The sequence below is a fragment of the Gambusia affinis genome, linkage group LG17 (genome assembly GCF_019740435.1).
Source record: "Gambusia affinis linkage group LG17, SWU_Gaff_1.0, whole genome shotgun sequence".
In the NCBI taxonomy this organism is placed as follows: Eukaryota; Metazoa; Chordata; class Actinopteri; order Cyprinodontiformes; family Poeciliidae; genus Gambusia; species Gambusia affinis.
Window position 1 is genome coordinate 14773162 of NC_057884.1, and position 58475 is coordinate 14831636.

At 37.8% G+C, this 58475-nt stretch overlaps 7 protein-coding genes across 13 annotated transcripts in view; 3 read left to right on the forward strand and 4 right to left on the reverse strand.

Annotated features, from left to right (window-relative positions):
* Positions 1–2915, forward strand: part of LOC122846906 (sodium/glucose cotransporter 1-like) — a 7321-nt gene extending 4406 nt beyond the window's left edge. For 2 of the 4 annotated variants that reach the window (XM_044144162.1, XM_044144163.1), the window contains 6 exons: positions 1–114; positions 203–353; positions 440–608; positions 1468–1683; positions 2428–2545; positions 2659–2915. The exon at positions 1–114 is cut by the window's left edge and continues 226 nt beyond it. In XM_044144162.1, coding sequence (XP_044000097.1) covers positions 1–114; positions 203–353; positions 440–608; positions 1468–1683; positions 2428–2545; positions 2659–2876 — 986 coding nt within the window. In that variant the 3' untranslated portion in view covers positions 2877–2915. The remainder of the gene's footprint in view (positions 115–202; positions 354–439; positions 609–1467; positions 1684–2427; positions 2546–2658) is intronic. The other 2 variants (XM_044144164.1, XM_044144165.1) reach the window with 1 other exon arrangement.
* Positions 2916–7356: 4441 nt separating this feature from the next.
* Positions 7357–17275, forward strand: rnf208 (ring finger protein 208). The gene is made up of 2 exons (XM_044144173.1): positions 7357–8067; positions 15143–17275. Exon 2 carries the CDS (start codon positions 16143–16145, stop codon positions 16917–16919), a length of 777 nt encoding a protein of 258 aa, XP_044000108.1. The 5' UTR covers positions 7357–8067; positions 15143–16142; the 3' UTR covers positions 16920–17275.
* A 97-nt stretch (positions 17276–17372) lies between these two features.
* Positions 17373–25197, reverse strand: si:dkey-106l3.7. Of its 4 annotated transcripts, XM_044144171.1 has the most exons (7): positions 25115–25197; positions 23544–23627; positions 20002–20154; positions 19717–19882; positions 19544–19626; positions 19335–19432; positions 17373–19123 (listed from the first exon to the last, which is right to left on the reverse strand). In XM_044144171.1, the coding sequence occupies exons 2-7, from the start codon at positions 23568–23570 to the stop codon at positions 19036–19038; spliced, it is 615 nt and encodes a 204-aa protein (XP_044000106.1). In that variant the 5' UTR covers positions 23571–23627; positions 25115–25197; the 3' UTR covers positions 17373–19035. The 4 variants fall into 4 exon arrangements, with proteins under 4 accessions (XP_044000106.1, XP_044000105.1, XP_044000103.1 ...); XM_044144170.1 differs by lacking the exon at positions 25115–25197 and having other exon boundaries at positions 23544–23903; XM_044144168.1 differs by lacking the exons at positions 23544–23627; positions 25115–25197 and adding an exon at positions 22541–23530.
* On the forward strand, positions 25161–30320 carry fam166b (family with sequence similarity 166 member B). Its single transcript, XM_044144172.1, has 6 exons — positions 25161–25288; positions 26093–26259; positions 27872–28026; positions 28720–28846; positions 29812–30003; positions 30138–30320. The coding sequence occupies exons 1-6, from the start codon at positions 25227–25229 to the stop codon at positions 30221–30223; spliced, it is 789 nt and encodes a 262-aa protein (XP_044000107.1). The 5' UTR covers positions 25161–25226; the 3' UTR covers positions 30224–30320.
* A 439-nt stretch (positions 30321–30759) lies between these two features.
* On the reverse strand, positions 30760–42100 carry LOC122846908 (iporin). Its single transcript, XM_044144166.1, has 10 exons — positions 41879–42100; positions 37105–38378; positions 36280–36490; positions 35271–36155; positions 33928–34004; positions 33607–33781; positions 33376–33481; positions 33236–33282; positions 31993–32644; positions 30760–31532 (listed from the first exon to the last, which is right to left on the reverse strand). The coding sequence occupies exons 2-10, from the start codon at positions 38350–38352 to the stop codon at positions 31421–31423; spliced, it is 3513 nt and encodes a 1170-aa protein (XP_044000101.1). The 5' UTR covers positions 38353–38378; positions 41879–42100; the 3' UTR covers positions 30760–31420.
* Positions 42101–43410: 1310 nt separating this feature from the next.
* LOC122846913 (liver-expressed antimicrobial peptide 2) lies at positions 43411–44835 on the reverse strand. The gene is made up of 3 exons (XM_044144175.1): positions 44353–44835; positions 44098–44237; positions 43411–43807 (listed from the first exon to the last, which is right to left on the reverse strand). The coding sequence occupies exons 1-3, from the start codon at positions 44416–44418 to the stop codon at positions 43786–43788; spliced, it is 228 nt and encodes a 75-aa protein (XP_044000110.1). The 5' UTR covers positions 44419–44835; the 3' UTR covers positions 43411–43785.
* Positions 44836–44983: 148 nt separating this feature from the next.
* On the reverse strand, positions 44984–55924 carry scarb2c (scavenger receptor class B, member 2c). The gene is made up of 11 exons (XM_044144174.1): positions 55673–55924; positions 55011–55168; positions 54148–54292; positions 53602–53885; positions 51860–51979; positions 51082–51260; positions 50861–50979; positions 48451–48524; positions 47318–47369; positions 46559–46711; positions 44984–46259 (listed from the first exon to the last, which is right to left on the reverse strand). Exons 1-11 carry the CDS (start codon positions 55793–55795, stop codon positions 46221–46223), a joined length of 1446 nt encoding a protein of 481 aa, XP_044000109.1. The 5' UTR covers positions 55796–55924; the 3' UTR covers positions 44984–46220.
* Positions 55925–58475: the final 2551 nt, after the last annotated feature.

A 58475-nucleotide genomic window follows, 5' to 3' on the forward strand; every position in this document is an offset into this window, starting at 1 on the left:
ATTCAGATGTGGTGGCATGTGTGGTCCCGGAAGAATGTAATGCATACTGTGGAACTAAGGTTGGATGCAGCAACATTGCCTATCCCAAACTGGTTGTGGATCTTATGCCAAATGGTGAGTGGATCAACAACATTGCCTTAAAATTTGAATCAACACTTTTGTTTCTTTATGTTTTTCTTCACCTTTGTCTATCTCTCTTCAGGTCTGAGGGGTTTGATGCTGTCAGTGATGTTGGCCTCTTTAATGAGCTCCCTCACTTCAATATTTAACAGTGCTAGTACTCTCTTCACCATGGACATTTATACTAAGGTCCGTCCTCGTGCCAAAGAGAGGGAACTGATGATTGCTGGCAGGTAAAACCGTTTTGGCTTGATTTGAATATGATTAATGTTTGTATGCTTGACTTTAGCCATGACTCTTTGTCTATTCTACCTTTCAGGGTGTTTATTGTGTTCCTCATTGGTGTGAGCATAGCCTGGATCCCAGTGGTGCAGTCAGCCCAGAGTGGCCAGCTCTTCGACTACATCCAGTCTATCACCAGCTATCTCACTCCACCTGTGGCCGCTGTCTTCTTGCTCGGCATGTTCTGTAAACGAATTAATGAAGCTGTGAGTTGTTTTTTTTTTTAGTTTACATTTGCTGTTATAGTTGCAAGATAAATGTGTCTTTAGTAGCATACATAGCAAATGCAGGAGCCATCAGAGGCAGACAGACCTGAACTGAGGATATTACCACGTGATAGAAAAAGCACTTTATTGATCCCTTGAATTTAGTCATCTGCACAAAGAAGGCAGCCTCTTGAGACTTGGAGAAGAACAGTCAGTCACCATGACTGATGTTGTTAAAAACAACATCATAGACATCATGGACCTGCAATGGTTGAAATGTCTGAATTGTAGCTATGGTGTAACAGACCTGGGTAGTGGTTCTAGTCTTTAGGAGAGAAAACTAATGAATTAGCCTCCTCATATAGAAAAATAAAAAAATAGTTTTCTTTCCAAAGTGGCCATCAGGTAACAAACTATAGGTCCTTTGGGTTTGTTATTTACTCAGTTTTAAGGCTGTGGATCCTCACCAGGCACCCAGAAGTGACTATTTTCTGATGAAACTGAAGACAAATATACTTTGTGGATAGGCTACTGTAATTTATAAGAACACATCTCTGTTTTTTTTTGTAAAGAAAAGGTATTTTTAGTTTCTGTCACATCAACCAAAGATGATGTAACGTTATTTGGGAGGGCTATGTTGAAGGAGGATTTTTGTTATCTTTTGACAGAATAAGATGTCTTACCTATTTTAGCTTCTGTGTCAAGCCAAATTTATTGCTGCATGCCATTCCCAGATAACAAAGTTGTAATGATTTAAGCTAGACATCAGTAGGTGGATTATTGTTTTAATAGAGTGTTTTCATTTTCTTTTTTTCTCCATTTCTTTCTTTGTTTCTTTGTTTCTTTCTTCATTTTACAGGGTGCCTTTTTCGGACTCACAATTGGCCTATTAATAGGATTATCCAGGATGATTACAGAGTTTATCTACGGGACAGGGAGCTGTGTCAACCCGACTAACTGTCCTACCATCATATGTGGAGTGCACTACCTCTACTTTGGGATGATCCTGTTCCTTGTCTCTTGCATCCTCATAGTTGGAATCTCCCTAATGACCAAGCCCATCGATGACAAGCATGTACGTGACAGCTTTGTGATAAGAGTAGCTTAATCTGTAACTTTCCAAATCAGTAATTGTTCACAGGAAGACTATCCACTGTGAACCTCTTTCAGCAGAAAGGGAATATGAACTTCCTGCACAAACTCTTTTATTTTTTTTTCTGCTTATGATTGCATTATATCCAAATTCTTGTTAAGGTTACAGGTACTTTGGGATGTTAAAGACTTGAGTAAAATGAAATCTTAGTATGCAGTTTCTGAGTGAAGTTTAAGATGGTGAAGAAGTTAGCAGCTAAGAATACTGTTCTTTGTAATTTATATATTATAAATATTATTATATTATCTGCCATCATCGATGGCCATGCTAACTAGCCTGAGCATTCATGCAGCCTCTGTTGTGGCGAATCAGCTGTAGAGCATCAGAGAGAAAGGGGGAGTGTGTTAGGGGCGAGTACACGAGGTGATTGACAGCACTAAGACCCTCGTCTTGACTCTAAGAAGTTCTTTTTGACGAAACAGAGTATTTGTATACATATAATAGAAAAACATGTTATCCAGTACGTCTATCCTTGTGGGGTCTTGAGGGGAGCTGGTGCCTAACTCTGGCAGTCAACAGGCGAGAGTAAAAATCATACTGTTTTATAAAAGTTACATCCTGCTACTTTAAACCTATAAAACATACATAATTTGTGCTGTAATAGTTGGACATTTTTCTGAGCTCTGAAAAGTTTTTCTTACACAATATGTTGTGTTATTTTTCCAGCTGTACCGATTGTGCTGGAGTCTGAGGAACCGTACAGAGGAAAGAGTGGACATTGATCCAGATGATTGGATTGAGGATCATGATGACGACGACGACGGCAGTAAAACGGATGTAGCAGGTATACAAAAAACATATAGTTTACACTTCTTAAGATTGAAGTTGCTTTAAAGATAGCTGTATTTTTTTACATGACTTTATTTTGATGCAAAAATCTCTTTGCCTCTATTCCAGAACCTGAGAAAAAGACAAATATGTTCAAGAAAGCACTAATGGGCTTCTGCGGCCTGGAGGAGAGCAAAAAAGCACCAAAACTTACTCCAGAGCAGGAAGCAGAACTGAAGAAGCAGCTAACAGATACAACAGAGAAGCCTCTCTGGAGGAACATTGTCAATGTAAATGCATTAATTCTCCTGTGTGTCGCTGCATTTTTTCATGGATTCTTTGGTTAGTCAAACCCCATAAACATTAAACTCTTGTGGATACTATAATTTATTTTGCATGGATTTAAATTATAACAAAACCATTAACGCTGATCCTCTGTGCTATCATTCTTCCTGTATTGTGCCAACTGATCTCTTGTAGGACACAAAGTGCATTTTTCTCAAAGCACCTTCCTTTTCAGTAAACTTTTTCCTGGTATTTGTCACCTGGAGTGAACCAGTAAATGATGTTGTAACATATTAACGCATCAAACCTGTTAGGATGTCCAAATTCTCACATATTTGTTCTGACTTCCATATCATCTTATTATATTTGTACATATTCCCGTTATGACCTGGATGGTGTCTTTTAGCTGTGGTGCAAGAAGAGTTGTTCTCTGATTGAGAACAGCTTATATATGCAGCTTCAAACTGGCTTCTTTTTATTTTCCCATGAAGTTAGAATATGTATTTTTTGGCAAATTTTTATCGTGATACTGCACACATTAGGCAATAATTCGTTTTATCTGCAGTTCCTTAACTTTTGACTGAAAACACAAACGCTTAAGTTTACAGACAGTTGTCGTTTAAATCACCAGATGCTACATTAAGTCATTATGAAAGAGGGACAACATGACAAAACCTATTTATCTGGAAGAAGTTAGTAATATTTAACCAGTAAAGGACAAACAAGACAGTTGTAAATTCCCTCAGAGTGTATGTGTGCTACCTCATTCATCGACTTCAGCTGGGTTTTCTCATATTGTGTGCTCAAAGTCCACAAGTACTGTCACTTCTAACTTCCATACACCTAACGGTGTGTGTTGTTTTAGGTGTTAATGAATAAAGCCATCTCATGGAGAGAGTTAGGAATTATGAGAAAGCACTCACACTCTCTTTGTCTGACACTCTTCCACCTAGTGATGTAAAATGGTTTGTAAGTAAAATAAAAAAAGTAAAATAGATGTTCACTGTTGTCTGTTTTGCACATTTAACTTTTACCTGTCATACCACAAATGCTTTTATGCACCAAAGAAATATAAATGCTTACTTGCCTCCTTTTTAATTGCCCAAAGGATGTTTTTTGGTTTTTAAAATATAATTTACAGCATTATCTTGTTTTTTCTAGCTAACTCTGCGCATTTATTCAATGCAACCAGCATGCTGTTATCAAATACTTTATTATTTTTGCCTTGACAGTGTTCACGTTCTTCATTACGATATCCTCAATCAACACCTCCTGATCCAGGAATTGTACATGACTGCATAACTGATAAGACTATCAATCAGATTGTGTTATCTAAGAATTAGCAAGTCAAAGATCAGTAATTAGTATTTATCAGACAGGACATTTTGTCTTTTTACCATTAAATCCAATGGTAATTATCAGCTCAACAGATTGTCTAAATATAAATACTGACCAATAAAGAGACCAAGGTAACATTTTGACTCTGCTTTTCCTTGGAACTGCCGAGCTTCCTCCTCGCAGAGCAACCCTTCCCCACACAGCTCCACCAGACTAGCGGCAGCAGGAATCAGCAAACATTCAGTTTATGGTTATAAACAGCAGAACAGAAATGCATTGCTGTGTTCGCATAATGATATGAGCGTTGGACAGAGCAGTCGCTTCTTCAAGAAACAGGCCAATTTCCAGGTGTTATATTAGGAAGTCACATTACTTCTAGTCGTGTTTAATAATTGCAGCATTTTTATAACAATTCAAGGTAACCTAGTTACTTCATTGTGCGATGAAATAGAAATGTGCCTGGAAAATACATAATACTGTCCCTTTAAAATAATAATATAAAAATTCTCTTCTCAGCACACAACAACATTTCTGAGCATGTACAGTATATGTTCCAAAACAGCGTAACAGAGACTCAGAAATTATCTTTAAATGTATTTTTACTAATCTGTATTACAGATTCTGCAATGCATTTCACAACCAAAGTATCAACTTCAATTTTGACTGAAAATAGAGAACGCTTGACTTAATGCAGCATCTTCTTCTCAAACACCCATCATTTGACTGTCATCCACTAAAATAAGAAGTGTTGTGTAAAGAATAAACCAAGGAATGACAGATTGGTTTTTCAGGAGCAGGTATGACAAAGAGATGAAGTTGATAAAAATGGTGACTTAATCAAAACTAACTGAATGACATCGCTTCAAAGCTCAGAATAAGTATTAATCTAAGAATCTTATTTAATGTCACATTTTTAGTATAGTTACATTGCCAGTGGCTAAAAAAGGTTTTATCAATTCAACAATTAACCATTTGATGTATTTATGCACAGTTTCAGAGGAAGAAGATCTAAAACCTAACGGGAACCTTTTAGTGTTCCGCAATGCTTTTGTCAGTTGTGAGGAAGAATACTCTGCTATCATTATGATTAACTAAATTAATTAATGAGGAGCGTCTTGCTTTCTGGAATTCAATCGTTAATGAACAAATACAATTTTTTATTTCCTGTAAGAAAAATGCTGTCACGTCTACATAATTTGTAACCGGTCTTGTAGCCCGTGATATATTTGCTAGACTTTAAAATGTTTATAAGATTAAAATACAGCCATAAATGTGCAAGGACATTCAGTTAAAATGTTCACAGTTGTTTCTAAAATGCCACAGGCAATGCAACAGTACACTGAACGCCTGATTGAAGCTACAGTAAAAATGTTGACAAACAGCCTACAGCAATTAAAGGTTTACATTACACGTACAGAATTGGATGACAAAGAGAACTGACACACCAGCACCTCCTACTGGTAAATAAATCTCACTACAGGGCATCCATATTGCCCTCTTTTTAACATCCACTGGAACAAAATGATGCTGAATAATGCATCATTTTGTTCCAGTTCAGGGGCTTTTTTAAACTTCTGAGACCATCACAGATTATATGTTCAGGCACATCAAGATAACAAAACTATTATCAACTGAGTAGATTTGAAGACACAATTTTGCTGTCTCAGAATAATAACTAATAAAAATAAATTTCCTGCTGTTACACCCAACACTAGACTCCTAGACAGGATTAGCTTTAACCTTGGCTGCTATCTTGATTGTAGGCACCACATAGCAACTATTTAGGTGTAACGGGTGTACACATATTTGTATTCGTTCAAAACATCTGGCACTGTGCTGTCAGTTTGATAGTTTTTTACAGAAACAAACTTCTTGGTTGAATAAAAATACTTCTAGACCTAATTCTTTCTGGCAGAGGAATGATATTTTTGGCCCAATTTCATGTGGTAAAAAAGGTGGTGAGAATGTGTCTTTACAGATGATTTAAAAAGTCCTGACGCAATATGGGGTGAAAGTCCAGATTATCCCAAAACTAATATAGAAAGCCAGATTACACTTCACAAATGCACTCAGCAGTAATGTCTTTAGTTCTGGACACATATTTTGTAGCCTGATGACACAAAATGTGACGTTATACTTCAGGTAGTACTTGTGTAACTCGTGTAATTTAGGAAGTTAAAGATTTGGATGAATTTGGTCTTTCAAATGCACAATGTTGAGGAATGTCCATCAGAAAGCCCTGACTACAGCAGTTTATCCAAGCAGGGTCAGTATATCCTACAAATGCAATGCAGAGTAAAATTCTGCCTACGAAACATTTAATGATTAAGATCTGTGGGTAAGAAAAGCGTTGTAACCATGAGTCTGTCAAAAAGTTGTTTTGAGGTATTGCTTTCCTGTTTCTCTGTAACTATTGCCCCACACTGAGGAGAAATGCTGTATCTGATGTGATGCTGATAACAATAATAACAACCACCACATCCATAAAAACAGAAAAAATGTGTTACTGAAGAAATTCTCACTAAAAGTCACTGAGAAACCTTCAGCATGTTACAGCAATGATGAGTGTGTGCTCTGTCCCTTCCCCCATAACATCTGAGCAACTTACAGAACCAATTCATTGTACTGACTGCTGAGACTGAACTGATGCTCAGTTTTCCAATCGCTCATGACATTATGCAATGGATGTTCATATGTTTTAATTCTGGTGCGTTTTTTATTACGCTTTGATCTCGGGATTATTTGTTCTGTCGGTGTTAAAGCTTCTTGAGCGGATACAAAACGTAACAAAATCCTCGTTATGCAACATCCCTGCATGTTTGGATCTGCGAGACGAGCTCAGGGTGCTGCTTTGAGGTTTTTCAGAAATTTTGTTTCTGGCTTTAGGAAAGATAAATGCTGTCTGTGATGGAGATGTTGAGTCTGTTTTTCAATGTTTCCAGTCTGATACAAACCCCATTTTGGTGGTAAGCTTATGTGTCTCCTATCTCAGCCTCACAAGCTCTCCATGTGCCTGGCTGGTGCTGCTTTACCATATGCCAGCATATAAAGTATGATTCATTGCTTTTGGTTTCTTTTTGCATCTCAGAAAGGGTTTGCATGTGTGTATGCATTTGTGTGTTTAGATGGGGGTGGGGAGTACCATCCTGATTGGCTGAAGTATTTTCTCTGGCAACGAGCAAACGTGATCCCGCCTGCAGAGGCACTGCAGTGAGTGCTGCAGTGAGAAAAAGAGAGAGGCAGGCAGGAGGGGGCGGGCAGGCAGAATAAACTACATGAATAAGGATTGAGCCAGAAGCACAGAGGAGACAGAGCACTGTGTGTGTGTGTCTGTGTGTGTGGGTGCGCATGTATGCATGTGTGAGAACACTGCGCATGTGTGACTGAGCGGACTGTGCAGGAGAAAGAGCAGTAATGAACGCCAGCTGAGGGATGACAGCAGGGGAGAGGGAGAGAAGGAAAAGACAGAGGCTCACCTGAAGACGAGAAGAAGGAGGCAGTGATAAGAAAGCAGGACATAGTGGGGCGACATTTGAGAGATAGAAGAAGCTTGGATCCCTGCACAGAATAAGATAAATGGTGTGTGAGTAGAAGCAGATAAACTGGGATGGAGAAAAGGACACGGGAAGAGAGATTTCAGCTCCAACTCGAAGAAAAAAGACAGTGAAGGAGAACGAGACCAGAGAGCCGATGATGCTGAGCTTGATGAAAGCAGACTGATGTGTCCACCTTGCAACAGCTTCCTCCATCTTAACATTTCCTCCATGTTGTTGATGCTCTGAGAACAGAGACGGACAGAAGAGAGGAAGACAGCATCCTCACCCAGGCAACAAAGAAGGCAAAGCCGTCATCCAACACAAACAGCTCGTTGAGACAGCAAACAACTGGACTATGACAACAACATAATGCGGACAGGTGAGAATGAGGCAAAGGTTTACATCTCTTTCAATGTGAAGATGTGTACAAACATGGGAAAGAAGAAGGCTTGTGTTCTGTTTTCGTTTGTCATTGCCATGCTTTGCTCAGATGTTGGTCTGGGTCGAAGGCATTATGTTCACACGCTGATCTAAAAGTGAAGACAAACCAATCACACCCACCGAGCCACAGCTTCTTGTCAGCAGAGATGAAAAGCCTATCAGACGGAAACGATGATTTGAGATAGCTCCTGTGTGAGTTTGGTTGTAGATAATGGCTAGAACGTTTCTGTGACATTTGCCAGATGTCTGCCCAGGCAGATAGCTGGGTTGGGGGGAAAGCAATGGTCTTTTCTGTATTTGTCAGCAGCCACAGATGCATCTCCATAATGGCCAAGCATCGGCGCTGCAGTGAGAGCGCCCTGTGCACCATGCTGCGATTGCATAACTGCTGCTTCATCTAAACTGCACCCCTCCCATTCGTGCAAAGCCGTGTGCGGCAGCAGCTGCTTCGTTGCATGAAGATCCGAGCAGTTTGCCTCTGCAACGTCTCACATGCCATCCACTTTAAAATTGCACCGAGACATCTTTAATTATTTGCCCTCATCGATCAAGCCGCGGCCGTTATTGAAAAGCCTGGGCACTTTCCCTCATAAATCTTCAATGAGGTCTGTGTAAGGAAGAGGGATGCATTGTTCATGCGTTTATTTTTTTTTAGCAGCATGTGCAGCTCTGCCATGTTGGCTTGGGAGCAACACAGGCGAGAACAAAGAGCAATTGGCTGTAATGAATTGCGAGGCAAAATGGCCGATGTCTGCTGCCATGAATGACAGCAGACTGTTATTCAAATCAACACCTCGGCAAGATAAAAAACATAAACATTGGAAGGCATTATACAGTGGAAGTGCGACAAATCGGCAAGAGGGCAAAGGGTTATACACCTTTAGCATAAAGTCAGTCCTGTTCATCATCAGAATTTAGTAATATCCAGTGATGGAAAAACATGAAGTAAATCATGGGATTTATCCTGCTAAGGTCCTTACATGTTACATAACACCAACACGCAGCATTATAGCTCACATAGGTTAGGGAAGAGATTTGTTGACATTTTTGTCTCTGCCAGAAAACTGTTTGAGAACAAATTCAAATCTCCTCATAGATAACATACTTGGCATACTGCAGGCATCTTACATCGGAGGCATAAATACCCATATCCTCCGCTCCGTCCAGGATGACACTGTGATAAAAAAACAACAACACAGTTTTCTGTGGATTACTGATTGATAGGGAGACGACATACTCATGCACACTCCTATCGATGACTCATTCAGAACATGGTGCCCTGACACAGGCTCCCATCCACACAGGTGGACTCCGTCTTGTGTGATAGAGCTGACCGGGGCAGAGTTGTGAATGTGAATGAATGCGTGTGAAAGTCTCTAGGGAACATGTGTGGTGTTTTCTTTATCATAAAGAATGCTGGTTGATGTTTTTCCTCTTCTCCATCACATGCTGGGCGCCTTTAAAGATACTAATTTTTTTTTGTCTCCCATCGGTTTGCTATCAAATTGTTTGTCTCTGGAGGAATGTGAAAGGGTGGTGCTCTGTACATGATGGAGTTGTCTGAGGGTAAGAATGTTCTAGGATGGATGTGTGTGTGTGCGTGCGCACGTGTGTGTGTGTGAATGCAACTCTGTGTGTCTTTAATTGTATAAGGAATCTGCAGCTCAGAGTGACTCCTCCGACATCTCTGTGGTCAGTTCCTCCTCCTTCTTGTCGAGGTCAAATGCCTGAAGTGATTTCATTAGTAATAATTCCTCTAGCGGGAAGATGACCCACGATGGTGTGGATGCAGTAAAACACTGTGGAGAGCTCCAGCCATTTACAGGATGTACAGAGATGAGCTCTTTCTATAATCCTTCATCGACTAGGAGGAAGGAGCTCTGAAGCTGACCCATCAGCAAATTGCCTCCATTAATCATCAGTCATTTTCATACCACCGTAACCAAATTATTGGGGAATTTTAGCTGCTTTGTCTCTCTCTGACTCAATAGGTTCCCAAGCTGTATGGTGACTTTATTAACAAAATATTAGGCATAATCACAGTCAATTTATTTAACACACTGTATTCATCTACTTAGCATATAAACATGCAACCATTTGATCCCATCTGACTTCAATAATAATAATAACAAAACACAAAAATCTGATATCCTTCCTGTCATTGATGGCTTCATACAGCCAACAACACTCTTCAGTGTTGGCGCAGTTACGTAAGAAAACTCAAAGATAGCTAATTGCAGCACCAGTGAAGTCTTTTGAAATCAAATCAAGAGGCACAGAGATGTAAGAAGCCAATTAAGAGAAAATATTCTTTTCAGACTTGGAGATATTCCTAAGTGAGTAAGTAAACTTGTTTTTCTACACAGTTCCTTTTACAGCTCAAAAACCTCAAAGTGGTTCAAAATGAAAACATATAATAAAAGATGAAAACTCAAAATAAAAAGTAGCAATCAGAATACATATACAGCATAAAACTATTTAAAAGTCAGGATAAATGAGTTTTCAAGTGCTTCTTAAAAGTCTCAGCTGAATTAAGACACCGCAAAGATGAAAGCAAACCAATCCACAATCCAAGGCCCACAACTCTAAAAGATTTATCACCTCTGGTCTTAAGATGTCTTTGAGGAATCAACAACAATTCATCAGACTTGAAAATTTCAGACTGTGAGGAGAGATTACAGATTCATTCAGAGGGTGAGATAAAGCTAAGCCTTCAGCAGACAACAGGAAGGCTACATCCAATGCAGAAAACAACTTAGAATTTTGAGGTTTAATTCCTGACGAGAAACATGCTAGACTTGGAAGTTTCTTTTAATACTTCAGAATTTAGTAGGGATAAAAGGGGAAGACTGCCGTTTTAGTAATGCTATTGATTCTAATTGCTAATGTGAAATGGTGAACGTTAAAATGTCAGTTCAGATTTCTAGGCGTTTTTCATTTTTGCAAATTCCTTAATACTCAATCATTAACATCAAAACCCATGTTTCAAATCCCTCTGAAGGTATGACAGAGTAAACCTTTGCTTTTATGGGGTGCGGCCTCTGTAAACTGAACGGTTTCCTGAGCATCCTGCTCGAATACTTGATCATTAACTTTTGGGTTTGAAAAACAATGTGAGGGCCTGTAACTCTCACTTCTATTTGTAAATCTGATCCTGAGTTTCTCTTGTCTTGTGGGCGAATCTGTTTTCTCCATCTTGAAGGTGGGAGTTGTGTGTCAAATTAACACCCACATGACTGAGTGCACGCACAGTGTGTATTTCTTAGCACATGACAATTGACCTCAAATTTAATCCAGCACCTAGTTTTAGTACAGATTTTAGAGTAAAATGGAAATTCAGACACAAAGAGAAGCAGATAATCTAAACAGGAGATATAGCCACACTTATGTTTGTATAAGGCCATACTGAGCTATGAATCTAATCAAAACTTCAAATTTGAAAAGGTTTCTGCCTCAGATGGAATCAAACCTCATAAAGGAGTTTACCAGTTTTTAATGTCAAAATGGTTTAAATGTTGTTAAATGCCAATAACAACACTGGCATTTAGTGCCAATATTGTTATTGGCATACATAACAACATTATGTATTCAATTCATGAATCTGTGAGGGATTTGTGAATCGGCCAGTTTTTCATTGATCAACTCCAGTCAGTAGGACAAATGCTAAAACAATCTGATAAAAAAAACAACAAAAGAGATCAATGCATCTCTCATAGACATCACATGTTTTATGATTTAAAAAAATAACTTCACTTATACTGTATGACTTTACCTTCATCCTAAACACATACAAGATGGTAAAAGCCACAGAAAAGTCATGCTACATGCTTAGTTATTCTGCCCAGCCTCATGAAATGTGCATGAAAGCTTCCTCTGTGTGCCCTGCACACGTTGTGCACCAGAGGATGAGAAGGAAACAGGCTATTTTGGGGAAGTGTTCCAGCACTGCACTGCTGCTTAGGTGCATTTTGTGAGCTACAGTGATTGGTAAAATTCTGAGAGGAGCTTGCAAACAGCCATTTATGCCCGAGTGAACAAATATGTCAACAGACTAATGAAGAAATGGGGGTGGAGGAGGAAGAAGAAGCTGTCAAATGTGGCTTACTTCATCACAAAGCACTTCCGTCTGTTGAGAAAGGGGGCATCTTTCTCACTCAGTGTGACTTTTCAGCAAAGGTTGGGGGCAGGAAGCCACAGAGAAGTGCGCAGCTAAACAAACCATAAATAGACAGCAGGACCGGCGCTGGTTTTCATCTCTTCTGTCTTTTTTTCCTCTCCGTCTCTCTTCGTCACTATGTAGGTTACCTCCTCTGCTCAGTGCGTTTCTCTCTCTCTTTTTTTTTTGCGTATAATGAATCATCGCTGTCGACAGCCGAGCACAGAATGGGAATCGTGCCATCCGGCAGTCATTGTTTTGGTCAAGTCAAAAATGTTCATCTGAGCGTTCGTTATTTTTTCACTTGCCCACTCAGAGTATGACACAAACCCTCCGCACAGATTGTGACCTCTTCCCACGCATGTCAGAAGCAAAACCGGAGCAGTTTGAATGAGATGACTGGGTGTACTGGGTGTTGACAACAAACAGGAAGAAATGCAAGTGCACAACCACGACTATGTCAGAATTACCTGCCCTTTCAACACAGTGTGGAAAAATACATCAACTGCATCTTCACAGACCTTAAATATTAGAATAATAAGATAAAAAGTAAATGTCTGTGTTCATTTCTTTGTGGCCAAAGAAATCAGACGTAAAGAGAAACAAAAAATGGCTTCTTATATTATATTTAGATGCTCTGCAACTGTAGGAGGCAATGTTTCTTCTCAACATATCGCAGTTGCTGTTCCATGTACTAATTCATCACTAACAGATGAAATGAAGCATGTATTATGAACACATATCTAACATTTTCTTTAGTCTAGCCCTGTGTGCTGCAATTTGTACTGACAAACAACAGCACTGCTGATTTTTTAAATGACTAAACCATAATATAATAATCTACCAATTTGTTCTCCACGCTCCCCCAAAAAAGAAAAATATTATTATTTTTTTTATTTCTAGTTAATGACTCATTCAATAAAATATACATGGTTTTTCATCAAGGATCAAAAGATTAATAGACCAAAATGTTTTCAAGAGAAAGAAAATCCCTGAAATCCAATTTATTTAAAAGTTTATTAAATCCATAAAAAACTAAAACTGAGAAATATTGTGTATATGTAGCCAAAGTATAAAACAATTTTGTTTCCTGGTTAATTTGTGGGGTTGTATGCTGAGGTAGCCAGGCATTCGTCAATTCTTTAATGGATATGTGACAAACTTTGTCTGTCTTGTGCAAGAAACCTCTTTGAGCCAGAAGGTGAAGCACTGAGAGTCATATTAGATAGTAAGATGATCACATTTTTTTTCACAAAGCTTGCTATGCCTTGATACACATGCTTAAGATAGTCAGTAGACATTTCATCGAAGGAAAATGTGTTTTGTTTTCACTCTACTTGTTTCCGTTTTGTTGACAGAACAAGGAAATACTCTAAGTAATTACCCTTTAAAACTACTTCAGATCAACCCTGGGCAGTTTGTGATTATAATCTTCGGTCTTGGCAGCAAATTAATGTTATGTGCTGTGTCAATAGAATGGCATGCTCCCTGTGTCGGCCTCCAGACTGTAGCTACATGGTTATTATCTCTCAAATTTAAAGAGGCAAAGCTGAGCAGAGGCCAAGATGGAACAGGAAATGGGACAGAAGTTTTTCCCCTAATTAATTAAATGCTGCTGGAGGCGATAAAACAAAGAAGTTCAGTCAAGCAGGAAATTTGATGTATTTACAGTTGCTTGTAAAACATATTCACATTTTGACATGTCATGTTTAGCTCCTGTGGATTTCATGAGCTAAACCAACACAAAGTAGCCCATAATTTTCAAGTGGAAGGAAGATAAAAAAAAAAAAAAGGTGTCCAGTGATGTCTGCTCCTGCCATACATAGGCAGGGGTTCTGATATAGTTTGTATTGAAAGATTCTGCATTTTTCAAAATAAACTTTCCAGTTTTGAGTCTTGATTAGAAATTATTCATTTTGAAATTGCCTGAAAAGTTTTCAGGTCTCATTATTGGTGTGGAGCATCTTTTGTGGAGTGTGGAATAGCGTTGTCTCACTGTTGTTTTGTCGCTTCTGGAATAACTTAGAACAACAACACTTCAAAATGTCATAAGGTGTAGTGGTGGCGGTGAGGCAAACGCAGCAGACCCAGATGAGATGCGAATGAGGAGTTTAATAAAGACCAATATCCAGGAAAAACAGTCCAAGAACCTGGCAGCACTGCTGAGCGGAAGGCTAATGCTCACAACAGGTAGCAACAGGAGTTCACAAGGACTTAACAGCAAACTCAGGGAACATCAGACGAGGACGTGACGAAGACGTTACCAAGACGTTACCAAGACGTAACTCAGACGTAGGACCCGACGAAGACACAGACACACAGGTGACACTAAATACACAGAAGGTAATCAGGGAACGAGACACACCTGGGAACTAATCAAAGGGAGACAGGACAACACGGAGACTCAGAAGAACTCAGAATAAACACAAAAAACACAGATCACGACACAAAATTTATAAATCTAGGAGTTATCAAGTAAAGAATAGAGAATCCCAAGCTTAGCACAAATTATTAAAAATAAAATGTTTTGATCTTTAGAGCATTTAATTTTATTTAATTTTACTTTTTTTTATTTTTGCAAAAAATAAAAAATGCAAAAATAAATAAATAATTGAAAGCACTCTTGTGTGTTTTATTGGCTGCACAGAAGAAGATGAAATTTAATGTAATTTTTTTTTTGGGAACTTTATTGACCCTATTTTGATTTCTAAATAGGGTACAATGTGGGTACGTCAAAAAGCAGGTGTGAGTTGTAAAATCTAATTTAAACCATAGAGAGTTGTATTTATTACGCTTTCTCAATATGTTGTTTTTTGAAAGCTAGAACTAACACATTTTCACTTTTCACTTTTCACAGATAAGTGGACCAAGAAAGTCACACTGAAAAAGGAAACAACACACCATCGAGGCATCTGTGAAACTGTTATTTTCCCTTCTGCATAGTTATGATGACTGTCTGAGAGTTTAAATACAAAGAAGTTTGTCACTCTCAAAAATTCAAAGAGCCAGTCCAACACATCTCTAAAGCATTATACAACACCTCCAAAAGAGATCTCCTCCCTACTGCTATCAAGAAACTAAGAAAAAGGGTAAAACAAGCTCTTCTGATCAAACTGGACCAACAGCAGAGAGACAGACAGAAGGGCCTTCTTTCTATCTTTCTTTCTTTCTTTCTTTTTTTGATCTTTCCTACACACTCAAGTCAACTTCTGACATAGCCAAAAAACACAAAGTTCAATAGTTGTTTATGTGAGAAAAAATGTGTTTCCTTTTGCAAGTCACAGAGTAAATTGCTAGGAAATACTTTTGGACCTTTATGAACTACCTGTAGTCAACATACTGAGTGAATTTAAGAATTCTTAACCTGTGTTGTGTATGTATGTGTATTGACCTTCTGGGTGCAGTGATTGAAAACATATCTTAGTGCTGAAGTATTTACAATTCTTGCGTACTTTGTAGATATCAGAGAGAATACAGGAACACCAACCTCAGTACTGTTAAATCACAAAAATCTGACTGCATATAGTCAATATTTACCAAGTTCTGTGAACTAGACTGTTAAATAATATACAATAATTCTAGGTTTATTTATAATATAATAGGTTTGCTCTTGCAGAGTTTGAGGTACATGTAGTGTTGGCTACCGTTCTTTCATTCATTGACACTCAGACGGACAGAAGCACCTTGAAGGGGAGATCTTTGAAGGGAACATGGAGGCATCCATCCGTCCCCATGTCCCGTCTAATGGCTGACTTCAAAGGAGGATATTAATCTTCTTCCCCTTGTACAAGAGCAAGGAGTGCTCAGCGCTGATTAGAGCTACAGCCCGTCAATCTCAGAACTCCAAAGCCTTGCGAATGTCCTGCCTCAGGCGTCAGCCGCTGGCCATCCCCATGGACACGGTCAAGATCATCCAATCGGAGAAGTTTCCCAGAGAGTGCCCTGTTCCTGTCACCCAACCTCGGTATGCCCCAGCTCCAAGAGTGGCGTGGGATGGTGGTGGTGAGGGTGAAATTATTGTCAACCAGGCCTGCAGTGACCTGACACTGGACATAGCACCGTCTCCCAGGCCAATGGTGTCTCCTCCGGCCCCACTGATGCGCAGGGAACACAGCTTCCTGGCGCAGCGCAAAACCAGTGCCAATGAAATCTGCTACCACCAGTTCCACTACAAGATGGAAGACGTCATAGTCAACCAGTACGTGCTCCGTTCCTCCTCCACCTCTTCCTCCACTTCCTCGTCCTCATCTTCAGGCCCCGTCATGCCGTGCGAGCCCCTGGAATGCCCCACCTGTGGTCACACATATAACTTTGCGGGGAAGCGTCCGCGGATCCTCTCCTGCCTGCATTCGGTGTGTGAGGAGTGCCTGCAAATCCTCTACGAATCATGTCCCAAGTACAAGTTCATCTCCTGTCCCACATGTCGGCGCGAAACGGTGCTGTTCACTGACTATGGCCTCGCTGCTCTGGCCATCAACACCAGCATTCTGAGCCGCTTGCCCTCCGACCCCAATGGGCCCGTGCAGTGGGGCGGGGAGGCCGACCGCAGCTGCTACCAGACTGTGCGTCAATACTGCCAGTCAGCCTGCACCTGCCAGATTGCCAACCCGTTGTCCTCCTGTGGCATCATGTAGACAAGAGGGAGGAGGTGAGGACACTGCAGATAAGACTTGATGCTGCTCCCCACCAACACCACTCTTTTCATCTATAAGCTAAACCCTTTCTGCCAAGCCCCCCTCTCTCACATGTACAGTAAATAAATCCCTTCATAGATGTTATCTCTCTATATTTAATAACACAGATGGATACTGTGTGGGACTTATGGATGCTGGTGATCCAGTACGAAGTAAATAAATGTATTTTATGTATGGACTGGAAAAATATTCACTGTCTCTCATTTGGTTGGATGTGTTTGTCATGACATCTCTTTACATGGGAATGCCAGGGGAGGTATGTCCCCCCAACCTAGGAGAATAAAAATTAAGTAAATGAAAAAAATATCTCAGAGTGGTCTTTTTTTTCCCCAGTGCTCTGAAATATATTAATTGCAGAAAACTGTAGAAAAAAAAGTATCAAATACTTTTAACAATGCACTCTTATGGACTTTTAAAGGAAGTGTAAATCCATAAAGAGCCACTTAAATGTCTTACTATAGTCCGTCTATCCTGAGATCTTTGTTTTTTTAGTTACTTTTACTGAAATATGAGCTCTAAAGTGGAAACCCTACCATGCAACATCACCTGCAACATTTTCCAACTCCTTCAAAGGTAACTCAAGCCATTCATAGGACGAAAGGCCAATTTCCTCCCAGCAAGTTCTGGGTTTTCCTGTGGCTTTGTTTCCAATGAAAGAAGCCTGGAAAATCTAAAAAGGGACATTAGAGGTTTCCTTGTCAGATGTCTGAATAATTGCACTTAATGCCAGGATTGGTGTGGTATAAGCTCAATCTACATTTTCCTAGATTATTTCTAATCAAAGTCAAATAGGAAGTATGGCTTATTTGGACAACAAATGGTTTTGGTTGATTTTATGACACTGAATTTAACTCATTCAAGTCAATGAATTATATTTGGGTGATTGTCATTTTTCTCCTCCATTGATACTATCACAGCTTTCATTGTTTTGTACTTTATTTCTTCGCGCACAAAAAATAGTTGTCTCCCGCAGGAGGTTTTTGCCAATGCTTTAACCTTCTCTGACGTTGGAGGCATTTTATTATTTTGGTTTAAGAAGATGGCATTGTACATTCATTCACTGTCAATTCCTGCTAATATTTACAGACAACTGAAGATAGGCGGTTGCCTATACCCAGCAGTTATTGGAGGAGAGATGGTGAACACCCTGGTAGTCAGCCGTTCACAGGACAACACAGAGACAAACAAAACAAACAACAATGCATGCACACCCTCATACTTAATGACAGATTAGAGGAACCTTTTAACCAAACAAACATAACCTGTTTTTGGACTCTGGGAGGAAGCAGAAGTACCCAGATAGAATTCATGCCTGAACAGGGAAAACATGCAAACTCTATATAGCAAAACCCCAGACTAGGATTTGAACCTGCAAGGTAATGCTGCCATGTTTACTAATATCAAATTTCTTTATGAGATAATACCTGTTTCTAATATTAAACATTAAGAAAACTGTATAATTCAAGGTTAACTACAAGGATTTACAGAAGGAAACCTTCCTACATGTCATTTTTAAGCATATTCTCTTTGGTTTCTACTCAGTACAAAGGCTGTAAATTAATAATGAAAGTACATATCCTGACATTTCCTGCTAACTGCCATTTTGTGGCGTTCTCACAACCCCATCTTGATTTCTGTTTTTTTTTTTATCTCACTGCTAAAAACGAGTAATCTGCTTAGCAATTTAAGTTATCCCCCCACTATTTAATACTAACATACATGTGGTTTAACAATCTTAACACTTTATGTTGTGGGCAAAGATATTTTTATTTCACAGAATAAACAGTAGTGTTAATGAACATTATTCTATAAATCCCACAGCTTTGAATGTAAAAAAATAACTATACAACAGTATATTTTTTATATTTTGAAAATAACAATATAAAAGGTAATGCATTCAACTTTATCTATGAGTAAACAAAAATGCCTAATGCAAAACATGTTATTTTGCTGAATAATGAAAGGTTAGGAAGTCATTTACAAAGCAGCATCAATGGTGAGGCTGTTTTCTCTAAAACCCCCAAAATATTAGCTAGTGGAAACCAACACTGTTAATTCAATCAGGTGACACTTTTCTTGTCCTCCTGAACAGTTGGCTCAGCCGTCGGCGGGTTGTGATTTTCTCTGAAGACTGCGTCTGTGTGCTTCACAGATAAAACATTCATTAGTTTGACAGCATGCACTGGAAATACCAAGCAAAAGAAAAAATTTAAACTTGAGACGAAAATATAAATAATCCAAAGCAGTAGTCTCAGCAGAACTTCTGTTTTAATATCTACATCATTGCAGATGCATTTTTTCACAACATTTCATGAACAATCTCGATTTCAAAATTTCAGTGATTTAATGTCTCACCTCCTACTGTCTGATACAGCAGACGCCACTCTTCTCAAAGACCCAAGTTTTAGCCTCTGGATTATATTTTTCTTTCTTGATTCTTCTTTTACGGCTTCCTGTAAAGATACCAAAAGCTTGAGTTACAGCATATCAGAAAAGTGAAATACATTGCAATAAGTAGAGTCTAGCTGCATTGTCTTCAGTAGCTGCTTATGCAAATATCTCACCATCGGCAAAACGTCTTCCTCCTCTATCTCTCGTAGATCACTCGTACTCTGTCGCTTCCCTCTGGAGCTTAAGTTAAACTTTTCTGCACCAAACACAAACCCTGAGTTAACCAGCAGTTCATTTCCAGACAAGAACAACCACAATATTACCACTGAAGCGAAAGATGCCTTACTTAAATGCATCTTTGAAAACGTTGTGTCCGAGGCTGATCTCTGTCGGAAATGGCGAGGTCTTTGCTGCTGAGGTTCATTGGAAATCTCCTGTGCATTAGGTTCATTGGAAATCTCCTGTGCATTTTCAAGCCTGGGGTGCTCCTTCTGAGCATCTGCTGCATCATGCTGAAAAATAAGAACAGGCTTTAAGAAAATAAAGTTGTAGTTTGACATGTTAAGTACAGAACTGAATAAATGCATATTATGGATTCAAGACTATCAAATGAATTCCTTGGAAGCCTCACCTTTTGCTCTTCATGTTCCTGGGGAGTATCTGTCTTGGCCTGCATTGCTTGGTTTTGCATTTGATGTTTGGCATACAGCTCCATCTTTTGACAGACCCATTCCAAGTAGCATAGACCTGGACTGAGTTCCTTTCCCTCAAAAACAACAGAGCTCTGCACAAATAAATCCACGGGGGGAAAAAAAACATATAAATATGACTATAGATCTTGTGAAAGCTGACTGTATTCATATAGCTGCCAGTTTCAAAATGGGTGAAAAATACCTTTAGAAAATGATGTACTGAGATGATTTATGTAGTAAATCATTTTTATATTTTCAGACCAGTTATAGGATAAACATCAGAATCTGATGGATCTATTATCTATGCTAAAACTGTTTGGCCATTACACTTAGCACTAATTCATACACTTAAGTCTAAGAAAGTTTTCAGTAGAAAAGACAAAGAACAAGCAGTGAGCAAAAGTGACAAAACACACCACTGAACCAGAATTTGGAGGAACAATTTAAATCTATTGTAGATTTAAATTATGTTTAAATTTAAAGACATCTGAATTGCAGATGTATTTCTATAAAAGGTAGATATGATCATGTTTTACTCTGTATTTTTCTCTCCAGTTGAAAGCAATGCTGGCTTAGATATTCAGAGTTAAACTCTGCTATTCAGACTTGGCCATTTAGAGAACAATTGTAATATTTACTACTCTTCTGATTTTTTTCTCTATAATGGTTCCTTGACCAAGAGGTTCTGTGCTAGTGTTCTCTTTGTTGACATTTTTGTTTGTTTACTGTCTTTGCAACCCTCTGATTTAGTCTCGTTCAAGAGAGGGGATTGGACCAAGGTGCTGATCAAATACTTGCGGCAATGCCTGGGTTTTGTTAGATAGCTAACCTCTTACCAATTGGCATTAAACGATTAAGTGAATCTGACAGTACTGTAATATAAATCATTCTGAAGGGAACAGCATCTAATTGGAGCCTGAATCTACTGACACAAAATTAATCTGCAGGATTTCAAGTGGCTTTATATTTATGAAGCACTTTGTTTTACTGAACAGTTAAACTTTTTATAGTTACATATAGTCTCATTCACAGAACCATACACACAAATAATCATACATTAATACACCAATACAAAGACAGACAAGCAACATGGATTTAAGTACGTTGACTGAAAACACATCAACAGATATCAGGGAGGAATCTGGAATAAGGTCTATAATTTCCCTTCTGTAAGACTCCTCAAAACAAATCACTGTTGCTGACAACTATATAATTGGATATGAATTGGACTGATTTGTCTAGAAAGTGACAAATTAAATTGTCCCCTAAATGAAATTAAAATTAATTAGACAACATCTAATAAACCAAAATAAACTTGCCAGTTTGTAGTTTGTTTGTTTGTATTTACTTCTGTTTTAACTGTCAGGACAGGTTTAATTTGCTTGTATAATGTACAAAGGACCATTTTACATAACCAGTCAATGCAGAGATTCATGTTGGTTCCCAGATTCTATTTTTCAAAGGGTGTCAGCAACAAGTTTTCGCAGTTATGTCAGTTATCGGTTCACACTACCCGATTGCGTTCCTCAGAAAACTTCAAACATGTTTGTTCTACTGTGACTGAGATCGAGTCATACATACATATAACATCCACAAAGTTTCTGAGTTTACTGCCGCAGGCTGACATAATTTCACTAGAAGAGCATAAAAGACAGAATTACACTTTGCAATCTTCTTGCTTTTCATGCTGAGCAATTACTTTATCCAGGCAGTAACAATAGAAGAGAAATCTCTGCAAGCACACACACAATGGCTGAAATATTGACATATAAATAAATAAAAAGACACAATCCCATAGTTCCAGCACAACTTCTTGATATAACTGATTTTAACTCAGCTCTTAATCAAATTCCAAATCACAGTTGATTTTCTCTGGCAACTGGTTCAGACATGCCCGACAAACTGTTCAACTTCCTTCACCTTGTTTTCATTACGCACCCGTCTGCTACTACCTAGTTAGACTAGTTTTGCATCCATTCCACCGTCACAGACTATGACAGGTTGTGAACACGAAAGAGGTCCGGTATTGGTAATAACATGCTTGCCTTCAGTTTAGGAGTGACTTTGTGAATAGGTGTTGCAATCGTTTCAACTGAAGACTTTCCGGTAACATTCTCAAACTTGAGCAACGCAAGACCGTACATGAGGCTGATTCACTGATGAGTATGTAATCCCGAAACTACAGCACAAATAAATTTAAGAGGTTGTGTTTAACTGTGACACAATCTGCCCTGCATTAAAACTAAACTCTACGGGATTACAACAGTTTGAATAATGAGTTTGAAAGAATCGTACCTGTGAGATCTGCTCGACAGAGCCTGCTAAAAATGATTTTCTCTCCGTTTCTGACATTTGCCCATTGGGGACAGTCGGATCGAACCTCCTCCTCAAATTAAAACTCGCTGACCTTATACACCTTTTTAACTCAGATGTGTGTTGTTTGGGCAGGGAAGACGTTTTAGGCTGTTGGCTGAGCACCTCATAGACTTGCTTCCACCTCTTGGAGTCAGCCCTTTGTAGTTCTGGTTCTTCTTTTAGGTTCAAGGTTGTCGGGGCCTCTTCTGCTCTGCTGAGATGCAGGTTTGGAGAGGAAGGCGACGAGGAAGACAAAGTAGACAAGAGAAAAGGTGGCTGAGGCGTTGAAGCAGGAGCGAAATTGTCACTTTGTAGGAGGAATAAATCCATTTCAGTGTTGTCTGTTGACAAAGAACCAGCTGTGGCAGGATTTGGTGTTTCACAGCTGGCCGACTCCACTCCAGAGTCCACAGATTCTGAGCGTGGGTTTACTGCGATGTTGGAGACAGGTGCATGAGGCCCATCAGCATTATCCCGTCGCCACTGGGACTCCGGACGAGTTCTCTCCTCATATACATAAGCCTCCATAAGGTTACTAAAGCTCCTGTATAAATTCATCTCTGAAAAGGTTCCAGTTTTGTCCCTCAAGTCGTTGCTGAATGCAAAAGGAAAGTGAGCAAGGCTCACAGTGAGGAAATCTGCACAGGTAAGGCGGTGATGTAGGATTAAAAAAAATTCCCTGTGACCTACCTCTGTTGTTTCACCACGCCTCTTAACATCACTACATGTAGATACCTGCTACTACCCGTCACTAGAAATAAGGAAGGAAATTCAGCTGTTTCAATAATTGAAGACTAATTTATCCCTTCAACTCTAAGAATGTTACATGAACAAGCCTCAACCCGTTTACAGGGTTCTGGGAAGGTTTTGTATTTATGGAAGCCTAAAAGAAGGAATGCTAAAGTCAAACAGAAACCATAATCTGGAGATCTGTCGCTTATCTGTACCTCAAAAGCTAGACAAAAGCTAGACAGCATTACAGAATCCAAAGTACATTTCTCAGGGCGATACATTGTTGTCACATGCAAGGGAAAGAAAACGTTGAAAAGGTTCAAACTATTTTGTCAAATCTACAAAGTAAACAAAGAAGGATTTATCAGAAACTGTAGGAATGTGCTGAACTGACCCTCCTGTCCACGGACATGACTGGCATTCCTCAGGTTGAACTCTTGTTAGGTCATCTGGTCCAATGCACAAACTCATTCATATTCTGTTAAAACAAACAAAAAGAAAGATTTTTATTGTTAAATGGAGGAAACAAGTTTCTGTTTGTGAGGGGCATATTTATCTGCTATTTTCATTCGTAAATGTATTGAGCCCGCTTGAACTTTAGCACATATTATCATTTAACAAACCACAAACCTTAATGTATTCTGGGTGGGTCTTATGTGAAAGACAACCACAAAGTACCACATAATTGTGAAGTAAGTAAGTAAGTGTTTTGTAAACACACAATATTCTGGAAAGACTGGCTGGTGTGGCATGGTGTGGTGTAACCAATTGCCATCTGTTTGCTAATATACTCCTTTTGTATTTTATTTAAGTTCACTAAAAATATAACAGTTTTATGAAGGTATTAGAGGTTTGTTTGAGGATATTACTGAAAGAACACTAAGGTTTAAAGAATAAAGCACACAGGGATAAGGTTATGGAGAAGATTGAAGAAGGAATTGGTCATGAAACAATAGGCAGTAGTAGAAAACAACTGTTAACGTACATAGGCATGGCTTTCTTCCAAAGCTGAGATGTTGGACAAGACAAATTACAATGTGAAAAGCAGTTAAGATAGAAATGGTAACTTTGGTGGAGCTGCTGGGATCCACAGCCCAGGTGAGAGAATCACATGGGAATTATTATTTTAAAATGTGGAATGCACATTTTTCTGAACATTCCATTTTCCTGGTGGTGGCAGCATAATGCTATGGGTTTGCTTTTATCAAGCAGGGACAGAAAAGATCGGTTGATAGGAAAATGCATGGGAATCCTTGAAAAAAAAAAATTCTGACTGCAAAAAATGTGAGATTCAAGTAGAAGTTTATTTTCCAGAAGGACAATAAGATTTGATACATTTTTGGATCAATCCTCATTGTTCACTCTTCTGCCATATGAATATTGTGTACCTTATTTACTGATGTGCTAAATGTACCAATTTTGTACATTTTATTTGGTCTAAAACACCATTCAGAACATAAGTTATCCATTCAAACATGCTCACTAACAATTGGGAATTTGCTCAAAAGCAAGAAGTTTTGATTTAATTTTTAACTATATTACCAAAACTTATTTATATAAAGATACTAATATGATTCTCATATGATTCTCAATTCTTGAGGCAGATGGATTTTGTTTCCCATTTGCTGTTTTAAGCAAATAAGCAGATAAATCCACCAGGAGTCGCAGCTGAGCAATTTTCAAACATTTCTTTCCAAACTGGTTTCCTGTTTGTGATGTCCGTTTAAAATGTGCATAAAAAATGTTACATTGTATTATTTGAAAATTTAAACTTTGTTTTAGAACTATTTGCTAAGACATCTGGACAAATCCCGAAGAATAAGAAACTAACAACCTTCATTTTAGTGGAACTCGAGAAAATGCGTATTAAAATTACTTCGACTAGGGGTTTGTCACATTCCCGAAATACTAAATAGTCCCTATTTGCTTCATTTAAATTTGTTTTGTTCTGTTCTTGTAGCTCACGTCAGTTGATTCTGTGACCCATAGGTCCATCCGTGTGTTTGGGTTTAAATTCCTCTGTAGCAACCAGTAAACAGCACAGAAAGGCTGGGATCCAAACACCTGTTGCTCCAACATGTCTGAATATGTCCGTGAAGTCAAATCTTTGCTGTCACCAGGTCCCTGCTACATCCCGGGGTGAGTAAATGTCCCCTTACAAATAAAATCCGGCTGTAAGAATATGATTTGGCGCTCCACTATCAACATTTCATCAAAACAACGCGCAGTAATAGGAGTGAAAGCAGTTAATTTGAAATGAAAGGTTTATCCGGGTAACTTTTTAGGAGTGAATTGTTTTTTATCTCAATAATTTACAAAAATAAATAAATCACTGGAACGCATTTGACATAGGCTATAGGCTAGAACAAATGTGTTTATAGTACCTTGCCCTTTATCTCATTGGTGTTGGGAATGATCCTACAACCTTGTCAAGTTCAGTTCAGTACTTTCATTGAGGAATGTCAAAGTACAAATGTTTCAGGTGTCTACACAGACTGAGTTCTGGTTTTGATTATTTCAGGGTAGTTCAAAGATTTACCCTGAATCTTCATCTAAATTTCCTTGAGGGGTATAGTACGTGTAAGACTTTGTTTGTCTGAAGGCATGATTTCACAGTTGATACATTTTAGTTGTGAAAATTATGTCTTCTGCCTTGATTTAAATACTATTCAGAGCAACCTGAAGCAATCTGAAACCATCTACTGTGCATTTTAGGGGGGATTCTCCTCTTGTTGGAGCGATAACAACAGTTGGCCTTCTGCAAAATTATGACACAAAAGGGAATCTGAATTTCATTTGCTGTTTGTCCAGAGTCATGCTTTGACAATTGCCCCAACTGACCTGTCAGAACCTGGTGCAAAACACTTGAAGGGATCGAAGAATAAATTCCCTGACAGAAAGATGCCATAAATTGTTTGTTTGTTTATTTGTGTTATTAATTAGGTACACAGGGCACTGCCCTGGACTCAGGTTCAGCATGGGCAAACCTTACGGGATGCTTACAGCTGAACTGATGTCTCAGAGGACATGGCACCCAGAGTCTGACATAGCTCCTCTGCCAGTAAACATCCCTGATGACGTGTGGCGGAAGTCAATACCAGGATACACAGGTACTGAATGTGTCACACACACACCAACTCAGAGAATAAGTTGGCCAATTTGTCCTGTGGAATGTAATAATATTGGTGGTTAAAATGCACACACAATAGAACATGTTTTTCTTATTCTTGCGATAAGTCTTTGACTTGTGAACAGCAACATGAGACCAAAGTGGACATCTCTAAACTGCTTAATTATTCAGGAGAGGCGACAAGTGAAGTGAAATAGTGATACAGCAGAGGGGATTAAAAAGGTCACATGCGGGTGGTTAACAAAACCTGCTAACGGAGGTGAATCATTAGGATAAAGCAACAGAAAATATGTCTGCAGCATCTATAAGTCCATCAATTTCTTAAATACTGTCGACTGAGTGGACTCAAATTCACTATATTGTCTTTTTTGTTTCAAAAGTTCTGATTTTAAATCAAAACAACATAGAAAATATTACATTTGAATTTAATTGAATTCAAAAATACTTTATTTATCACTGTCATACAGACGCATAAATAAATAAACATGAAAGTGAAGCAAAAAGGAAACTAATGATAGTATTGGAAATACAATAAAAAATTAAACAACAATCATGTTAAGTTAAATCTGTTGAAAATTATTAACAAATATTAATTTATATATAATAAAATAACCTGGGAAAGTTCTTATTTTCTAATTTGTTGGATTCAATATTTGGCACAGAAATTTATTTATCAAGCTATTTATTTACTTCTATGTTTATTGTAAATCATGTCATAATTAGTAAGGACTAGTCCTCATTTGCTTTTGCTGCTCCCTCTAAATCCCTGTCTGGTTAAACAGTCGGGCAGAGAGATGTTGGAGTTGCGGGTACGATCAATGGGGGAGATGGTTTGACCTTCTTCTCTGTGCTCTCTATCCATGACCCCTCCTTTTTGACCCCTCTAGGATTTAGATTCATAGTTCAGGTATTATTTGAGCTCATGAGATGCTGATCATCTGCTCCAAGTTGTAAAGCTGGTACCTTGTTGCCATGGTTATGCATGCATCAAAACAATATATTTAACACTGCATGCTGCCCTTTGCTAACAAGCTTTCTTTATATGCTCATTTAGTTTTTTCACCCTTAAATTACCAATACTGCCAAACTTGCACTGATGCAGTATTTCATGCCAAAGGGGCTTCTACCAAGTATTCAGTGTAAAGACTATGCAAGATATGACATTAATATTCAGGAAGTTTTCTTTTTGTCAAAAATAAAATGTTTTATGGGAAGTTATTCACATTTTTCTTAGAAATATATTTTAGTAATTGCAGAAAACTATAATAACAGAAATTAACACAAATATATTGGAAATATGTAACTTTGTGAAATGAATGTATATATGTAATTTTCACTTTTTGAATTAAATTACTGAAATAAGTTAATGTTCTAGGGCTGCACCGTGGTGGAGGAAGAAGGCTGTGGGTTTTAATCCCAGCTTGGAGTTTTTCTCCATGGAGTTTGCATGTTCTCAATATTCAACGATATTTCGCAGCAGAATTGGTGTAAAATTAGACTGCCACCAGAGTCCATATACACAAATTCTTAATCTTAGCAAAACTTCTGTTGAAATAGTTGAAAACGGAACCCTTAATGTTGATGTTTGCTAGGTTTCATTCCAAGAAGTCGGAACTACTACGGCTGTAACTATAACGTGGCCTGTAAGAAAGCACAGAGTGAAGTTTATCTGGCAGATCAGGTGAAGCGCCAGCAACGATCAAAGCCTCTTCCTACCATCAACACCTACGGCAGTGAACACCTTGAAGTAAATAAATTATCTCTCTTACACACAAATCTTTAGCTTCACTTCTTTCTTCTTGTCTCACAATAATGCTGGCAAAAAAGGAAAAAAACGGATTCATTTAACCCACAATGCAACCCAAAAAACTTTTGTCATGCTCATAATGTAGTCCTATGTATCCATGAGTCTTTTTTTGTGTTGGACTTGTCTGAAGTTCCAGCAACTTCCTGATTTCACCATGGATCTACCTCACTTGCTCTCTGGTGCCTGTTTTAGTCATAGCAGCTCCCTGCAAACTGAATCATTTTCTTACCTGTTGCAGATCTGCTTTGGTACTGAACTGCATCTGTGTTGGTCATTTCCCTTTGGTGATAATTGCATTTCAAAAGGGTTATTGGTGTGATCTGTTTAGTTTATCATCAGTTAATCCCAGCACTACACTTGGATTTAATTGTTTACAAGACAGATTTTTTTTTTCACTTTTTTACATTTTTGTTACCACTTTTTCAGAAATTTTTAAAAAGCATATACGGATCAGGTGTAACATTATGGCTACCAATCTAATAGTGCACTACCTTTTCGTGTCTAAACAGCTCACATCAATCAAAGCATAGACTCCACCATTCACCTGAAGGTGTGCTGTGGTACCTGGCACAAAGAAATCAGTACACTTGAAAAGTCCTGTAAGTTGTTAATTTTCCTGTAATTTTCACCCAGAGAGCCAAATCTCCGGTGACAGCGGCGTTGGAGAAGGCGTTTGTCTACAAGTCCTTAAAGCCTTTCGTACCTCAAGGAAGTCCATACCAAATGGAAGATGATAACCCCAGGAAGTACTTCATCCCAGGTACAGAAGACAGAAGAATTTGATGACACTTTATAATTATTCGGACGAGAAGCTCTTCACAATTTTAGAGTTTCATTGTTTTATTTCTTTTTTTTTTTTATGGTTGATGCCAATTCTTTAAATTCTAGGCAAATTTTTAAGCCATTTACAAAACATTTATACACACACATAAATTTAGAACTGGAAATTTTATGTAAATAAGGACACTTCTATCTCTGTTAATATTAATCAAAAGTTTTAAAGTTGGGTATTTTATATCGGCAGTTACGCTGGGCAACATCAGAAAGGGCCGTCGACCAGATAAAAAAAAAAATAAAAAAAAAACATTTGTGCTGTAGAGAAGTTTTGTGATACATTTGTTGAGTAGACGTGCCATTCTTTCTGCTGAGAATGTGGGGCCTATTTTACTTGCTTTGTGTTTGATTAGATTTATCCCATTCCAAAATAATATCAGACAATTCCCAGAATTTTAAACAGTAGACAGGAGTTTAACCAGGAGGCCATTTTTATAAGTACTGTTCCTGGTTTCTCTCTAGAAAATGTTCTACTGAGGAAGTTGCACAATATTCTGGATATTCTGGATACAATATTCTTCTAGCATTGTACTGACATTATATTTGACTTGTCTTCTTTGCAAAATTGATATAGTTCATTTAAATTAATTGGTTTAAACAGGCTATTAAGCCAAATTCAACAATTATCAATAAGATTTGCTGTAGGGCTTTTAAAAGGCTACACCAAATGTCTGATTTGTGAGCTTGGTTCAGTTTTGATACGTATTTGGGTTTATTGTTCTGTGGGAACTTGTTATTCTATCCAAGTTTCAACCTTTTGACCTAAACATTCATCCTCCAATGAAAAACCAAACTGTTTAGGGCATTGCTTCCAACTTGCTCAATAGGGTTCACTGGACAAAAGATAGGGAGCCATTCTCTTCTTACTTACAGAGTTATGTCTTTTCTCAGGGTTTACAGGACATGTGCCATTTTCCCACAACTTCTATGGCAAAGGATTTTCCATCACCACCAATCAAGCACTAAAAGAGTATGGGAAACATCAGAGACGCTTAAAGGCAGACGAAAGGGACCCAACACAGCTGCCCACGTTCTATTCATCCAAAAGAGGCGTGATCCCAGGCTTCACGGGGCATATACCAGGTCTGTGCTGCAAAACCTTCTTCTACAACAAGGTCTCAAGGTTAACTTTAAAACCTTAAGACCTTGATGTAGAAGCCAATGAAACTTACTGGTGAGCTTAAAAGATGATGTATGTTTCTCCAAAACCCCCACAGGATACAAGTTCATGGTGGGAGGTACGCTCGGTCGGCTCTCTGAGATCGCATATGGAAAGACCTTCAGTAAAATCAACGATCCATGAAAGCCTCCCGCTTCCCCCCAAAGATGACAACAATTCTGTACCATGAGCAACCTCATGGAGCAACCTCCTAGAAAAATAAAGCTGATTGCAGTTTAAAGTGTTTTAGGTCTTTATTGAGAGACTGATTGTCACAGGGCATTAGAGGAAGCAACCATGAAATAACAAAAACACTGAAGATGTGAAAAAGAAGACAATTTGAAAAAGAAATTCACATTAAAATCCTCCATTTGCCAAATGTAAAAAAAAAAAAAAAAAAAATTTTTCTTCCCTTAAGATTTATGAACACTGTTAAAACATAGATGGCACACATTTGATAAATGAATCAGCCACCAGGGGGCTTACTGTAGTGCAGAAAAACAACAATAGAAAAACAAATAAACAGAAAATTTCCAAAACCAAATGTACAACTAAGCTTTAGATCACTGAAGGATAAGAGCACCTACTGCATGTTTCTTAGTTCATGCACCTACGATGAGTTCATGCTGAGAATATAATAGGAAAGGAAGCTGGTTAGAATAAAAGTTGCTGGGTTTTGGCACTGACATAAATATTTTAGTTTGTTTGTTTTACCTACTTTAGAAATGAAAACCTAATCTGTGTTGTGGTTTTATAGAAATACAAGCAAATACAAAGAAAAGATATATAAGCACCAAATCCTGATTGTCCAGATTGTACCTTACTGAACCTTATTCATTATAACATTAAGAAAAATGTTTGTTTTTATTTATTTTACCAAACTATGATCAGAAACTGCACAGGAAAACAGGAGAAAATACTCATATGTGTGTTTAATCATATTCTGTGATTCAGAGAACTTGGAATAAAATTGTAATTTATTTCTGTCTTATACTCTTAACCTGTCAGATTGTTCTATTGCATGTAACTTTAAAAATTGCACAATTAAATTTTACACTGACATTTTTTGAAACATCCAACTTTTAAACTGAAAAACAATTAGAAAAACATCATTACCTTACAAATAATAATCTTTTCATAAAATCACTAATGGAAAGAAGTATTGGTAATCCCGCTGGACAACATTTAGTCTTTTCCCATTACTGTGGTAATTATCCTACTCTTCTGCTTTTTTTGGTGTTTTTTTTTTTTTTTTGTTGCAGAATAAAAAGTTTAACTGGGCGTTGTAGTTCTGCACTTAACACTTTGTGTCATTAGAGTAAATAGTCCCACACGTATGATTTAGTTTTCAGCACCCAAACCGGTTTGAGGTGGTCCCAGCTTTATGGATCTAATGGATTGAGCCAAAAGTCCAATCTGAGATCTGTCCAACTGTAGCCACTGAGATGGTAGCCTGTGCATTTGGAAAAGAAAAGCAGAGAAGAACTTTAATCAGAAGCTACTGACAAAAAATATATATATTAGAGTTGAAAATTTATTCTAATTAAAATTAAGGCTGGGCAATATTGCTTAAAAATAAAATCTCAGCCCAAATCCAATTTTCAAATTTTATTGCCTTTTTCCCTTCCTTTCTTTTCCTCAAAAGAAATTACAAAGGACATAAAATATTTTCAAAAACTGGCTTGCATTTGACTTGAATTCAATGTTCAAATAGAAGCTGTAAAACACACTCATCAAACAAGAAGGTAAACTTTGGTTGGGCTGATGTCACTCTGAACTATTGAAACGCATTGATTAGAAAAATCACATTTTCCAAAAATTAGATCCTCAAAAAGAGAAAATTAGATTCATAAAATGGATTTATTGCCCAGCGTTATTTAAAATGTAGTTGTTCATTCATTACTTCTCATTACCTTCGTTTTTGTGCTGCAGTGTGAGGCTGGGACCTTATTTCAGCTCTGCTAGAAACACCAGCTGCTCCAAACAGCTTGGCCCACCGCAGGCCGCTCTGACAGGGACTGTCTTCCTGGACGGAAGCTGTTGCGTTTTGGCCTCTTCGGTCTTTTTCCACTTCTTTCTCATTCTCCCTCCCATCCACATTGGTTTGAAACAATGTACTTCTATGACCTAGGCTGATGTTCACAGCTTTTGCTACACTTTGCACAAAATCTGGCTTGTTTGACAAAGAAGCCAAAAGTGGATTCCTATTGTTTTGCACGGCCCCATAATCCTGCTTGCAGCAGCTTGAACTCTGAGACCGTAGAAACTCCTGCTCTCTCCAGTGCGATTGACTGTTTCGCCTGCCGTATTTCGACTTGCTGTTGGCTCGTAGCTTTGGCCAACTGGTCACAAGCAAGGCAGAGCACGGCTGAGGTGGGAGAGCATCACGCTCCTCCGAACACAGCTGTCTTTGACTTAACAATCGTGGCTCCAGGAGAAGATTTAGGTCAAAGGGCAGCACTGAGAGCGGCTGAAGGAGAAGAAGGAGCTCCTGGAACAGAGGCTGACAGCGGCTCAGTGACGTGAACAGGAACCCCCAGGTGTGGTAGTACGCTGTAACGACATCTGTAAGAAAAAAACCCCACAGACATTCCAATGGCTCTGAAAGAGGTTTCAAGTAAGAGTCCGAGCTTATGTGTCTGGTCTTGCTTTGCTTCTAAACACCCAAATTACAAGGCTTGACAACCAGATTCCACACATTCATCGCAAATAGTTTGTTTATCTGCAGTAGTCAACATCTTACAATTGTGTTTAGTTTTTTGGAAAGCTCAAGATTGATTTGTGCTTAATCTTAAAATACCTTCCAAAAGTATTTCAATCACTCATTTATGATCTTTTTTTTTTGCATTTATGTTTTGCAATAGAGATTCTAAACTTAGTGACATATGTGACACTTCATGTCAACCTCAGGACAGCATCTCTGCCTGAGCAGACTGACCAAATGACTGACATCTGCTTACTGGTCTGGCCCATGGTGAAAATAGAGGAACTGATTCTGTGGACTGGTAAGCTTGGACAGAATAAAAAGCTGTTCATCAATACCAGTTTAAGATAACAATGCCTGTTTTACTGAAAGCTAGAAGTTGTTGTAATCATACGGGCAGAAGGGATGCATTGAGTGTTACATTATAATGCTGTCCCAGTTCATTGGCTCACCTTTTTGACTCTGCAGGTGACTAAGCCAGAATTCCAAAGCTCTCAAGCTGCAAGACAAGAAATAACCACAGAAAGTACAGGCTGTAGATCAACTTTTCATATGGTTCACCAGAAAGAGCATAAGTGACTTCAGCTCTTACTTGAGAAGGCCCATGAGGAAGGCTCTCAGTCTCATACAGTGGCTGGTGAGCTCAGAACACAGCTTTATTTTGGAAACGAGGCTGTGGAGGACCTTGGTGGACGAACCTACAGCAGAGATAACAACATCTGTGAATTTATCACTTAAGCATCTACAACATCTGTGAATTTATCCCATAAGCATCTACAAGTATTCATCCAATCGAAGCACTGGGAAGCAAGACTGCAAATACCCATTCTTGTGGAGATCTCCACCACACTCCAGGAGTGATTGCGGCGCTGCCCAATTATGAAATCCAGCTTGTGGTCCCTCAGTCCATCCTCTAAAATGTTCTGAATTGCAGGACACAAGTGTTCTAAGACGAGGCCAGCTATGGTGGGACTGCAAGAGCTGTTACCCAGACGCATCTGTACCACCAGAAAAAAAAAGGGACACAGGCTGCTGTAATGTGTGTCCTGCTGCTAACGCAAGATATTTGACTCTTGTGCTGGATGCTGGTGTCATGCTTTCTCTTGGGACATGTTGTTCTTAGTGCTTATTTCTGCTGACTCACCTTTTCTTCTGGGTCTCTGCTACTTCCAAAATGAGCCATGATCAGATCCACTGCCCTGCTCACAGCTCTCAGTAAACCTGGACACAATGTAGAAGAAACACAAATCTAGACTTCTTTACATTTTTATTGAAACTTGTTAAAGTATTTTTCCATTTATTTCTAAAAGCCAGTACTGGTTTCTGGGATAAAACCCACAAGGTTCTGACACAAATATTTTAAAAAAATTTCCAATTATTGATTAAAACTTATAAGAAACATTTGAGTACTATCCTTAATTAGGCAAATACAACTTAATTTTAGAAGAAAAACAAAATATTTCAGTGCTTTTTTCTTTCCTTCTACCTTCGTTTCTTCATAAATTTAGTTTGAGGTCAATCTGTAAATATGGAACCTGCAAAAACAGTAAGAAGATGATTGATAGATAAACAGATGGATGATGGACAAGCAAATAAATGGATGTAACATTTAAATAGTGAATCACTGTCACTTTCAATCAGTGGCAGTGACTGAGGTTTGAAAATGTGAACATTCCCTTTTTCATTCTTTTGTTCTTTTTCATATTTATCTAGAACTTGAAAATACTTAACCAATTCCTTACTTATCCAGTCTGCATAGGAACCCTGCATTTAAACCTGACAAACTCCCTTTAGGGTTCAATTATTTTCTTAATAATTTTAAATGTGAGCTCTATCTGAACACAGAAGAGTCAGTTTTCCGTTTCAGTAGCATTCCTCTTTTCTGTGCTTTGCTCTGCCTCTCTTCTTTCATCTAATGCAGAGTAGCCCATGCAAATGTCACGGTAAATTCTTTATGTGTGTTGAAGCTGCCTGCAGCGCCGCAACCACTCTTACTCGTTGCTGCTGCTGCAGATGCCTCCGACTATGGATAAATGCTGTGAAAGAATCCAATGTATCTGATTAACTTTGCATTAAGTAGCCCTTGTGGTGGCACTAGGGCAAAAATAATTAGGTATGATTTAAATATTTATCACTGCTCCATCAGTTTTTGTCTAGTCTTTGAGTCTACAGTCTCTCTCTGTTTTTTTCTTTCACACACACACTTGGGAGCAGAGAGCTCAACCAATCCTGAGCAGGGATGGTTAAAAATAGGTCATGTTTGAGAGGAAGCCCCTTCAGGGTATTGAAGGCACTGCTGCAGCACACTGAGGTTTTATGCTTTTTTTTAGCAGCTTATCCCTGGCAAGATGGTACCAGCATTGGGCAAATTTTGTTACACCATCAATTGCTCATTTCCATATTTTCCATATTCAAATTTATCAATAGTCTCAGACCATAAGACATCATTCATGCTTGTTTGTGCCTCTGTTCTGAGGTGACCCTCACCCTTCCTCTGCAGATGACTGATAGACATTGACTCGTATGATGTATCCGGCGAGAGGCAGAACTCTGCAGGCGGTCTGTTGTTCAGGATCAGAGACTGGCTGTGCTGACTCTTAGCTGGCTTTGGGCTGAGCCTCTCAGGCTCATTGTTTTGCTGGGGATGCAGGTCTGAGGAGAGGAAAGTGCTTAAAGAGGAGAGGCGAGCTGAAGCAATGAGGGGTTGATCCTGCTGGTTCATCAGATGTGATTGTGAGGTTTGGGGAGGCAACAAGGACACTCGAAGGTTCGAGTCAGGTTTTTCAGGTGAATGGGGAGGGTGGGAGGGTTTTGAATGGAAAGCAGTTTTTTCGGGATCCTCGTTAGTATTTTTGGATCCAGAAGTAACTTGCTTTGACTCTGGCTGCAGGGTGATCAGGTCCTGACAGGTGTGAATCCTAACAACGTTGGGTTGATTGTTTGTTGTGCCAGAGTTTAAGCTTGAGCTTTCCTGAGACTCGGCCATCAGTTTTAGATCAGCCTCTTGAGATGTTCTTTGGGACTTTGGACTCCACATGTGTCTGCGGCTGAAGCATTTTGGACTCGGAGTGCAGGTGGAGCAGGTATCAGAGCTAGATGCAACCTCCAAGAATATTGGGCAGAGGCTCGCCACTGGAGATGGCTGGAGTTCAGAAGAACATTTGCTTCTTTTCTCCTTGGACTTGAGTCCGTTCGGGGAGCTAGCAGGCTTGCTGTTCTTTTGGTTTAGGTACTGCTCAAGCAGGCCTCCTAGGTGTTGAGGCTGATACTGTGACTTTTCTGCGGGGAGCAGAACGAATGGCTGGATGGGCAAAGAAGTTGGCCTTCGTAGCTTACTGTAGCATCCCATTTCTCTGTCGCAGCACCAAACACCTGAGAGAAATTAGATATTATCATCAGCAAAACACGGTATTTTAAATCTGGATTTTTTTTAAAGTGTTTTTTTTTATTGTTTCCCCCACAAAAAGAAGAAAGATATCACACTTTCTCTCCTTACCCATGTCAGTGGCATCTACATTATTGTAGTCCCGCTCCTGAATCACAGATGGCTGGGTGGATTCAGCTCCTGTTTCTTGGCATTTACAACTATGTGGGCTACGCTGGCTGCCGCACAGTGAACAAGGCATGTGGGAAAAGCTCTGGGTGCCCTGCAAATGTTGCTTCCTGCAGGGGGCAGTGGAGGTGGTGGCAACCTGGTGGTCGCTTGCCTTAAAAAAAGAATATGTATTTTTTTTTACTAAGCAGGTTTTTGTCATAACTTAGCAATTTCCCTGCTGTATTTTTTTTTTTTCATTTTTACCTTATACTTGTAATGTGTTAATTGTCTTTAATAACATGTTCTCAACATATTTTCACAAAGAATCCTGTTTTTACATCAGTTTGCCTTTCAATAATAATAACTTTAAAAAAAAAATTGTACCAAGTGTTCACTGTTAGGATTATCATTTTTGCTTTACCTATTGTCAGTTCAAGGTTGTCATAGATGTACAGTACAGACCAAAAGTTTGGACACACCTTCTAATTGAATTCAATTAGAAAGTGTGTCCAAACTTTTGGTCTGTACTGTATTACCCAGCGACTGCAGATTTCTAAAAGCAAAACTGCATCTAATGTGTTATTTTGTTAGTGGAATAAATGTTCTTAATTTGATTTTCTGTACTTGCAGTTTAACAGTTTGCTGAGATATAATATTCTAGAAATTAATATTTATTAAGTATTTGCTAAGTTTTACATAGTGAATCTGACATGAATAAAGTATGTTTTGACGTCGATCTGTGTTTCATTTGGAATTTTGAATCTAAATATCTTTTTGCACACGAACCTCCATGTTTTTCTTGGTTGGTCCTTCCTTTTTAGAGTCAAGAGGGGGCAGGATGGTGCTGCTTCTGTCAGGCCCTTCAAGACAGCTAGTGAGGCTAGACCAGGCGGGGCTTGGCGACTGGGATGAGAGGTCACAAGTCACCAGCTTGTAGTACTTCTGGTTTGTCCCCATGGTCAGTGTGTCCTGACTTCGTAGGCATGCAACCAGATCTGTAACCTCCAGTGCAGAATGACCAGGTGTCATTGGCTCCTGGGAGTAAAGGTTGCAGTTTGAATCTAAGCCAGACGGTGTTGTCTCAGCTTCTTCTCCCTGGGCCTGTTGAGGAACAGGTAGTAGACTGAGGAACACAGACCCCTCAGACGACCGACAGGGGTCAACAGCAGGGCTGCTGAGATCCTGAGGTATGGCAGGATTGCTGCTTTTGTTGTAGATGGTACAGAAATTAACCAGCACACCGTCTGAGCTGTTACAGGAGGAGTCACTCACATCTTCAGTGTGAATGTTGGGCAGCAGCTCTGGGGAACATTTGTGCTCCCTGTACATGTTCTCTTGCAGTCTGTCTGAGTCCTGCTCCAAACAAGACAGAAGAGCGATGCCAGATCTGTTCACAGCACAGCCCTGGCATCCTGACTGCAGTAAGTCCATCTGGTTAGACAGCCAGTGTTGGTTCCTTCCCATTCCCAGTCTTAATCCTTCATTCATCCATTCACTGTCCAGGTCCTCATGGAGCAGTGCGTCGTTACCACCGTTGTTCAGCGACCAGTTGGAGTTTCCATGCAACACGAAAGATGAATCCTCGAGATATCTGTGGAGATTGTCTCCATCGCTGTCTTCGTCTTCCTCATCCTCATCTAGATCTGGGTTGGGAAGGAACGAGTTGTGTGAGCGCTGGGTGTTTGCAGCTCCGCTGCTTTCCTCTTTGCTGTTGGAGCCCGTCTCTTCTGGCGATGAGTTGGAATCGTACCTGCCGCTGCTGTCGCTGGTCCCCTCTTCCTCCACCCGATCCTCACGGAGACTGCTGTAGCTGCTGGAAAAGGGCCTCCGTCCACCCGTAAAGCAGTGTTCTCGAGTGAGTGTGTCCTGCTCTGGGAGGGACACTGCCCGGGTCAGACCCGACGAGCAAAGCCGGCTGGACCTCTTGGCGGAGCTGCACAGGGCCTGGACTGGAATCTGCCAAGTGGGAAGCTGCACCACTGGGAAGTGGCACGCTAGCAAGGTGTGACCCGGGAGAGTGGATGCTCCGATCATGCTGTCCCCATGTTTCTAAAACTGTCCTGCAGAAGTAAAACACATAAGGTCTTCAATTTGAAAAACATGCTGAGGTTATGCACACTTTTAAGCCAAACGAGTTATCTTTAAATTGCTTGTACAGGTTGTTTGCATCTCTATTAGAAAAAAAAAAAAACAAAAGCTTTGGATCAGCTTTTTAAATTTTCATTTGTGGTTCATGACTCATAGCAGATCAGAAGGAAAATAATCTTAGCGAAGCTGCTAAGGTTGTTTTTCCTCCCAAACCTCAGATCTGTGACAAGATCTATACCTTTGGGATTTATTCAGGTGTCTAAGCACCTGAATAAGAAAAAAGAAGAAAGCATTGTTAGAAGCAAGCTGAAAAAAAAACAAACAAAAACAAAGTGAGAGATGAACACTAAGCAGAACTGCTGCTATCACAGTCTACAGCACCAGACCTGAAACTCCCTCTGTGATGTGTGCCTCTGGGCCTCAGCTGAGTGTTGCGCTCCATAATTCAGTCGACCACTAACAAACCCCTCCTTTCTTTCCCTCTCTGCTTGGGCCAACCACAGTCACACAGAGTTAGTCAGCTGCTCTGTAACTAGGGCAGCTGCACTGCAGAGATGCTCCACCAACACTGCTGAAAAGTAAATGCACCTTGACATCGGCTCGGCTGTTTACAAATTTTTACTTTGCATGATATAACAAAAAACCCAGTTCTTTGCCAAGTTCTAGATTTAATTAAATATAAAACCACATGTACAAAATAAACAACAGATTACACATTGTCACTGTTAATTAAAGAAAAATAGACTCAAATTAGCTAAAATGCCTTGTGGCTTCCATAGGGATTCAGCAGGAATGTGATGCTTACAATCAAATGCGTGAGAAAAAAATAAGTATGTTTTCAAGGTTGTATCTAATTCTAGAGACTAAATATATAGTTAAAAATGTCACTAGACAAAAGAAAATCTTAAGTTAAGTGCAAATTCGATTATTTTTAAAAACTAAAACTAAAAATCACAAATAACATAATTACAAATGAACATATTTTAAGCAGAAGACACTTTTACAAGTAATTCAAAACTTATGAAATTTATACTTACAGTAGATAATTTGTATTTATGTTAGAACAGGATAGAGTACTTTCAGTGCCAATTTATTGTTTTCTACACATTCCAAATGCTTCTCAGTAAACATAAAATAATGTCAGAATAATGAAGCTTGTGTAGAAACAAAAAACCTCGCTTTAACATGTGGTAGGTGTGTTCCTGTTGCATTTTTGGTTAAAATATATTTGTTTGTGATTTGGTGAAGTTACTTCTACTCAACAGAGTATCAAAACGCTTACTCAAATAAGAGTAGCAATATGTCACAACAATATAATGAAGTAAAAAGTATGATGCAGTAAAACTACTATTAAAAATACGTTTTCTTTTACTCAATTAAATGTAACTGGTTACTGCCTACCTCTGCTTCATTTTAAGATAATCTACAGTTGCTCATGCATGTTTGTTGTATAAAAATGGAGGGATTTATCCTATCCCTGCTAATTTGCAATGGAATTTGATTCAATTAGAAAGAAGTAGGCCAGCTACTGAGGATCCAAGATCCAGAATTTCAGGATCCAAGTGGATTAGTCCTGCCTTCATCGGATTGCAGCACAAAGATGGTTGTGATTAACTGGACTCTGAATGTCTGTCGCTTCATGCCAGCCATTTACGACGGATAGGAGTCACAGTTAAATGGAAGCAGAGGCTGAAGCCCGCTGTGATTATAATGTGGCTTATTATCTCTGATTTCAACCTTGAATGAGACAATATCATCCCAACTCAAAATGGGCTGCATTTACTCTGTAATATTGAAGAGGATACAAGTGGAGTTTAGAACATTTATTTGTCTGGAGAGACATTTGTCTGACATGTAGTGGAAAGTAACTTCTACAATACTTTGCAAAAATGCTCCTTGAACATTTTGTCATATTATAATCACAAATCATAATGTTAGTCTTTGAAAGTGAGTTTTCTCCTCAGGTTGAAGTTTTTTGCAGCATCTAAAAGATTTTCTACCAGGATTTTCCATAAGTATGAATAGTTTTCCTGTGGAAATGAAGAAAATAATTTCCACATGATGCTGCTGCCACCATATTTCAGTGTGGGAATGGTGGCATGTTCCTTGTTCTTCATAAAACTTTGTTTTCTAATATTCTCTAAAGAAGAAATGTGAGTCCTAAAATCAAATTATACACAGGCTGAAAGCAATTGTTTCCCATGAATTTTACTAAAGGCCATATAAAAGAAGGGATCTGGATATGTTGACCACAATTTTTACATTTCTAACTGTATTTTTTTTTTTTACTTTGTCTTGTGTCTGTAAATTTTCACAGCCATATATTATTTCTCTTTTATTGTACATCAAGACATGTTAGCTTTCAGTATCATGTTTAAAAGTTGCTTACATAAGTTCATAATTAAGAGGAACCATGCTTTTTTAATCAGTTTTCTCCACCAAAACATTAAAACAATTACACTACTAGAATTTGTGACCACAATGTCTAAATTAAGAAGTGGTGACTGAAAAACATAGTACACTTAATGATTGTTAATTTGGAGTGCTATAGTCACAACATTCCTCAGTGATCTATTTGCCATTGTGATTGTTAAGGAAATATCCACTTTTCCTTGAACAAATTTTGTTTCCTGCCTTGCAAGGACATTTTAGCCAGGTTTGATATCTAGACCTTAATTATTTTTATTATACAGCTTTATTTAACCTTTTTCTAATTGCACTTTCAATTAAACAACATTAGAAGAAACTAGCACATTTAGCTTGTCTTCTGAAATAGAACAGTCTGGGAGATTAGCAGCTGCCTTATTGTTCTCTTCTTGGAAATATCCTATATTTTTAAAGCTGGAAAATTCTGTCCACCAATTAGATTTTCTCACTCCTGCAGACCAGTTGGTTTTCTAACACCACGGCTAATGTAATTTCTTCTAAGAACTGTCTTAATATTCAGAAAAATGCTTCAAAATGGTTAATTGTCAAAGCGAGCCTTTTGAAATAGTAACTTCCACTTGATGAGTTGTTGATCACACACATTTGATGAGTAGCTTTGCGATAGATTATCAGATAACTAAGACACATAATTCCTTTAAATGCACCAAGGATGAGCTTCCGCAGTATTTTTTTTCCTGAGTTTTAATAAAATATGATACTCTGCAAACATGTCATGAAGCATTGATCATAAAAGATATATTCCTCCGTTATTCTGCCCTGATTTGAAAAGCTAGCACTTAAAATAAGTTATGTTTGTTTTTCATCAGGAAATTATAAATAGGGCAACATGATAGATAAAAGAGCGTCTGTGCACACATGCAAACCAAAGCATCCATGGCAGCAGCACCATTTCCGAAGCAGCTCGAATGCACAACAATTTACTAGCATTAGAAAACAAAAGGATTTTGACATAAAGAAGCAGATTGCAGCAATCTGTGCATTGGTGCACATATTGCACCAATGCATTAACAAAACAAAAACCTACTTGAAAACAGCCGTCAGTCACAGTGGATGTGCGTCTTCCAATTGCAGATTCCTCATAAAAACATTTTACAAGCTTGTTTCTCTTCCTTATTTACACAAAACTGTATAGTTTCTTAATAATAAAAATGGAGCATCCACTTTTAAAATCTATCCATGCTAACAGTGTTGGAGACCCACATGAACCCGGTCCCGCATGTAGATGCGGACACACACGATCATCATCGGCCCCCACGCCGCCACATCAGCACCGCTCAGGCTGCCGGAGATGTTACGTCACGGGGTCTTCAGCCAATTAGAAGAGAGAAGAAAAACTGCTACTAAAAGTATCCAGGACACAAGGTAGGATAAATGGCAGCCCGTTCTTTATAAAAATAGAATAGAATAGAATAGAATAGCCACCTTGTCGTTCAAAAACAAGCGTCAATTAACCATCAGCATGACATTTTGTTGCATTTACTCACCACTTCTTAATATCTTAACAATGTGAAGCAGAAAAACAGTTAAGTTTTAATAACCTGAAATATGTCAATAGAAATAATTTTCAAAAATCAATAAATGGGGGATGAAGGACGGACGGATAGACAGACAGACAGTTAGTTAGTTGTAAATGGGGAACTGAGTGGAGAAACACAAAAAGGTACGTGGACCCTAATGACCCTTGTTGGGGACCACTGCTTTCTTTGATATTCCAGTGTCAACTCCACCACTCATTTTTTTTATTGACTTATGTCACCCTCTACTGGTAAAGGCGTGAGATAGAGGTGAATAAACTTCCAGATAAGTCACATAAGAACAATCAGCAGAAAAAGTGTCTTTATACATGTCTCAGCAATAAAATGAGTTTAAGAGTGCACTTCCTACTAGTCTATAATGCCACACAAACCCTTGGCATATCTTATCACCACCACCTTTTGTCTAGTCCTCCTCTTTAGATCTTGTCTTATGCTTACTATCCTTTGTGCAGTGTGTCTGTATTACTGTTAATTGTGGTCCCCTGTAGCAATTGTGTGATGCTAGCAAGTTCAAATGGACCAGTTAAACTAACAAAAATTGAAATTCCCCACTGTTGGACAATAAAATTACTCTTCTATTTCTACTCCAAAAAAATGTGGCAGATGAGTGTATGAATGGCCCAGATATTGATGAATCAAAATTTCAGTAACATGTCTGAATGTTTTTCTTGTAAATGTGCCACACTATATACAGAGATATTGTTCACGTATGGGGCAAAGAAAAAGGAAATCCTCAGGAAAATTGTTTGTTTCATCAGTATAGTTCAAGAACTAATGGAAAGCTCAGGGTTTTCTGCTTTACTTGCAAAGTTCAGTTTGATTTGGTGTAAAGCAGCTGAGAAAGACACAGTTTATTTGTTTTATTCTATTCTATTCTACTATACAGTTCATACCTGGTAGCCTAAAAAGGCGCTACTTAATATAATCTGGAAAACACGTATCATGAAACGCATAGGGATAGATTTGTATCAAAGAATAATTATCTTGTTCTTTTTATTTAAAAACTGGCAAGAACTGTGGGAGTATTTTAATTTGCTGTAACATTGAAAAAAATGTACAAGCTCTTGAAAAAGGTAGAGTGTATATTTGAATATTTACAGTGTTTACAAAATATACAAATAAATATACCAGAGGAACAACAATAAATTCAAAGCTCACAGACTGAGGGTGAACGTTTGTATTTTCTTATCAAACATACATTCAGATCACACAACCAGCCCTGTGATGAGGCTGATGGTGGCAAAGGTTCCTCAATAAAGGCTCCTATTTAAAATAAAAACAAAACAAAAGAAACTTCCTTCACATCTTTTAGTTTGACCATATTAATAGGAATTTCACATAGGTGGCTCCATTTGTTTCAGAGTTGTGTTTGTGGGTCTGTTGTGCAGATGGAGTGTCAGAAGGAACAAATGTTTCTCCTGCAACGATAAGCAGAAACATAATTACAACTTGAACTCTGACTTAGACTTTTATCACGCCATGCAAAACGCATGTGGACACATCCTAAAACCCTCGCAGAAATGTGATCACATTCAGATGTATAAATCACATTAAGGATTCCTTTCTCCTTTAAATGTTAGATTTGCTTTCAAAAACAGCTGGACACGGAAGGGGTACACACACACATTCAGTATCACCAGGTGCAATAAAATTGGTGAATAAAAATCATTCAAGTAGAGGATTATTGAACTTCACAATTCAGTTTTACCTGCAGTGGTTTGTGCCACACTCTGAAGGATCTCTGCAGCTAGCTCCAACAGGTTTCAGACTGTTCCAGCGCCACAGTAGCGATCGCTTTGTCCTCTGGATCAGACTGTCCCAGTTGTCAGGAACAGGTACTGAGTTGACCTGCAAAAGTAAATATTTGACCATTTAGAAGCTCTTTTACTCATTTTTAAAAAAAATCTGATACAAGAATTATTCATTGTTAACTTTAAAAATCATAACAGGCATCTCAACCCACCTGAGTGAGACATATAAGGGACAGAAAAACAGAAATGATGATGATTTTTTCCTGAAGTGTCCTCATGCTGTTTGCAGATGAAGCTTGTGGAAGATGCTGCTTTCCAGGCTTTCTTTGCTGTCTCTTGTTCCTTGTATTAAATGCTTTAATTGGGTTGGGGAGGAGCTAACCTCTAAGTAATTCACTCAATACATGTTACTGTAAAGGTGGACGTTTGGCAGAACCAGTGGCCTGAGTCAGAGTCAGTGATTCTCAAGCACTTATCAGTTTTATAATGACAACCAAAGTCAAAGTTTATCTGGAAGCATCCAAAGTACACTTTAATCTGGTAATGTAGGACAAGTCCACGTCAGAAGTAATATAAACCTTAAAGGGGCTGCACAGTTTCTGCTAAGTAGATTTTATGAAAAATGTCCAGAAATGTATAGGTACATTTTTTTCAGATTATAACTAGCTTAATATCTACTTCAGCTTATCTAATGCATTAATCAAAAAAATTCATGATTTATTTCTGGTGGAAATAAAAGAACATTATATTTAGCAATTCATATAATTTTCACTTCAAGTTACCACTTTACTTTTCCATGTCACTGAAAATTTTTATCAAATAATATTGTTGACATAAATTGCCGATGTTTGAATCAGTTTATTGGTCAACACGAATAACAAGACAAGATGCCAATAACACATACAACCTTTTCTGTGAATTTTATCAGTGATTACATGTTATGTTTAGACTGTTAAGTAGTAGTGCAAACTGTCTCTTACATAAGCATCACAAAACACCAACAGCACCTGTGAGTAAATGGCGACATTTATATCAAAGAAATTTCACAATAATTTTATGATGTTGAATAGAATCAACTGATTTTTTAAACAAATAAGCAACTTTGAAAGCCTCAGACCCGCAGGACTACAACACTTCTCAAGCAACTTAACATTTCAAATAGAAGACTAACTTAAAAATACATCAGATGTAACACTTCCATAAAACCTTTTGTACACGCCTTTTAGCAAAATCCCCAGGAAGCAGCATTAAATAACATCAAGACGCAGTGCTGAATTGAGCAGGATAAAAAAACCTTTTTACCTTTCCATACCAACACATTCACAGCAGATAAAAACCATCCCTTTATCCTCCAGAAGCAATGCTATTTTTTTCATTATCAGGTTCTGCAGGTTGGCATCGTTTTAAAGCAAGTAAATCCCCATAATGATAACTCTTCAAAAAACTAACAAATTTGAGCATTGTCATTGAATAAACAGTAAATGACTTTCGAAGCATTTTTTAATAGAACACATTTTGTTTCTAAAAACATACTCCTTACTTTAACCTTTCAGTGATCAGTGTATTTGCACATGTTTTTAGTTAGCACAAAACCATAAAATAGATTCTTATTGTCTGAAAATGGTATCTCATAGGTGGCAGCTGATTTGTCGACACATGAAAGTAGCAAAAACTTTCAGGTACCATTTATAGCATATTTATAAACAAATATAGCAATGCATATTTGTGGATCTATAGATATACATTGCAAATAAATGCAACTACCCATTGCATTTATTTGCAATGAGGAATAATAATTAGGTTTAAGTTCTGCTTAGTTTCATTTGCAATCCCATAATTAGTGGTTAGAAAAATAAGATTTAATTAAAAAGAGAGACGTTTCAGCAACATTACAGCATGAAAACAATCCACTTAAGAGCTTGTTATAAACGCACAAAATCTCTGAAAGCATTACAATATTGAAAAGATGAGATTCTGGTTATGAGTGACTGCCTAAAGGTGAAGAGTCTGGATGTCAGATTATTTTATTCTAACATTATGCCAGTAACAGCATGATCGACCTAATAAGTTCTGCGTGGTGCTACGATGAGATCAGGGGCTGACGTTCTGCTTCAGTGCTCTGAAAAACAGCACACAATACAGAATTTGTGAGCAAACAACAAATTTTTAACATACTGAGTTAGTTAAGCATTTGATAATTGTGATTTCTGCTAAACAAGTATTCAATGTTTCTGAATTGCTACAATTTTGTTTATTTTTTAATTGTAAACCACCAGACAGAAGTTTTTGCACCCAACTCCACTACTCCTTATTTCCAGATTTGTGATTTATTTGATGATATAAATAAATTTAAACAAGACCATTCTATTACCTCTTGTGATGACACAACTGTATGGATTGTTTGCAGTGCAAACTCACCTCTGGGACTTTCTGTCGACACATCAACAACATAAAGATTCCTCCCAGGATGATGCCAAGAGCAATCACAAAGAATGGAATATTCTCCACCACGTTCTTCTGTATATTAACACTCTGCAGCTTCTTGGCTGATGCATCGTCAATAAGAACGCTCTGGTGGTCAGTTGAAGGTAAAACAATAGAAAATCTTTACATTTCCATAACAGTAAACAAATTATTCAGATAATACAATGAATAAGTGAAGTTCACTTAAAAAAAGCAAACGCCTAAGTCCACGCAAAGTAAAAACATAACTACGACTAAGCAAAAAACTTGTCTAGAGGTGTATTTCTTACAACACTAATAAAACTGACTGATGGAATTTTTCTTCCTTCAAAAGTTCACCCCAAATTAAATTTCAAATTACTTTCCCACATTGGATTCAACGGAAATTAAGTTATGGAAGTACGGTAAATCTCATTGTAGCAGCTGTTTTATGTTTGGGTATTTCAAAAATGAAAGGAGCTGGTCACTACTCCAATTCTTAGGAAATCAGCGGCAAACGCTGAACATTACATTGATAATGAGATTATTATAATTAGAAACTATTTTTGCAAGTTCAAGGTAGATAATGAAAGTAATTAAATACAACCATGAAACACAATAAATTATAAAACAGAGTAACTGTCCATAAAATAGTTCCTAAACTAACATTAATTAAACTAGATTTCTATTCAATGACTGCAAATACCATGTCGGAGTCAGAAAGTGTATTTTTACCTCATTGAGATACACCACAGGGAAAACCACTGTCCTCACATTTCCTGTTTCACTGAAAGAGAAGAAAAAATATACGTATATATACATACAGAGATGAGGGTGATTTTGTTCCCATGTCCAAAGTGTGAAAAAAATAGAAAAAGTAACAGTTAAGTAAAAAAGATAGCCAAGTGGCAAATGTTTCCAAAATGATATCATTTATGGAAGCTCAAACTTATGGAGCAATACTCCATAACACAATGCCTATCCAAGATAAAAGTAGTGATACTTAAGTCCAGTACCAATCTGAGACCAAACCAACAAAGAAGATTTACATCAATATTTGTTCAGTAACTACAGAGGATTGAAGTTGATGCAGAAATAGGTTTTTATTTCTCATCCATTGAGCAATAAGAGTCAAAACATTGGTCAGTAACAATGTTCTGACCAACACTGTTACTGATTCTGAGTCTGCTAATGTCTGTGTTCCCAAACCACATTTGTTAACAAGCTATGCATGTGTAAAAAAAAAAACAGCGGCATTAAACGGAAGCAGCTGGAAGCCTCACTTTCCTACATCACCTTTTTTACCCTGAAAAGATTAATTTTAAGCTAATTTGAATTAATAAGGGATATTTTTCAGTGTATCTTTAAATGTAATCTAAACTTAGGGATGTTTTCTCCTTAACTTGCTGAATGACACCGGTCTCTTCATGGACCCATCGACTGCCGTCTAAGCAGGGAGGGTTTTTGAGGGTGACAGTTAAGGGATTAAAAGATTTGCAAAGCACCTATTTGAAACAGAGGACTTCTCCATATTTAAATATAATATTTGCACCTTGAACAGCTGAAACAGAAAAAGAGGCGAGAGAGAAGAAAAAAAAACCAAGAAAGTTCTGAATTGATTCCACAGCTGCTTCTATCAGATGTCATATAGACTCATAAACAAGTGAGAAAAGTCTGTCCAAAAGTCCACTAATTATGATGATGGTGGCAAAACTGCTTTTTATCTTACTGGCAGACAGCCCCTCCCATTCATGAATAATGATTCAGGTGTGATGATTTTATCTTAAGGCAAAATGAAGACCATTGTATTAACTCCACGTCCAGTGAGTCATTAAGTGACAGACAGCTAAAGGAAGTGAGTGGATTACCTGAACCTTGAGATTTTCTCCACATAGACATTGATCTGCGTACGTTTGGCTGCCTGTAGGATGATTCCTGTCAGCTGTAAAAACACAATCAGAATTTGTCAGGAGGACATGGAAGAGACAATTAATGCTTATTATCATACCTACAGGGTGAAGACGCATTTTAATATAACAATTCAAAATTTTTCCAGACTCAGTTTCCCAGAAGTATCACTCTTTTATGTAATAGTTAAAGTATAAATGAAATAGTTCACTACAAATGTATGCCAGAGATTATGCTTTGAAAATACTACAACAGGGGAAAAAAGGAGTGAGCAGGAGAAAGGGAAGAAAGGATAAATGAAGGAAAGATCAATAGATCCACAAATGGATGAATCAAGTGGGCTGATGGTTCCAACCTATTGGCAATGTAACAAGAAATAAAGTCCAGTAAGACCAATAATGTATGTATGCCTTTCGGCTTCAATATTTATCCTCCATAATTATCCAGATCTGGAAAAGGAAATTCTATAATTTTCCCAATTGTATATTAATCCTTGAAGAGTAATCTTTGAAAATGTATGCTTAATTATTATTTCTTTTACCTGTATTTGCTATTTCTACAAACTGTTCTCCAAAGTGTTGCAATTTTCTTGCTTTACATTATAAAGGTTGGTTGGCAGACAAGAGAAGTAAAACCATCAGATAACAGGTTTCTCTAATATATACTTATAATAAGTTGAGGCTCAAACCAGCAACCTTGTGATTAAATGACAACCACCATACATCTTGAGCTGCAAGCTCCTCAATGTTTCAGTCTTTCATAGGAAAAACAGCTTCATGGCTCTGAATGTTCAGAGGACTTTGAACAAGGATTCAAGTACAGAAAGGAGGCCAAACAGGAGATAAACAGTAAGTTGTTTACAGAGTTCAAACGTGCAACTCGCACTACAAAAGCTTATGTCACAGTTACATGCAGGTTTCCTCTGTTTTATGCCTGTGCATGAATATGCATTTTTCATTTTGCAGATCTGAAACTTTGCATCAGTGCAGAAATAAATCAAATTAAATCAGAATAACTCTCTAAAAACTGAAAATGAAAAGCAGTAGTGACAAAAAGGAAGCTACGCGAGACGCCAAAAAAAAACCCCATTTTAAATCAGACCATTTTTTTGTCACGTTGTTTGGTTGTGTAACCAGACAAAAGTTCACATTTTAGAGAAGGTCACACTTCTATTTTTAGAAGTCCATGCTTTTATTTTTAAGAAACATTGGTCAATGTCCCTTGATAGCTTTGTAACTAAAAGTGTTTGCAGAACTTTGTACTAGTAGATTATTTCTGAAAAATGTCACATTTTGCTAAATATATCAAGATTTCATGCAATGAAACAACAGCAATGATGAATACAGTCAGAAAGAACGAAAAAAACAATGTACTATATGGCAATCATTTTTTTAAAAATTGAAAACTGTTCATCCTTTTCCTTTCATCTCACCATCTTTAGTTATTAAGCACTTTGCATTGGTCTCAGATAAAATCCTATTAAAACACATTAAAATTTGCAATTTTAACATGACAGTACTGTATACCTGCTATGTTTCCTGCCTTATTTATATGCAATACCCACTAAATTTATAAAATTCCTGAGCTTACAGGTAGATATATTTTCTTGTTCTAAAATTTTTTTTCTACGCCAAGACCCACTAGGTTATTACAGTACAAAAAACTGATATCACCTATCAGAGTTTATCTTTGGCGACAGGTTCGTACCAAGTACCACTACTTTAATTTTTAACCAGTTTCAAGGCTCACCGTAAACAAGAAGATGCAAAACTGAAATATTTCACCACCCAGTGTCATCATTTTGTACTGCACACAGGGCTGAGTTTAAAAGGATGTGGGCCCCTGAGCTGGAGGCAGTTTTACTGCCATATCCACTAAGTAATAGTTATTTTACAAAGGCAGATTGTGTCAGATTAAGAGGTAATCCTATACATAAACTGGGTATGAACTGATAATACCAACTGATGCAGGTAGGTTTAATATGTCCCTTGGCCAGTAGCTCCATGTTGTTCCCAAAAATAAAAATATTATAACTTCATTATTTTCTTAAATATTTGAGAACTGCTAGATTCGTAAAAAAACCCTAATTCCCCTATATATTATTACAACTCACCTGTAATGGGCTTATGACTCTTACATAAAAGTACAATATTTTCAAAACTCACATTTATTTTAAAAATTAATAAATAAAAAATATAAAAGATAAACACCTGCTTGCCCTGGGCTACTGCCACTGTAAGCACGTATTAAAAACAAATGTATTAAAGAATTAGACTCTATTAAAGACTGTATTGTACGTATATTGTATGTAAGCGGTAAGTAAAAAAATACAGTGTGGCTTATGTTCAGTTAAATAAAGTTAAATCGTACTGGATTGATATCGATGGCTGTCTGATGCTTGTCCTTATTGGGCCTCATCCCAAACACATCCTGCACAAATTTCTTATCAGCCTGGTAGAAGTGCGGTGAGGACATGATGATGGGAGCCCCTAAACACCACCAAGATAAGATTATGGAAGCAGATTGTAATTAACCAAATTTAATCAAGAACCAAGACTCCATATAATTGATGGCAAAACTGCATCACCCACCTTGTTTACATATGCTGACATTGAGCAGGCCTGAGCCGAGGCAGTTTCCAGAAGGAACACAGAAGCCTGCGTTGGCCGGGTTCACAGTCATATTGGCAAAAACGTCGGAGGGGGGAACGAAGCGATAGCCAGGGATATTCTTCACAGTCACATCATTGGTGTACACGGCATACAACGACCTTGAAAATAATCACACGCTGGGTCGTCTTTGGTGGCAGAGATAATTGTATAAAACTGATATGCAGCACGGAGGAACAACTGCATTTATTTTGCACATTCAGGTTTTCAGAAAATCAGCTTAGAGACAACAAGTTTTACAATAACCTTCACATGCATCTTGGCACTTATTGTTTTAGTAAACAAGCTAAGCAGGTTGCAGGCCCACATGTTGCACCTGTTGGGGTTAAACAAAGCATGAATAAGAAGGTACCAAGAATTGTGCTGCACATGAAAACTTCCTCTTACTGAACTGAACTAACTCAAGATGAAGTGGTATTCTTAATTCTTAATCCAATCCTCACACCAAGATAACGCTGAGGATAAGGCTTAGTCTAAAGAGGGAAACATTTTACTAAATGTCTTTAGCCAATAAAGGGGTCAGAGGTTAAAACCAGATATGCTGCATGAGTAGAATGGGTCATGAGGGAAAGCAGAAGCTATTTTTTATACAGAAATGGAAACAAAAAAAGAAAATTGCTTAAAGATGCACAGTTGATTTTTTAAAAAAAAATTTTTTAAATATATTTTAAAAATCATATTTGCTGCATCAGCACCTCACCTGCACAGGTCAGAGGAGAACATGTAGAGGACTTCATTCTTACTGATGATTGGGTGGAAAGAGGCTCCGTTGGTTCCATTGATCATATTGCACTCCTCAGACGTCCACCAATCCAAAGAGCTGCATTCACAATCCAAACGTTTATTTTTACTATTTTTCACTGTAATATTTTGTCATTTCAGAGGTTAAAAACAGCTTGGAGCTCTTCGACAGTCTGTACACTAAAAAGGGTTAATATACATACAGCACCCTCTGCTATAACTGGCGCATCTAGCAAAGATGTATGAAAAACATCTAAATAAATTAATATTTTATGGCAGCAAAACTCCAATTCAAGTAAAATAAATGTAACCAAAGTATTTATTTTAAATTTTTTAAAGTTGATCAGTGTCCAGAAACATTTAACAAGTAATCCATGGGATAAATATAATGTGCTGGGCCAGTTTCTCTTAGCAAGTTTTTTTTAATTAAAAAAAATACTGACCTATAAAAGGAGCAACAGCTACGTATTTTAAAACTGCTGGAACATTACAAACAAGGCTGTAGGGGGATTAGAGTATTTTTTTTGCCACTATGTAAAGTAAGAAAGACGATAAAAGGAGGCACAAACATATTTATGTAATGATTCTGATCCACTCCAATTGTGCAAAGCTAATTAAGACTAGAGAAAAAGGGCAGAGGTTGAATGTGTCTTGTTACACTATGACTGGGCATCTCATTTTATTTATTATTTTTTTCACCATAAGGGTCAAATTAACAGCTTAAATTATAGTATTCTTTGAGGAAAGTGAAACATCTGCAGGGTGGTGTGAAATTAAGTTACTAATGTGTTGATTCTAAAATATTGGATATGTGGGATTTAGATAAAAGAGGTAGGGCGCTCATGTGGAAGATATTCTGGAGATCAAATTGTGTACTCAAAATGACGTACAAGCTTAAATCGGTTTTTAGGAGATACTTGAATGTTATTTTCTTATGTCTTCCAATGTATATGTAAAGGGTATGTGTAAAACAAAGGATGAATGTGGAAAATAATCTTCATTACAAAATGTAAAGCATAGCAAGAATCTATGGGTCTCTTCCTTTTCTGATCCTGGGAACCTTGCTAAGATTGCATAGTACCATAGACTCTAACATTTCAGAACTTTTTATGCATAAATTATGTGGCTTCTGACAGATCATTGTTTGAGATGTCAGCACAATACTAAACTAAAAAAACAACAAAATCCATACCAGACAAAATCAATCGTCTTCCATGGCCCTTTCAGTCAGCAGACCTAAATCCTCTGAAAAAATGTTAAATAATGGGCTGAGCCGGTGAGAGGATTGCATAAGAGAGCACCAAAGACTCTGGACAATTCAGACATATTTTTCAAATAAATTAGTCAAAGCTCCCTCCCTCTTTCTGTCTATATGTTTAAAACTTGTGCAATGATATAGAAGACTAAAGGCTGCCTGCTGGCAAAAGAAGAGGGGGGTTAAACAAAGCAATAATAGCTATTTTCATTCATATGACCCACTTTGTTTAATACAGTCAAGAACCTAAAGATTAGTGACGGATTAACTGTGGAGACAATGTGGAAAAAAATAGCTGGAAATGGAATTGTGGAAAAATAGTTGGATAAGTATTATTGGACCAATAAATACTGATCCAATAACTTGTTTATTTAAACCTCAGTGGATTCATTGGTTTACTGATAAATGAATAACTGCTGAACTAAAATAAAAAGCAAAGTCTCTACCTTTTCCCTTTCCATGTGTCCACTCTAGCAAAGTCCTTGTAGTTTTGCTGGCCAGTAAAGAACATATATTCTCCATCACTTGAAGCATTACTCTTATAGAAAAGACCAAAAAAGTCATCCAGGTTAGGATCAAACGTTTTGAGAGCTTTGAGAAGGCCATCTTCATATCCCCATAGTAGCTCTCCCACAGTGTGGGTGGTGAACAGGCCGATACCACTGGATCGCATGTAGGCGGAGATCAGATTGGCTACAACCGCATTGTCCTTAAATCTTTCCATAACTGTCTATTGGAAAAAAAGCAGAAAAATTAATGAAAACATTTTTGAATATTCCCTACAGCACGCTTGTAAAGGAAAGTAAAGGCACAATTTTCACTACAGCTAAAAATTTGTTGTTTCTAAAATTAGGTCTTTTCTTCTAATTTACAAAATACATACAATCTACAGATATTTTCATGTAACTAAATTACTGCACAAACAAAATACTCCTAGTATTTTTATTTATTTATTTTTTTTCAAAAAATAAGAGGGGATTTCTTAAACTCACCATAGCAGGGATATTAACTGTCCTGATGAGGTCACTTTCAGGACCTCGGGACATGTTGCGCACAAAAATGTAAGTTTTAGGATTGATTGACGCAACTCTTGTGCCGTTTTCCTGGAAGACCACCTCCTCCATGGGCCGATATTCTCTGTGTTATGAAAAATTAGACAAATCACATTATGGTTGTAGTTTGACGACAAATAAAAGGTAATACCTTCAGGCTACATTCTAAACTTTAGCTGTAGTGTCATGCAAAATATTCATATTCCTTGTACTTATACACATTTTCCAGTATTTTTGTGTTAGATTAACAGAAAGTGGTGCAGAGGTATAAAGTTGCCTCAGACAATATTTTGTAGAACTACCTTTCACTGTAGTCACACTTGCATGTATTTTAGTATATTTCTACATTAAACCAGACACACATAGCAAGCAAATAAAACCCTAACTGGAAGTAAACATTGTTTCCCTAGATAGGATTCTTTGAATTTTGGTTCAGCAATTGGTAGGCAATATTGAATCTAAAGGAAGAGAAACAAAATGTTACAGACTGCGGTGAACTTTCTTTCACTTAATTGCTTGTTGCTTTCCGTTTCCTGGCACCTCTTTGCTTTCAACTTGTCTTTGTGGAAAGCATGTGCTTATAAAAAACTATCATTTTGGTCAACCAATCAAATAGAACTTATTTTCCAGTTTAACAACTCAAGGGACTTATAAAATCATTGCTCCATTTCCTTCTTCTTTCCTATCTATAGTTAGAGATAAATGTCTGTTTTGAGTATTTGTGTATAATGTTTTATTACTATTTATTAACTTTTATACTTTACCCTGGTAAAATAAATAACAAAAATAAACCATCTCCCCACCTATATGTGTAAGGTCCAATTTCCATCACAGCTGGTCTTTCCCCAATCATGACCTCCGCTGGGTTCGTCAGATTGAAGAAGTAAAACTGCATGTAGATCGGAGCAGGAGGATCAACCCAAACCTCAAAAGCGTCTGTTCCATTTCTCAGGACTACTTCCTAAACGGGACAAAGGGCAGTAGGTTAAATGTTCTGACCATGGATGAATCATCTGCACATGATGAATTGTCGCTCGTCACATGACAAAGAAAGAGTGAAATTATCCTAATCACTATGAGGCGTTTATTCGATCTAGAGTGCAAGAAGAGTAGCATGATGTGAAATACTGAATCCTGTTAAAACTGCACGTGAATGTCTGCGATTATTCGCGTGAGCTGCGAGGTTTTCATTAATCAACATTAGAACGGCTTACATAATCAGTCTTAGAATTAACAGACACACAAAGTTTAAATACTACTAAATGAAACCGATTAAATGCGTGCAGCTTTAGCCGTAACACAATTGCCCATAGCTTTTAAAAGTATTGCAGTATAAATTAGCTAAAGCACAAACATACTAACAGTCATGTTCGCAAATCTACTGTTTACAAAGACATGCGTGAGTTAGTCAGCCTAGGTCTAATGTTAAACTAAACATAAGCATTAGCCTATTTTAACTCCTTACCGTTTTAACCTTTGTCTGTAGAAAATTTGGAAACGCGTTGGATAAAACTAAAGATATCCCCACGATCAGCATTAGTAAAGATGAAGCCCCGATGATGTAGATGAAACATGGTTTCAGCAGCATATTGTGGTAGCAGAGGAAAAATGATTAGAGAGTGAGAAGAGAAGCCAGTGACGAAGTTGTTTTTGTTTTGGATCGGAAGAAGCTCCTTTCCCAGTAGGAACTTGCTCGATGATGCGAAGCTTCACATCCGGAATGAAAGTAGCTCTGATTACCATTTCCGGTTTCGTCGACAGTTGCCCGTTCCTCTTGATCATTCAGGGGTCGTGATCACATTGCAGCAACTCTATTAAATGTGTTTGATAAAATGCACATTTTAGCAAAAGATATAACATTTGTTGTGGTTTTTAGTGATGGAAGAAAACTTTATCCTTTTTGAGTAACTGCTGACTGTAGAAGCAAAACAGAAAGTTAGTATCTATCTTGAGTACGAGCACTCTTTGTTTCCAATCCTGACCACACCTTTATTTTGCGGTTTGTCATGTTTTATGACATGCCATCCCTTCCACCCAAGTATAGTCAAGCCTCTAACATGCATTCTCCCTAAACTGTCATGTGTTTGACTCCAATTCCAATCAAATCTGACTTGTTTAGCCGACTCTACTAAAGAAAGACAACCTGCCCAGTATTATGATGCCACCACAATGCTTCACTGTGTTGTTTCTACTTGTTTGTTGACCAGAAAGTTTATTGTTCATGGCCTTACCTGTCACTTTAGCCGAATGTTCATGTCTTGCTGGTTTGCACTGAGCCACACTTTCTATTTTTAGATGATTTTTTTGAATTTATTTATTTTTATTACAGGATCAGATTAATAACATTTCGGTAAAAATGCCATGTTAGCCAGAAGGCTTCTTATCACTGTGGCGCCTTACCGATGGCAAAAGTCACTCTAAGGAATAAGAGTTTGGATCGTACAGCATTCCCTGAGACGAAGTTTCCTGTTTTTTCAAAATAAACTTAAACCTTTATAAAAGGACTTCGGGAGTACATGGTGACTTCTGAAAGATTTTTGTTGCACTACATTTTGCCACGTTTTTCAGCTTTTTATGTTATAAAAACACATTATTTGCAATGAGTAAACATTTTATGTTGGTCTATTACATAATATCCTGCAAAATACATTGAGGGTTGTGATTGAAGTTGATGTAACAAGTAGCTGAAGAGGTGTGGAAATGTTCAAGGCACTGTACAATGTTGAGATAGAAGACACATTCTTTTCATTTTTTTTGATTTTTTTTTAAATACAAACTAGTATATAAACAGTAAATGAGTGAAATAACGGAATGGGCGGCAGCTTCGCTGTCATCGTTACCTAACAATGAGCAACATTAAACCATCCTTCCACTAGATGTCACTGTCATATTTATTTCTCGACCTTCTTTGTTTCTAGTTTGTTAGATTACTGGAATTATTGTAGTTTTTTGAGTCAAGGTCCCCTATGAAACTGACACCACATCAGGTAATCAGACTAACCAATGAGGAATTGTTCCATCCATCTTAGTATGACAGTGTCTTTCACTTGCTTTCACTGATTATAACAACGTTTTAGGATTGACACAATTCACACTTGTAAAATAAAAAAAAATGTTAAACTTCCAGTAGATACAAATATGAGTTCACAGATATTATTTCTTTGGGGTTGACTTTGATGTCAACTTAGTTACTGAGTTACCTTGGATACATTATCTCATCTTTCCACATGATACCAACATTTTTGTAATGTTGACTAACAGTACTAACATGTTTGTGCTTGCATTGTTAAGTTTCATTGCAGTACTGTTTCAACATGGGGCTGTAAAATTACTTGTGCAAATAGCAAAGGTTTTCAGCTTACATGTTGAGACATATTACACTGCAAAAGCCAAAGAGCATAATATATTTATTTTTTATGTATGAACAAGCTCAGTCATGTGACACATTGCACAAAATGTGAACAAAAAATAAATAGAAATTGGCCCATGTTGCAAATGCATGTTTGGTCAATCCTAAATAACAAATGAAAGCTGTATGGATATTTTACAAACTTTGTTACATTTATTCAACTAGAGCTGGTCAGATTTAATCCAAAAACAAAGTACAATTGAATCCAAGCCGAATTGTAATTCCAAACCATCAGATTCAGGGCATTAAGTAAAAAGTTGCCTAACTCATCTAAGAAAACAATTATCGAAAAGAATGAAAATAAGTTTATTTGGATAAACCTCCAGTGAAAAAAGGATCAAGAGGGATAACCATCCTATGTTTAAGTTTGCTTGCCCCAAGTGAACAATTTCTAACATTGATCATTTTTTTTCTCTTTATTATATTTTCCAATTTTTCTGCATTATCTCATCTTTCTTGTTTTCTGTTATAATGTACAGTTATTTGGTCAGGTTTTGTTGTTTTAAACATTCACCACCAATACATTTAATATTCTGACAAACACCTCCATCGCTACCAATTACATTTCTCTATTTGTGCAATTTAAATTTAACATAGGCAAAGGCATTTCCATCAGAGCATGCCATTATATGTCCATGTCACACCCTACCACGCACCCCTCTGTATAAGACCACATGGTAATAAAAAAAAAAAAATGCTGTCACATCACCAAATTAATAGTGGTGTCCATCTGGTCACTCATTTGAAAACTTTCTAGCGACACCACTGGTGGACAGGACAGGAAACAATTAAACAGTGACTAGACTAAAAGAAACTCAAAATTGGTAACAATGACAATTTTTAAAAAAGTTAAAGAGAA

What these genes read in the sequence shown, in the direction of transcription:
- rnf208 (XM_044144173.1), top strand. Translation starts at nt 16,143, where the DNA reads ATGTCCTGCCTCAGGCGTCAGCCGCTGGCCATCCCCATGGACACGGTC.
- si:dkey-106l3.7 (XM_044144167.1), bottom strand. Translation starts at nt 22,975, where the DNA reads ATGAATTTATACAGGAGCTTTAGTAACCTTATGGAGGCTTATGTATAT. An exon ending in CTGTCGAGCAGATCTCACAG is followed by an intron (nt 20,155 to 22,357) that starts GTACGATTCTTT and finishes TTATTTGTGCAG; the next exon opens with AGCTCTGTTGTTTTTGAGGG. An exon ending in GTTTTCAAAGATGCATTTAA is followed by an intron (nt 19,627 to 19,716) that starts GTAAGGCATCTT and finishes TGTTTGGTGCAG; the next exon opens with AAAAGTTTAACTTAAGCTCC.
- fam166b (XM_044144172.1), top strand. Translation starts at nt 25,227, where the DNA reads ATGTCTGAATATGTCCGTGAAGTCAAATCTTTGCTGTCACCAGGTCCC. An exon ending in GGTCCCTGCTACATCCCGGG is followed by an intron (nt 25,289 to 26,092) that starts GTGAGTAAATGT and finishes GTTATTAATTAG; the next exon opens with GTACACAGGGCACTGCCCTG. An exon ending in GTCAATACCAGGATACACAG is followed by an intron (nt 26,260 to 27,871) that starts GTACTGAATGTG and finishes GATGTTTGCTAG; the next exon opens with GTTTCATTCCAAGAAGTCGG.
- LOC122846908 (XM_044144166.1), bottom strand. Translation starts at nt 38,352, where the DNA reads ATGATCGGAGCATCCACTCTCCCGGGTCACACCTTGCTAGCGTGCCAC. An exon ending in GCAGAGACCCAGAAGAAAAG is followed by an intron (nt 33,782 to 33,927) that starts GTGAGTCAGCAG and finishes CTGGTGGTACAG; the next exon opens with ATGCGTCTGGGTAACAGCTC. An exon ending in ACTGCAGCACAAAAACGAAG is followed by an intron (nt 31,533 to 31,992) that starts GTAATGAGAAGT and finishes CCAAATGCACAG; the next exon opens with GCTACCATCTCAGTGGCTAC.
- LOC122846913 (XM_044144175.1), bottom strand. Translation starts at nt 44,418, where the DNA reads ATGAGGACACTTCAGGAAAAAATCATCATCATTTCTGTTTTTCTGTCC. An exon ending in CCCTTATATGTCTCACTCAG is followed by an intron (nt 44,238 to 44,352) that starts GTGGGTTGAGAT and finishes TTACTTTTGCAG; the next exon opens with GTCAACTCAGTACCTGTTCC. An exon ending in TGTGGCACAAACCACTGCAG is followed by an intron (nt 43,808 to 44,097) that starts GTAAAACTGAAT and finishes TTATCGTTGCAG; the next exon opens with GAGAAACATTTGTTCCTTCT.
- scarb2c (XM_044144174.1), bottom strand. Translation starts at nt 55,795, where the DNA reads ATGCTGCTGAAACCATGTTTCATCTACATCATCGGGGCTTCATCTTTA. An exon ending in TACAGACAAAGGTTAAAACG is followed by an intron (nt 55,169 to 55,672) that starts GTAAGGAGTTAA and finishes TGTCCCGTTTAG; the next exon opens with GAAGTAGTCCTGAGAAATGG. An exon ending in CAGTTAATATCCCTGCTATG is followed by an intron (nt 53,886 to 54,147) that starts GTGAGTTTAAGA and finishes TTTTTCCAATAG; the next exon opens with ACAGTTATGGAAAGATTTAA.